The 70,783-nt window shown below is 48.3% G+C and overlaps 1 protein-coding gene across 1 annotated transcript; it reads left to right on the forward strand.

Moving 5' to 3' along the window:
• Window positions 1-3,434: 3,434 nt before the first annotated feature.
• SLC2A4 (solute carrier family 2 member 4) lies at window positions 3,435-59,233 on the forward strand. Its single transcript, XM_075847376.1, is given in 9 exon segments — window positions 3,435-3,672; window positions 3,777-3,887; window positions 21,637-21,806; window positions 25,253-25,377; window positions 41,140-41,255; window positions 47,959-48,121; window positions 58,732-58,748; window positions 58,750-58,920; window positions 59,030-59,233. Coding segments are annotated over 9 exon segments (1,116 nt in total). The 5' UTR covers window positions 3,435-3,633.
• The last annotated feature ends 11,550 nt before the right edge of the window (window positions 59,234-70,783 follow it).

A 70,783-nucleotide genomic window follows, 5' to 3' on the forward strand; every position in this document is an offset into this window, starting at 1 on the left:
GCGGCCTCTTATCTCCCCCTCCCCCGTCCTTGCTTTTTATTTCTTTTTTTTACTTATCTCTTTTCTGTTCAACTTTTTTATTCTTATGTGCTGAATCATAGTCACCCTCTTACCCCAACTCACCCCCTCAGTCACCCTCCTACCCCAACTCACCCCCTCAGTCACCCTCCTACCCCAACTCACCCCCTCAGTCACCCTCTTACCCCAACTCACACCCCTCAGTCACCCTCTTACCCCAACTCACCCACTCAGTCACCCTCTTACCCTAACTCACTCCCCTCAGTAACCCTCTTACCCTAACTCACTCCCCTCAGTAACCCTCCTACCCCAACTCACCCCCTCAGTCACCCTCCTACCCCAACTCACACCCCTCAGTCACCCTCTTACCCCAACTCACACCCCTCAGTCACCCTCTTACCCCAACTCACCCACTCAGTCACCCTCTTACCCTAACTCACTCCCCTCAGTAACCCTCTTACCCCAACTCACTCCCCTCAGTCACCCTCTTACCCCAACTCACCCCCTCAGTCACCCTCTTACCCCAACTCACCCCCTCAGTCACCCTCTTACCCCAACTCACCCCCTCAGTCACCCTCTTACCCCAACTCACCCCCTCAGTCACCCTCTTACCCCAACTCACCCCCCCTCAGTCACCCTCTTACCCCAACTCACCCCCCCCTCAGTCACCCTCTTACCCCAACTCACACCCCCATCAGTCACCCTCTTACCCCAACTCACACCCCTCAGTTACCCTCTTACCCCAACTCACCCCCTCAGTCACCCTCTTACCCCAACTCACCCCCTTACCCTAACTCACTCCCCTCAGTGACCCTCTTACCCCAACTCACCCCCTCAGTCACCCTCTTACCCCAACTCACCCCCTCAGTCACCCTCTTACCCCAACTCACCCCCTCAGTCACCCTCTTACCCCAACTCACCCCCCTCAGTCACCCTCTTACCCCAACTCACCCCCTCAGTCACCCTCTTACCCCAACTCACCCCCTCAGTCACCCTCTTACTCTAACTCACACCCCTCAGTCACCCTCTTACCCCAACTCACACCCTCAGTCACCCTCTTACCCCAACTCACCCCCTCAGTCACCCTCTTACCCCAACTCACCCCCCCCTCAGTCACCCTCTTACCCCAACTCACCCCCCCCTCAGTCACCCTCTTACCCCAACTCACACCCCCATCAGTCACCCTCTTACCCCAACTCACACCCCTCAGTTACCCTCTTACCCCAACTCACCCCCTCAGTCACCCTCTTACCCCAACTCACCCCCTTACCCTAACTCACTCCCCTCAGTGACCCTCTTACCCCAACTCACCCCCTCAGTCACCCTCTTACCCCAACTCACCCCCTCAGTCACCCTCTTACCCCAACTCACCCCCTCAGTCACCCTCTTACCCCAACTCACCCCCCTCAGTCACCCTCTTACCCCAACTCACCCCCTCAGTCACCCTCTTACCCCAACTCACCCCCTCAGTCACCCTCTTACTCTAACTCACACCCCTCAGTCACCCTCTTACCCCAACTCACACCCTCAGTCACCCTCTTACCCCAACTCACCCCCTCAGTCACCCTCTTACCCCAACTCACCCCCCCTCAGTCACCCTCTTACCCCAACTCACCCCCCCCTCAGTCACCCTCTTACCCCAACTCACACCCCCATCAGTCACCCTCTTACCCCAACTCACACCCCTCAGTTACCCTCTTACCCCAACTCACCCCCTCAGTCACCCTCTTACCCCAACTCACCCCCTTACCCTAACTCACTCCCCTCAGTGACCCTCTTACCCCAACTCACCCCCTCAGTCACCCTCTTACCCCAACTCACCCCCTCAGTCACCCTCTTACCCCAACTCACCCCCTCAGTCACCCTCTTACCCCAACTCACCCCCCTCAGTCACCCTCTTACCCCAACTCACCCCCTCAGTCACCCTCTTACCCCAACTCACCCCCTCAGTCACCCTCTTACTCTAACTCACACCCCTCAGTCACCCTCTTACCCCAACTCACACCCTCAGTCACCCTCTTACCCCAACTCACCCCCTCAGTCACCCTCTTACCCCAACTCACACCCCTGTCACCCTCTTACTACAACATGCCCTCTCTGTCACCCTGTCACCCCCGCTCACCCCCTCTAAGTCACCTTGTTACCTCCACTCACCTCTTCTGTTACCCTGTTATCCCCTCTAAGTGACACTGTTACCTCTGCTCACCCCCTCTGTCACCCTGTTACCCCCGCTCACCCCCTCTGAGTCACCCTGTTACCCCCGCTCACCCCCTCTGAGTCACCCTATTACTCCCGCTCACCCCCTCTAAGTCAACCTGTTACTCCCGCTCACCCCCTCTGAGTCACCCTGTTACTCCCGATCACCCCCTCTGAGTCACCCTGTTACTCCCGCTCACCCCCTCTGAGTCACCCTGTTACTCCCGCTCACCCCCTCTGAGTCACCCTGTTACTCCCGCTCACCCCCTCTGAGTCACCCTGTTACTCCCGCTCACCCCCTCTGAGTCACCCTGTTACTCCCGCTCACCCCCTCTGAGTCACCCTGTTACTCCCGCTCACCCCCTCTGAGTCACCCTGTTACTCCCGCTCACCCCCTTTGAGTCACCCTGTTACTCCCGCTCACCCCCTCTGAGTCACCCTGTTACTCCCGCTCACCCCCTCTGAGTCACCCTGTTACTCCCGCTCACCCCCTCTGAGTCACCCTGTTACTCCCGCTCACCCCCTCTGAGTCACCCTGTTACTCTCGCTCACCCCCTCTGAGTCACCCTGTTACTCCCGCTCACCCCCTCTGAGTCACCCTGTTACTCCCGCTCACCCCCTCTGTCACCCTGTTCCCCCCGCTGACCCTCTCTGTCACCCTGTTCCCCCGCTCACCCCCTCTGTCACCCTGTTCCCCCGCTCACCCCCTCTGTCACCCTGTTACCCCCGCTCACCCCCTCTGTCACCCTGTTACCCCCGCTCACCCCCTCTGTCACCCTGTTACCCCGGCTCACCCCCTCTGTCACCCTGTTACCCCCGCTGGCCCCCTCTGTGTCACCCTGCTACCCCCGCTGGCCCCCTCTGTGTCACCCTGCTACCCCCGCTCGCCCCCTCTGTGTCACCCTGCTACCCCCGCTCACCCCCTCTGTGTCACCCTGCTACCCCCGCTCACCCCCTCTGTCACCCTGCTACCCCCGCTCACCCCCTCTGTGTCACCCTGTTACCCCCGCTCACCCCCTCTGTGTCACCCTGTTACCCCCTGCTCACCCCCTCTGTCACCCTGTTACCTCCGCTCATACTCCCTTAGTCACTTCTCTGCTCTCCCCTATCCAGTCATGTGGGTCCCTGGGTGAAGTCACTTTCACCTTCCCCGTATCACCTTACCCCCATGGTGAGCCATGCCCCTTCTGTCTCCCTATCACTCCTCCTTTCAGGGCTGAGATCCAGCGAGCCCTCTCCCACCCAGTTCTGCGTCCCCCTCACCCTAGTATAGTTTCTGAAAACTTTCCCCTCATTGCCAGGCGAAGTTCTGGCCTCCCTCCCCCACGCCTATTACTACTCTCTCTATAACAAGGTCAGTGAAGGATTTCTCTGGATATTCTGCACCCTGCGTGGGGCATTCTTGGAACTAAAACTACAATGCCCTCTGGAGGATTCCAACCTATCGAAGGGGGGCAGGTAATTATGACTGGGGGGAGAAGAAGAGGGGGATCACTACAGAAGATGGGGAGCAATGCTGACTACAGGTGGAGTGCACCTCACACATTCTGCTTGTCTTACAGCAGGTGGTTCGCTCCGGTGTCACAAAAACTCTGGTTCTGTCTGTCTTCACCGCCATTCTGGGCTCATTCCAATTTGGATACAACATTGGTGTCATCAATGCCCCGCAAAAGGTGGGTGACAATGTGAGAAGATTCATCGTAAGCGACAGTTTGATGGCAACATATCCTAGTACCTACATGACGGGGTCCGGGCATCAAATAATGTTATATACGTACAGACATGACGAGGTCCAGGGGGGGCAATGATATTATATGGAGCAATGTCAAGATATGTTACATGTTCTCATACACACATGGTGAGGTCTAGTGATCAGGAGATGGTATGGAGTATTCATGTGATGGGTTACATGTTCTCATACATACGTGGTGAGGTCTAGTGATCAGGAGATGGTATGGAGTGTTAGTGTGATGGGTTACATGTTCTCATACATACATGGTGAGGTCTAGTGATCAGGAGATGGTATGGAGTATTGGTGTGATGGGTTACATGTTCTCATACATACATAGTGAGGTCTAGTGATCAGGAGATGGTATGGAGTATTGGTGTGATGGGTTACATGTTCTCATACACACATGGTGAGGTCTAGTGATCAGGAGATGGTATGGAGTATTGGTGTGATGGGTTACATGTTCTCATACATACATGGTGAGGTCTAGTGATCAGGAGATGGTATGGAGTATTGGTGTGATGGGTTACATGTTCTCATACACACATGGTGAGGTCTAGTGATCAGGAGATGGTATGGAGTATTAGTGTGATGGGTTACATGTTCTCATACATACATGGTGAGGTCTAGTGATCAGGAGATGGTATGCAGTATTCATGTGATGGGTTACATGTTCTCATACACACATGGTGAGGTCCAGTCATCAGGAGAAGGTATGGAGTATTAGTGTGATGGGTTACATGTTCTCATACATACATGGTGAGGTCTAGTGATCAGGAGATGGTATGGAGTATTGGTGTGATGGTTACATGTTCTCATACATACATGGTGAGGTCTAGTGATCAGGAGATGGTATGGAGTGTTAGTGTGATGGGTTACATGTTCTCATACACACATGGTGAGGTCTAGTGATCAGGAGATGGTATGGAGTATTGGTGTGATGGTTACATGTTCTCATACATACATGGTGAGGTCTAGTGATCAGGAGATGGTATGGAGTGTTAGTGTGATATGTTACATGTTCTCATACATACATGGTGAGGTCTAGTGATCAGGAGATGGTATGGAGTATTAGTGTGATGGGTTACATGTTCTCATACACACATGGTGAGGTCTAGTGATCAGGAGATGGTATGGAGTGTTAGTGTGATGGGTTACATGTTCTCATACATACATGGTGAGGTCTAGTGATAAGGAGATGGTATGGAGTGTTAGTGTGATGGGTTACATGTTCTCATACATACATGGTGAGGTCTAGTGATCAGGAGATGGTATGGAGTATTGGTGTGATGGGTTACATGTTCTCATACATACATAGTGAGGTCTAGTGATCAGGAGATGGTATGGAGTATTGGTGTGATGGGTTACATGTTCTCATACACACATGGTGAGGTCTAGTGATCAGGAGATGGTATGGAGTATTGGTGTGATGGGTTACATGTTCTCATACATACATGGTGAGGTCTAGTGATCAGGAGATGGTATGGAGTGTTAGTGTGATATGTTACATGTTCTCATACACACATGGTGAGGTCTAGTGATCAGGAGATGGTATGGAGTATTAGTGTGATGGGTTACATGTTCTCATACATACATGGTGAGGTCTAGTGATCAGGAGATGGTATGCAGTATTCATGTGATGGGTTACATGTTCTCATACACACATGGTGAGGTCCAGTCATCAGGAGAAGGTATGGAGTATTAGTGTGATGGGTTACATGTTCTCATACATACATGGTGAGGTCTAGTGATCAGGAGATGGTATGGAGTATTGGTGTGATGGTTACATGTTCTCATACATACATGGTGAGGTCTAGTGATCAGGAGATGGTATGGAGTGTTAGTGTGATGGGTTACATGTTCTCATACACACATGGTGAGGTCTAGTGATCAGGAGATGGTATGGAGTATTGGTGTGATGGTTACATGTTCTCATACATACATGGTGAGGTCTAGTGATCAGGAGATGGTATGGAGTGTTAGTGTGATATGTTACATGTTCTCATACACACATGGTGAGGTCTAGTGATCAGGAGATGGTATGGAGTATTCATGTGATGGGTTACATGTTCTCATACACACATGGTGAGGTCCAGTCATCAGGAGATGGTATGGAGTATTAGTGTGATGGGTTACATGTTCTCATACATACATGGTGAGGTCTAGTGATCAGGAGATGGTATGGAGTGTTAGTGTGATGGGTTACATGTTCTCATACACACATGGTGAGGTCTAGTGATCAGGAGATGGTATGGAGTGTTAGTGTGATGGGTTACATGTTCTCATACACACATGGTGAGGTCTAGTGATCAGGAGATGGTATGGAGTATTGGTGTGATGGTTACATGTTATACATACATACATGGTGAGGTCTAGTGATCAGGAGATGGTATGGAGTGTTAGTGTGATGGGTTACATGTTCTCATACACACATGGTGAGGTCTAGTGATCAGGAGATGGTATGGAGTATTGGTGTGATGGGTTACATGTTCTCATACATACATGGTGAGGTCTAGTGATCAGGAGATGGTATGGAGTGTTAGTGTGATGGGTTACATGTTCTCATACACACATGGTGAGGTCTAGTGATCAGGAGATGGTATGGAGTATTCATGTGATGGGTTACATGTTCTCATACACACATGGTGAGGTCCAGTCATCAGGAGATGGTATGGAGTATTAGTGTGATGGGTTACATGTTCTCATACATACATGGTGAGGTCTAGTGATCAGGAGATGGTATGGAGTGTTAGTGTGATGGGTTACATGTTCTCATACACACATGGTGAGGTCTAGTGATCAGGAGATGGTATGGAGTATTGGTGTGATGGTTACATGTTCTCATACATACATGGTGAGGTCTAGTGATCAGGAGATGGTATGGAGTGTTAGTGTGATGGGTTTCATGTTCTCATACATACATGGTGAGGTCTAGTGATCAGGAGATGGTATGGAGTATTAGTGTGATGGGTTACATGTTCTCATACACACATGGTGAGGTCTAGTGATCAGGAGATGGTATGGAGTATTGGTGTGATGGTTACATGTTCTCATACATACATGGTGAGGTCTAGTGATCAGGAGATGGTATGGAGTGTTAGTGTGATGGGTTACATGTTCTCATACACACATGGTGAGGTCTAGTGATCAGGAGATGGTATGGAGTATTGGTGTGATGGGTTACATGTTCTCATACACACATGGTGAGGTCTAGTGATCAGGAGATGGTATGGAGTATTGGTGTGATGGGTTACATGTTCTCATACATACATGTTGAGGTCTAGTGATCAGGAGATGGTATGGAGTATTGGTGTGATGGGTTACATGTTCTCATACATGTTGAGGTCTAGTGATCAGGAGATGGTATGGAGTATTGGTGTGATGGGTTACATGTTCTCATACATACATACATACATACAGGGTGAGGTCTAGTGATCAGGAGATGGTATGGAGTATTAGTGTGATGGGTTACATGTTCTCATACATACATGGTGAGGTCTAGTGATCAGGAGATGGTATGGAGTATTCATGTGATGGGTTACATGTTCTCATACACACATGGTGAGGTCCAGTCATCAGGAGATGGTATGGAGTATTAGTGTGATGGGTTACATGTTCTCATACACACATGGTGAGGTCTAGTGATCAAGAGATGGTATGGAGTATTAGTGTGATGGGTTACATGTTCTCATACACACATGGTGAGGTCTAGTGATCAGGAGATGGTATGGAGTATTAGTGTGATGGGTTACATATTCTCATACATACATGGTGAGGTCTAGTGATCAGGAGTTGGTATGGAGTATTAGTGTGATCGGTTACATGTTCTCATACATACATACATACATGGTGATGTCTAGTGATCAGGAGTTGGTATGGAGTATTGGTGTGATGGGTTACATGTTCTCATACATACATACATGGTGAGGTCTAGTGATCAGGAGATGGTATGGAGTATTAGTGTGATGGGTTACATGTTCTCATACATACATGGTGAGGTCTAGTGATCAGGAGATGGTATGGAGTATTGGTGTGATGGGTTACATGTTCTCATACATACATACATACATACATACATACATACATACATGGTGAGCTCTAGTGATCAGGAAATGGTATGGAGTATTGGTGTGATGGGTTAGATGTTCTCATACATACATGGTGAGCTCTAGTGATCAGGAGATGGTATGGAGTATTGGTGTGATGGTTACATGTTCTCATACATACATACATGGTGAGGTCTAGTGATCAGGAGATGGTATGGAGTATTTGTGTGATGGGTTATATATTCACATACATACATGGTGAGGTCTAGTGATCAGGAGATGGTATGGAGTATTGGTGTGATGGGTTACATGTTCTCATACATACATGGTGAGGTCTAGTGATCAGGAGATGGTATGGAGTATTGGTGTGATGGTTACATGTTCTCATACATACACACATGGTGAGGTCTAGTGATCAGGAGATGGTATGGAGTATTTGTGTGATGGGTTATATATTCACATACATACATGGTGAGGTCTAGTGATCAGGAGATGGTATGGAGTATTGGTGTGATGGGTTACATGTTCTCATACATACATGGTGAGGTCTAGTGATCAGGAGATGGTATGGAGTATTGGTGTGATGGGTTACATGTTCTCATACATACATGGTGAGGTCTAGTGATCAGGAGATGGTATGGAGTATTAGTGGGATGGGTTACATGTTAATACAAACATGGTGAGCTCTAGTGATCAGGAGATGGTATGGAGTATTGGTGTGATGGGTTAGATGTTCTCATACATACATGGTGAGGTCTAGAGATCAGGAGATGGTATGGAGTATTAGTGGGATGGGTTACATGTTAATACAAACATGGTGAGCTCTAGTGATCAGGAGATGGTATGGAGTATTGGTGTGATGGGTTACATGTTCTCATACATACATGGTGAGGTCTAGTGATCAGGAGATGCTATGGAGTATTAGTGTGATGGGTTACATGTTAATACAAACATGGTGAGCTCTAGTGATCAGGAGATGGTATGGAGTATTGGTGTGATGGGTTACATGTTCTCATACACACATGGTGAGGTCTAGTGATCAGGAGATGGTATGGAGTATTGGTGTGATGGGTTACATGTTCTCATACATACATGGTGAGGTCTAGTGATCAGGAGATGGTATGGAGTATTGGTGTGATGGGTTACATGTTCTCATACATACATGGTGAGGTCTAGTGATCAGGAGATGGTATGGAGTATTACTGTGATGGGTTACATGTTCTCATACATACATGGTGTGCTCTAGTGATCAGGAGATGGTATGGAGTATTAGTGTGATGGGTAACATGTTCTCATACATACATGGTGAGGTCTAGTGATCAGGAGAAGGTATGGAGTGTTAGTGGGATGGGTTACATGTTCTCATACATACATGGTGAGGTCTAGTGATCAGGAGATGGTATGGAGTGTTAGTGGGATGGGTTACATGTTCTCATACATACTTGGTGAGGTCTAGTGATCAGGAGATGGTATGGAGTATTGGTGTGATGGGTTACATGTTCTCATACACACATACATGGTGATGTCTAGTGATCAGGAGATGGTATGGAGTATTAGTGTGATGGGTTACATGTTCTCATACATACATGGTGAGGTGTAGTGATCAGGAGATGGTATGGAGTATTGGTGTGATGGGTTACAAGTTCTCATACATACATGGTGAGGTCTAGTGATCAGGAGATGGTATGGAGTATTGGTGTGATGGGTTAGATGTTCTCATACATACATGGTGAGGTCTAGTGATCAGGAGATGTATGTAGTATTAGTGTGATGGGTTAGATGTTCTCATACATACATGGTGAGGTCTAGTGATGAGGAGATGGTATGGAGTATTGGTGTGATGGGTTACAAGTTCTCATACATACATGGTGAGGTGTAGTGATCAGGAGATGGTATGGAGTATTAGTGTGATGGGTTACATGTTCTCATACATACATACATGGTGACGTCTACTGATCAGGAGATGGTATGGAGTATTGGTGTGATGGGTTACATGTTCTCATACATACATGGTGAGGTCTAGTGATCAGGAGATGGTATGGAGTATTGGTGTGATGGGTTACATGTTCTCATACATACATACATGGTGAGGTCTAGTGATCAGGAGATGGTATGGCGTATTAGTGTGATGGGTTAGATGTTCTCATACATACATGGTGAGGTCTAGTGATCAGGAGATGGTATGGAGTATTAGTGTGATGGGTTACATGTTCTCACACATACATGGTGTGCTCTAGTGATCAGGAGATGGTATGGAGTATTAGTGTGATGGGTTACATGTTCTCATACACACATGGTGAGGTCTAGTGATCAGGAGATGGTATGGAGTATTGGTGTGATGGGTTACATGTTCTCATACATACATGGTGAGGTCTAGTGATCAGGAGATGGTATGGAGTATTAGTGTGATGGGTTACATGTTCTCATACATCCATACATACATACATACATAGTGAGGTCTAGTGATCAGGAGATGAAATGGAGTATTGGTGTGATTGGTTACATGTTATTATACATACATGGTGAGGTCTAGTGATCAGGAGATGGTATGGAGTATTAGTGTGATGGGTTACATATTCTCATACATACATGGTGAGGTCCAGTCATCAGGAGATGGTATGGAGTATTGGTGTGATGGGTTACATGTTTTCATACACACATGGTGAGGTCTAGTGATCAGGAGATGGTATGGAGTATTAGTGTGATGGGTTCCATGTTCTCATACACACATGGTGAGGTCTAGTGATCAGGAGATGGTATGGAGTATTGGTGTGATGGGTTACATGTTCTCATACATACATGGTGAGGTCTAGTGATCAGGAGATGGTATGGAGTGTTAGTGGGATGGGTTACATGTTCTCATACATACATACATGGTGAGGTCTAGTGATCAGGAGATGGTATGGAGTATTAGTGTGATGGGTTACATGTTCTCATACATACATATATGGTGAGGTCTAGTGATCAGGAGATGGTATGGAGTATTGGTTTGATTGGTTACATGTTCTCATACATACATGGTGAGGTCTAGTGATCAGGAGATGGTATGGAGTATTGGTGTGATGGGTTACATGTTCTCATACATACATACATGGTGAGGTCTAGTGATCAGGAGATGGTATGGAGTATTAGTGTGATGGGTTACATGTTCTCATACACAAATGGTGAGGTCTAGTGATCAGGAGATGGTATGGAGTATTAGTGTGATGGGTTACATGTTCTCATACATACATATATGGTGAGGTCTAGTGATCAGGAGATGGTATGGAGTATTGGTTTGATTGGTTACATGTTCTCATACATACATGGTGAGGTCTAGTGATCAGGAGATGGTATGGAGTATTGGTGTGATGGGTTACATGTTCTCATACATACACTGAGAGGTCTAGTGATCAGGAGATGGTATGGAGTATTGGTGTGATGGGTTACATGTTCTCATACATACGTGGTGAGGTCTAGTGATCAGGAGATGGTATGGAGTATTAGTGTGATGGGTTACATGTTCTCATACACACATGGTGAGGTCTAGTGATCAGGAGATGGTATGGAGTATTGGTGTGATGGGTTACATGTTCTCATACATACATGGTGAGGTCTAGTGATCAGGAGATGGTATGGAGTATTACTGTGATGGGTTACATGTTCTCATACACACATGGTGAGGTCTAGTGATCAGGAGATGGTATGGAGTATTGGTGTGATGGGTTACATGTTCTCATACATACATGGTGAGGTCTAGTGATCAGGAGATGGTATGGAGTATTGCTGTGATGGGTTACATGTTCTCATACATACATGGTGAGGTCTAGTGATCAGGAGATGGTATGGAGTATTAGTGTGATGGTTACATGTTATACATACATACATGGTGAGGTCTAGTGATCAGGAGATGGTATGGAGTATTGGTGTGATAGGTTACATGTTCTCATACATACATGGTGAAGTCTAGTGATCAGGAGATGGTATGGTGTATTTGTGTATGAGAACATGTAACCCATCACACTAATACTCCATACCATCTCCTGATCACTAGACCTCACCATGTGTGTATGAGAACATGTAACCCATCACACTCATGGTGAGGTCTAGTGATCAGGAGATGGTATGGAGTATTGGTGTGATGGGTTACATGTTCTCATACATACATGGTGAGGTCTAGTGATCAGGAGATGGTATGGAGTATTAGTGTGATGGGTTAGATGTTCTCATACATACATGGTGAGGTCTAGTGATCAGGAGATGGTATGGAGTATTAGTGTGATGGGTTACATGTTCTCATACATACATGGTGAGGTCTAGTGATCAGGAGATGGTATGGAGTATTGGTGTGATGGGTTACATGTTCTCATACATACATGGTGAGGTCTAGTGATCAGGAGATGGTATGGAGTATTACTGTGATGGGTTACATGTTCTCATACACACATGGTGAGGTCTAGTGATCAGGAGATGGTATGGAGTGTTAGTGGGATGGGTTACATGTTCTCATACATACATGGTGAGGTCTAGTGATCAGGAGATGGTATGGAGTATTGGACATTGTATGGTAGTATTATGTGGACATTGTATGGCAGTATTATGTGGACATTGTATGGTAGTATTATGTGGACATTGTATGGCAGTATTATGTGGATATTGTATGGCAGTATTATGTGGATATTGTATGGCGGTATTGTGTGGACATTGTATGGCAGTATTATGTGGATATTGTATGGTAGTATTATGTGGACATTGTATGGCAGTATTATGTGGACATTGTATGGCAGTATTATGTGGACATTGTATGGCAGTATTATGTGGACATTGTATGGCAGTATTATGTGGATATTGTATGGCAGTATTATGTGGATATTGTATGGCGGTATTATGTGGACATTGTATGGCAGTATTATGTGGATATTGTATGGCAGTATTATGTAGACATTGTATGGTAGTATTGTGTGGACATTGTATGGCAGTATTATGTGGATATTGTATGGCGGTATTATGTGGACATTGTATGGCGGTATTATGTGGATATTGTATGGCAGTATTATGTAGACATTGTATGGCAGTATTATGTGGACATTGTATGGCAGTATTATGTGGATATTGTATGGCAGTATTATGTGGACATTGTATGGCGGTATTGTGTGGACATTGTATGGCGGTATTATGTGGATATTGTATGGCAGTATTATGTAGACATTGTATGGCAGTATTATGTGGACATTGTATGGCAGTATTATGTGGATATTGTATGGCAGTATTATGTGGACATTGTATGGCAGTATTGTGTGGATATTGTATGGCAGTATTATGTGGATATTGTATGGTAGTATTATGTGGATATTGTATGGCGGTATTATGTGGATATTGTATGGCAGTATTATGTGGATATTGTATGGTAGTATTATGTGGATATTGTATGGTAGTATTATGTGGACATTGTATGGCAGTATTATGTGGATATTGTATGGTAGTATTATGTGGATATTGTATGGTAGTATTATGTGGACATTGTATGGCAGTATTATGTGGATATTGTATGGTAGTATTATGTGGATATTGTATGGTAGTATTATGTGGACATTGTATGGCAGTATTATGTGGATATTGTATGGTAGTATTATGTGGACATTGTATGGTAGTATTATGTGGACATTGTATGGCAGTATTATGTGGACATTGTATGGCAGTATTATGTGGACATTGTATGGCAGTATTATGTAGACATAGTATGGCAGTATTATGTAGACATTGTATGGCAGTATTATGTGGACATTGTATGGCAGTATTATGTGGATATTGTATGGCGGTATTATGTGGATATTGTATGGCAGTATTATGTGGATATTGTATGGCAGTATTATGTAGACATTGTATGGCAGTATTATGAGGATATTGTATGGTAGTATTATGTAGATATTGTATGGCAGTATTATGAGGATATTGTATGGTAGTATTATGTGGACATTGTATGGCGGTATTATGTGGATATTGTATGGCAGTATTATGTGGATATTGTATGGCAGTATTATGTGGACATTGTATGGCAGTATTATGTGGATATTGTATGGCAGTATTGTGTGGATATTGTATGGCAGTATTATGGTGATATTGTATGGTAGTATTATGTGGATATTGTATGGCAGTATTATGTGGATATTGTATGGCAGTATTATGTGGACATTGTATGGCAGTATTATGAGGATATTGTATGGTAGTATTATGTGGATATTGTATGGCAGTATTATGAGGATATTGTATGGTAGTATTATGTGGATATTGTATGGCAGTATTGTGTGGATATTGTATGACAGTATTATGTGGATATTGTATGGCAGTATTATGTGGATATTGTATGGTAGTATTATGTGGATATTGTATGGTAGTATTATGTAGACATTGTATGGCAGTATTATGTGGACATTGTATGGCAGTATTATGTGGATATTGTATGGCAGTATTATGTGGATATTGTATGGCGGTATTATGTGGATATTGTATGGCGGTATTATGTGGACATTGTATGGCAGTATTATGTGGATATTGTATGGTATTATTATGTGGACATTGTATGGCAGTATTATGTGGATATTGTATGGCAGTATTATGAGGATATTGTATGGTAGTATTATGTGGATATTGTATGGTAGTATTGTGTGGACATTGTATGGCAGTATTATGAGGATATTGTATGGCAGTATTATGTGGATATTGTATGGCAGTATTATGTGGACATTGTATGGCAGTATTATGAGGATATTGTATGGCAGTATTATGTGGATATTGTATGCCAGTATTGTGTGGATATTGTATGGTAGTATTATGAGGATATTGTATGGCAGTATTATGTGGATATTGTATGGCAGTATTATGTGGATATTGTATGGCGGTATTATGTGGACATTGTATGGCAGTATTATGAGGATATTGTATGGCAGTATTATGTGGACATTGTATGGCAGTATTATGAGGATATTGTATGGCAGTATTATGTGGATATTGTATGGCAGTATTATGTGGACATTGTATGGCAGTATTATGTGGACATTGTATGGCAGTATTATGTGGATATTGTATGGCAGTATTATGAGGATATTGTATGGTAGTATTATGTGGATATTGTATGGCAGTATTATGTGGATATTGTATGGCAGTATTATGAGGATATTGTATGGCAGTATTATGTGGATATTGTATGGCAGTATTATGTGGATATTGTATGGTAGTATTATGTGGATATTGTATGGCGGTATTATGTGGATATTGTATGGCAGTATTATGTAGACATTGTATGGCAGTATTATGAGGATATTGTATGGCAGTATTATGTGGATATTGTATGGCAGTATTATGTGGATATTGTATGGCAGTATTATGTGGACATTGTATGGTAGTATTATGTGGATATTGTATGGTAGTATTATGTGGATATTGTATGGCAGTATTATGAGGATATTGTATGGCAGTATTATGTGGATATTGTATGGCAGTATTATGTGGATATTGTATGGCAGTATTATGTGGATATTGTATGGCAGTATTATGTGGATATTGTATGGCAGTATTATGTGGATATTGTATGGCAGTATTATGTGGACATTGTATGGTAGTATTATGTGGATATTGTATGGTAGTATTATGTGGATATTGTATGGCAGTATTATGAGGATATTGTATGGCAGTATTATGTGGATATTGTATGGCAGTATTATGTGGATATTGTATGGCAGTATTATGTGGATATTGTATGGCAGTATTATGTGGATATTGTATGGCAGTATTATGAGGATATTGTATGGCAGTATTATGTGGATATTGTATGGCAGTATTATGTGGATATTGTATGGCAGTATTATGTGGATATTGTATGGCAGTATTATGTGGATATTGTATGGCAGTATTATGTGGATATTGTATGGCAGTATTATGTGGATATTGTATGGCAGTATTATGAGGATATTGTATGGCAGTATTATGTGGATATTGTATGGCAGTATTATGAGGATATTGTATGGTAGTATTATGTGGACATTGTATGGCAGTATTATGTGGATATTGTATGGCAGTATTATGAGGATATTGTATGGTAGTATTATGTGGATATTGTATGGCAGTATTATGTGGATATTGTATGGCAGTATTATGAGGATATTGTATGGCAGTATTATGTGGATATTGTATGGCAGTATTATGTGGATATTGTATGGTAGTATTATGTGGATATTGTATGGCGGTATTATGTGGATATTGTATGGCAGTATTATGTAGACATTGTATGGCAGTATTATGAGGATATTGTATGGCAGTATTATGTGGATATTGTATGGCAGTATTATGTGGATATTGTATGGCAGTATTATGTGGACATTGTATGGTAGTATTATGTGGATATTGTATGGTAGTATTATGTGGATATTGTATGGCAGTATTATGAGGATATTGTATGGCAGTATTATGTGGATATTGTATGGCAGTATTATGTGGATATTGTATGGCAGTATTATGTGGATATTGTATGGCAGTATTATGTGGATATTGTATGGCAGTATTATGGTGATATTGTATGGTAGTATTATGTGGACATTGTATGGCAGTATTATGTGGACATTGTATGGCAGTATTATGTGGACATTGTATGGTAGTATTATGTGGACATTGTATGGTAGTATTATGTGGATATTGTATGGCAGTATTATGAGGATATTGTATGGCAGTATTATGTGGATATTGTATGGCAGTATTATGTGGATATTGTATGGCAGTATTATGAGGATATTGTATGGCAGTATTATGTGGATATTGTATGGCAGTATTATGAGGATATTGTATGGCAGTATTATGAGGATATTGTATGACAGTATTATGTGGATATTGTATGGTAGTATTATGTGGACATTGTATGGCAGTATTATGTGGATATTGTATGGCGGTATTATGTGGATATTGTATGGCAGTATTATGTGTATATTGTATGGCAGTATTATGAGGATATTGTATGGCAGTATTATGTGCATATTGTATGGCAGTATTATGTGGACATTGTATGGCAGTATTATGAGGATATTGTATGGCAGTATTATGTGGATATTGTATGGCAGTATTATGTGGACATTGTATGGCAGTATTATGTAGACATTGTATGGCAGTATTGTGTGGACATTGTATGGCAGTATTATGTGGATATTGTATGGTAGTATTATGTGGATATTGTATGGCAGTATTATGAGGATATTGTATGGCAGTATTATGAGGATATTGTATGGCAGTATTATGAGGATATTGTATGGTAGTATTGTGTGGACATTGTATGGTATTATTATGTAGACATAGTATGGCAGTATTATGTGGACATTGTATGGCAGTATTATGTAGACATAGTATGGCAGTATTATGTAGACATTGTATGGCAGTATTATGTGGACATTGTATGGCAGTATTATGTGGATATTGTATGGCGGTATTATGTGGATATTGTATGGCAGTATTATTTGGATATTGTATGGCGGTATTATGTGGATATTGTATGGCGGTATTATGTGGACATTGTATGGTAGTATTGTGTGGACATTGTATGGCAGTATTATGTGGATATTGTATGGCAGTATTATGTAGACATTGTATGGCAGTATTGTGTGGATATTGTATGGTAGTATTATGTGGATATTGTATGGCAGTATTATGTGGATATTGTATGGCAGTATTATGTGGATATTGTATGGTAGTATTATGAGGATATTGTATGGCAGTATTATGTGGACATAGTATGGCAGTATTATGTGGACATTGTATGGCAGTATTATGTGGTAATTGTATGGCAGTATTATGTGGATATTGTATGGTAGTATTGTGTGGACATTGTATGGTAGTATTATGTGGATATTGTATGGTAGTATTATGTGGATATTGTATGGTAGTATTATGTGGATATTGTATGGTAGTATTATGTGGATATTGTATGGCAGTATTATGTGGATATTGTATGGCAGTATTATGTGGACATTGTATGGTAGTATTATGTGGACATTGTATGGCAGTATTATGAGGACATTGTATGGCAGTATTATGTGGATATTGTATGGTAGTATTATGTGGACATAGTATGGCAGTATTATGTGGACATTGTATGGCAGTATTATGTGGACATTGTATGGCAGTATTATGTGGATATTGTATGGTAGTATTATGTGGACATTGTATGGCAGTATTATGTGGATATTGTATGGTAGTATTATGTGGACATTGTATGGTAGTATTATGTGGACATAGTATGGCAGTATTATGTGGATATTGTATGGCAGTATTATGTGGACATTGTATGGCAGTATTATGTGGACATTGTATGGCAGTATTATGTGGATATTGTATGGTAGTATTATGTGGATATTGTATGGTAGTATTATGTGGATATTGTATGGTAGTATTATGTGGATATTGTATGGTAGTATTATGTGGATATTGTATGGTAGTATTATGTGGATATTGTATGGTAGTATTATGTGGATATTGTATGGCAGTATTATGTGGATATTGTATGGCAGTATTATGTGGACATTGTATGGTAGTATTATGTGGACATTGTATGGCAGTATTATGAGGACATTGTATGGCAGTATTATGTGGATATTGTATGGTAGTATTATGTGGACATAGTATGGCAGTATTATGTGGACATTGTATGGCAGTATTATGTGGACATTGTATGGCAGTATTATGTGGATATTGTATGGTAGTATTATGTGGACATTGTATGGCAGTATTATGTGGATATTGTATGGTAGTATTATGTGGACATTGTATGGTAGTATTATGTGGACATAGTATGGCAGTATTATGTGGATATTGTATGGCAGTATTATGTGGACATTGTATGGCAGTATTATGTGGACATTGTATGGCAGTATTATGTAGACATTGTATGGCAGTATTGTGTGGACATTGTATGGCGGTATTATGTGGATATTGTATGGCAGTATTATGTGGACATTGTATGGCAGTATTATGTGGACATTGTATGGCAGTATTATGTGGATATTGTATGGTAGTATTATGTGGACATTGTATGGTAGTATTATGAGGATATTGTATGGCAGTATTATGTAGACATAGTATGGCAGTATTATGTGGACATTGTCTGGCAGTATTATGTGGACATTGTATGGCAGTATTATGTGGATATTGTATGGTAGTATTGTGTGGATATTGTATGGCAGTATTATGTGGATATTGTATGGTAGTATTATGTGGACATTGTATGGCAGTATTATGTAGATATTGTATGACGGTATTATGTGGACATTGTATGGCAGTATTATGAGGATATTGTATGGCAGTATTATGAGGATATTGTATGGCAGTATTATGTGGACATTGTATGGCAGTATTATGTGGATATTGTATGGTAGTATTGTGTGGATATTGTATGGCAGTATTATGTGGATATTGTATGGTAGTATTGTGTGGATATTGTATGGCAGTATTATGAGGATATTGTATGGTAGTATTATGTGGACATTGTATGGCAGTATTGTGTGGACATTGTATGGTAGTATTATGTGGACATTGTATGGCAGTATTATGAGGATATTGTATGGTAGTATTATGTGGACATTGTATGGCAGTATTGTGTGGACATTGTATGGTAGTATTATGTGGACATTGTATGGCAGTATTGTGTGGACATTGTATGGCAGTATTGTGTGGACATTGTATGGTAGTATTATGTGGACATTGTATGGCAGTATTATGTGGATATTGTATGGCAGTATTATGTGGACATTGTTTGGCAGTATTATGTGGACATTGTATGGTAGTATTATGTGGATATTGTATGGCGGTATTATGTGGATATTGTATGGCAGTATTATGTGGACATTGTTTGGCAGTATTATGTGGACATTGTATGGTAGTATTATGTGGATATTGTATGGCAGTATTATGAGGATATTGTTTGGCAGTATTATGTGGACATTGTATGGTAGTATTATGTGGATATTGTATGGCAGTATTATGAGGATATTGTATGGCAGTATTATGTGGACATTGTATGGTAGTATTATGAGGACATTGTATGGTAGTATTATGTGGATATTGTATGGCAGTATTATGTGGATATTGTATGGCAGTATTATGAGGATATTGTATGGCAGTATTATGTGGATATTGTATGGCAGTATTATGAGGATATTGTATGGTAGTATTATGTAGATATTGTATGGCAGTATTATGTAGATATTGTATGGTAGTATTATGTGGACATTGTATGGCAGTATTATGTGGACATTGTATGGCAGTATTATGAGGATATTGTATGGCAGTATTATGTAGACATTGTATGGCAGTATTATGAGGATATTGTTTGGCAGTATTATGAGGATATTGTATGGCAGTATTATGTGGACATTGTATGGCAGTATTGTGTGGACATTGTATGGTAGTATTATGTGGACATTGTATGGCAGTATTATGTGGATATTGTATGGCAGTATTATGTGGACATTGTTTGGCAGTATTATGTGGACATTGTATGGTAGTATTATGTGGATATTGTATGGCAGTATTATGTGGATATTGTATGGCAGTATTATGAGGATATTGTTTGGCAGTATTATGTGGACATTGTATGGCAGTATTATGAGGATATTGTATGGCAGTATTATGTGGACATTGTATGGCAGTATTGTGTGGACATTGTATGGCAGTATTATGTGGATATTGTATGGCAGTATTATGTGGACATTGTTTGGCAGTATTATGTGGACATTGTATGGCAGTATTATGTGGATATTGTATGGCAGTATTATGAGGATATTGTATGGTAGTATTATGTGGATATTGTATGGCACGGGCAACATATTGTAATCTCATGTGTCCACCACGTAGTAGTATTTATATTCTGACTGGGGATATTACTTGGGCATTGTATGGCGTGTTTTTTTATATGTGCTGCTTTGAAATAACAATTAAAACTGTCTAAGAAACATCAGGTAGTGGGGATCCTACTTCGCTTGTTTTCCAGGGCCCTATGTGCTATAACTCCAGACCTGGTGCCACCTTAATCACCATCCTCATGTACCGGACATTAGGATGGGGGCAGTAGTCATATGATCAGCACTTAGGACACTTCATGTCTGTTATAATCCACGACCCAGCAGAACGTCGCACCCTGGGAGGTCACACCTGAGTTGCACCAGCAGACTAGTCTGAATGGTTGGCTACAAGTCAATGTGTGAAGGACGTGGTGGCATCTGCAGGAACTGGCACCGGTCATTATATTATTGTCAGTTACCAGACTTCTCTGGGCTCTCAATGTCCTGGGGGAACAAAGGTTTGGACCCAACATGTCCCATATATAAATCGGAGGACCCCCCACTATGAGTCTGTAGAGGTCCCTGACATTGACTTTTTGTATCCAGATGGTAGGAGATTGAAGCTCCTGGGCCCCAGGGAACAATCTGTACGAGGGCCCCACTTAACATGTGCCATTTGTAATACTAGTCTTCTCGTGTGGCCCCCTGAGTTATTAGAGCCCATGTGTGACTGGACTGCTACCTCTCACCCCTGGTAGGACAGTCTCTTAGTGTGGCGCTCCACATATTGCCGGCTGGTTGCTGCTCTCCGCCTCACCTCTGATGTCTCACACGGTATCTGTCTGACCTCCAGATCATCGAGCAGAGTTATAATGAATCCTACATCAGTCGGAACGCTCCAGAATCACAGTCCATGGACCCGGGACTCCTGCGCACCCTCTGGTCTCTGTCCGTGGCTATCTTCTCCATCGGGGGGATGGTGTCCTCGCTCTGTGTAGGAGTCGTGTCTCAGTGGCTGGGACGGTGAGTGTGAGATGTCTAATATGGAGGGAGGAGGTACGGGTACTGCAATCTATTACTCCATGTTATCAGCCGTAAGTCACCACAGGGGGCGCTCCACCTAACAATTCACAACCTCATCAACAGGTACTGAAATCTACTACTCCATGTTATCAGACATGCCAGGCTGGGGAGAGGATGACTGTAGGACAGGTGAATACAATCTATTGTTCTCTGTTATCAGACATGCCAGGCTGGGGAGAGGATGACTGTAGGACAGGTGAATACAATCTATTGTTCTCTGTTATCAGACATGTCAGGCTGGAGGAGGATGACTGTAGTACAGGTGTATACAATCTATTGTTCTGTTATCAGACATGTCAGGCTGGGGAGAGGATGACTGTAGGACAGGTGAATACAATCTATTGTTCTCTGTTATCAGACATGTCAGGCTGGGGGGTGGATGACTGTAGGACAGGTGAATACAATCTATTGTTCTCTGTTATCAGACATGTCAGGCTGCGGGAGGATGACTGTAGGACAGGTGAATACAATCTATTGTTCTCTGTTATCAGACATGTCAGGCTGGGAGAGGATGACTGTAGGACAGGTGAATACAATCTATTGTTCTCTGTTATCAGACATGTCAGGCTGGGGGGTGGATGACTGTAGGACAGGTGAATACAATCTATTGTTCTCTGTTATCAGACATGTCAGGCTGGGGGAGGATGACTGTAGGACAGGTGAATACAGTCTATTGTTCTCTGTTATCAGACATGTCAGGCTGGAGGAGGATGACTGTAGGACAGGTGTATACAATCTATTGTTCTCTGTTATCAGACATGTCAGGCTGGGGAGAGGATGACTGTAGGACAGGTGAATACAATCTATTGTTCTCTGTTATCAGACATGTCAGGCTGGCGGGGGTGACTGTAGGACAGGTGAATACAATCTATTGCTCTCTGTTATCAGACATGTCAGGCTGGGGAGGATGACTGTAGGACAGGGGAATACAATCTATTGTTCTCTGTTATCAGACATGTCAGGTGGGGGGAGGATGACTGTAGGACAGGTGAATATAATCTATTGTTCTCTGTTATCAGACATGTCAGGCTGGGGGGGGGATGACTGTAGGACAGGTGAATACAATCTATTGCTCTCTGTTATCAGACATGTCAGGCTGGGGGGGGGGTGACTGTAGGACATGTGAATACAATCTATTGTTCTCTGTTATCAGACATGCCAGGCTGGGGGAGGATGACTGTAGGACAGGTGAATACAATCTATTGTTCTCTGTTATCAGACATGTCAGTCTGGGAGAGGATGACTAGGACAGGTGAATATAATCTATTGTTCTCTGTTATCAGACATGTCAGGCTGGGGGGGGGGTGACTGTAGGACATGTGAATACAATCTATTGTTCTCTGTTATCAGACATGCCAGGCTGGGGGAGGATGACTGTAGGACAGGTGAATACAATCTATTGTTCTCTGTTATCAGACATGTGTGGCTGGGGAGAGGATGACTGTAGGACAGGTGAATACAATCTATTGTTCTCTGTTATCAGACATGTCAGGCTGGGGAGAGGATGACTGTAGGACATGTGAATACAATCTATTGTTCTCTGTTATCAGGCGCTGTTGTAACTGGTGTGAAAGTGTCAGCCTAGTCCTGTAGTGGCCTATGAGGTGTCCGCCTGGTCTTGTGGTGTCCTATTAGGTGTCCGACCGGTCCTGTGGTCTCCTATGAGGTGTCTGCCTGGTCTTGTGGTGTTCTTTGAGGTGTCCGCCTGGTCTTGTGGTGTCCTATGAGGTGTCCGACTGGTCCTGTGGTCTCCTATGAGGTGTTCGCCTGGTCTTGTGGTGTCCTATGAGGTGTCCGACTGGTCCTGTGGTCTCCTATGAGGTGTCCACCTGGTTTTGTGGTGTCCTATGAGGTGTCCGCCTGGTCCTGTGGTCTCCTATGAGGTGTCCGCCTGGTCTTGTGGTGTCCTATGAGGTGTCCTACTGGTCCTGTGGTCTCCTATGAGGTGTCTGCCTGGTCATGTGGTGTCCTATGAGGTGTCTGCCTGGTCCTGTGGTGTCCTATGAGATGTCCCCTTAGTCCTGTGGTGTCCTATGAGGTGTCCCCTTAGTCCTGTGGTGTCCTATGAGGTGTCCCTTAGTCCTATGGTGTCCTAGGAAGTGTCCAACCGGGCCTGTAGTGGCCTATGAGGTGTCTGCCTAGTCCTGTAGTGGTCTGTGAGGTGTCCGCCTTGCCCAGTAGTGGTTTGAGAGGTGTCCGCCTAGTCCTGTAGTGGCCTATGAGGTGTCCGCCTGGTCTTGTGGTGTTCTATGAGGTGTCCGACTGGTCCTGTGGTCTCCTATGAGTTGTCTGCCTGGTCTTGTGGTGTCCTATGAGGTGTCCGCCTGGTCCTGTGGGTCTCCTATGAGGTGTCCGCCTGGTCCTGTGGTCTCCTATGAGGTGTCCGCCTGGTCCTGTGGTCTCCTATGAGGTGTCCGCCTGGTTTTGTGGTCTCCTATGAGGTGTCCGACTGGTCCTGTGTCTCCTATGAGGTGTCCGCCTGGTTTTGTGGTGTCCTATGAGGTGTCCGACTGGTCCTGTAGTGGCCTGTGAGGTGTCCAACCGGTCCTGTAGTGGTCTGTGAGGTGTCCGCCTAGCCCGGTAGTGGTTTGAGAGGTGTCCGCCTAGTCCTGTAGTGGCCTATGAGGTGTCTGCCTGGTCTTGTGGTGTCCTATGAGGTGTCCGACTGGCCCTGTGGTCTCCTATGAGGTGTCTGCCTGGTCTTGTGGTGTCCTATGAGGTGTCCGACTGGGTCCTGTGGTCTCCTATGAGGTGTCCCCTTAGTCCTGTAGTGTCATATGAGGTGTCTGATGGTCTCGTGGTTTCCTATGAGGTGTCCCCTTAGTCCTGTGGTGTCCTATGAGGTGTCCGCCTGGTCTTGTGGTGTGCTATGAGGTGTCCGCCTGGTCTTGTGGTGTGCTATGAGGTTGTCCGCCTGGTCTTGTGGTGTTCTATGAGGTGTCCCCTTAGTCCTGTGGTGTCCTATGAGGTGTCCGCCTAGTCCTGTGGTGTCCTATGAGGTGTCCCCTTAGTCGTGTAGTGTCCTATGAGGTGTCCCCTTAGTCATGAGGTGTCCGCCTAGTCCTGTGGTGTCCTATGAGGTGTCCCCTTAGTCGTGAAGTGTCCTGTGGGGTGAATGGCCTCAGGCTGAACATTATTGTCCGATACGTCATTTCCTGTAGTGGATTTTTGCCGCATGATTTCTATTCCTAACTCCACATCTTTGTTTCCATCTCCGTGGGGACTGAAGCCGCTGCTGAAATACTTTGCGCTGCCTTTTCTGTGTGTTTTGGATTTCATTGCGATGGGACGTCGTTCAGCTGCGGTGTTTTCTGCCAGTGTGACTGCGCGCTTACTCTTATGTGTGTCTAATATTATTGTCATGTGATTTTTGTCGCTGCGGACAGGAAACGGGCCATGATCATTAATAATATATTTGCATTCGCTGGGGGAAGTTTAATGGGATTGTCCCAGATCAGCCAATCATACGAGATGATGATCACTGGAAGATTCCTGATTGGAGCATTCTCAGGTAAGAAAAGCCTCCGCCCCGTATACCCCCGATCACTGCCGCACATCTGCAGACTATCACTCCAGTCATCACACATCTGCAGACTATCACTCCAGTCATCGCACATCTGCAGACTATCACTCCAGTCATCGCACATCTGCAGACTATCACTCCAGTCATCACACATCTGCAGACTATCACTCCAGTCATCACACATCTGCAGACTATCACTCCAGTCATCCATAAGGCTGTAGAGCTAATTGGTCGAGAAGGATAAACTTTACTGAGCCGTCCATAAAACCATTAGAAGCCCCCTCCCCCCTCTCCCCCCCCCCTCCCAGCTTTCCATTTTGGAGGCCGAATAACTTTAAAAATCAAATTTATTAATAATTCACATATAATTATATCAAGATCAGAAACATCAGGAAGGGAACAAGCCATGCAGAGGTCAGGATGTAATACACATGCCCCCCCCCGTGTAATATCACACATGTAATACACATGCCCCCCCCGTGTAATATCACACATGTAATACACATGCCCCCCCCCGTGTAATATCATACATGTAATACACATGCCCCCCCGTGTAAATATCACACATGTAATACACATGCCCCCCCCGTGTAATATCACACATGTAATACACATGCCCCCCCCGTGTAATATCACACATGTAATACACATGCCCCCCCCCGTGTAATATCATACATGTAATACACATGCCCCCGTGTAATATCACACATGTAATACACATGCCCCCCCCCCCCGTGTAATATCACACATGTAATACACATGCCCCCCCATGTAATATCTACACATGTAATACACATGCCCCCCCCGTGTAATATCACACATGTAATACACATGCCCCCCCCGTGTAATATCACACATGTATACACATGCCCCCCCGTGTAATATCATACATGTAATACACATGCCCCCCCGTGTAATATCACACATGTAATACACATGCCCCCCCCGTGTAATATCACACATGTAATACACATGCCCCCCCCCGTGTAATATCACACATGTAATACACATGCCCCCCCCGTGTATATCATACATGTAATACACATGCCCCCCCGTGTAATATCACACATGTAATACACATGCCCCCCCCGTGTAATATCACACATGTAATACACATGCCCCCCCCGTGTAATATCACACATGTAATACACATGCCCCCCCCCGTGTAATATCATACATGTAATACACATGCCCCCCGTGTAATATCACACATGTAATACACATGCCCCCCCCCCCCCCGTGTAATATCACACATGTAATACACATGCCCCCCCATGTAATATCACACATGTAATACACATGCACCCCCCGTGTAATATCACACATGTAATACACATGCCCCCCCCGTGTAATATCACACATGTAATACACATGCCCCCCCCGTGTAATATCATACATGTAATACACATGCCCCCCCGTGTAATATCACACATGTAATACACATGCCCCCCCGTTAATATCACACATGCAATACACATGCCCCCCCCCCGTGTAATATCACACATGTAATACACATGCCCCCCCATGTAATATCACACATGTAATACACATGCCCCCCCCGTGTAATATCACACATGTAATACACATGCCCCCCCCGTGTAATATCACACATGTAATACACATGCCCCCCCCGTGTAATATCACACATGTAATACACATGCCCCCCCCGTGTAATATCATACATGTAATACACATGCCCCCCCCGTGTATATCATACATATACACATCCCGTGAAATCACACATGTAATACACATGCCCCCCCGTGTAATATCACACATGTAATACACATGCCCCCCCCGTGTAATATCACACATGTAATACACATGCCCCCCCGTGTAATATCCACACATGTAATACACATGCCCGCCCCCCCGTGTAATATCACACATGTAATACACATGCCCCCCCGTGTAATATCACACATGTATACACATGCCCCCCCCCGTGTAATATCACACATGTAATACACATGCCCACCCCCCCGTGTAATATCACACATGTAATACACATGCCCCCTGTGTAATATCACACATGTAATACACATCCCCCCCCGTGTAATATCACACATGTAATACACATCCCCCCCGTGTAATATCACACATGTAATACACATCCCCCCCGTGTAATATCACACATGTAATACACATCCCCCCCGTGTAATATCACACATGTAATACACATGCCCCCCCCGTGTAATATCACACATGTAATACACATGCCCCCCCCCGTGTAATATCACACATGTAATACACATGCCCCCCCGTGTAATATCACACATGTAATACACATGCCCCCCCGTGTAATATCACACATGTAATACACATGCCCCCCCGTGTAATATCACACATGTAATACACATGCCCCCCCCGTGTAATATCACACATGTAATACACATGCCCACCCCCCCGTGTAATATCACACATGTAATACACATGCCCCCCCTGTGTAATATCACACATGTAATACACATCCCCCCCCGTGTAATATCACACATGTAATACACATCCCCCCCGTGTAATATCACACATGTAATACACATCCCCCCCGTGTAATATCACACATGTAATACACATGCCCCCCCCGTGTAATATCACACATGTAATACACATGCCCCCCCCCGTGTAATATCATACATGTAATACACATGCCCCCCCCCGTGTAATATCACACATGTAATACACATGCCCCCCGTGTAATATCACACATGTAATACACATGCCCCCCCGTGTATATCACACATGTAATACACATGCCCCCCCCGTGTAATATCACACATGTAATACACATGCCCCCCCGTGTAATATCACACATGTAATACACATGCCCCCCCGTGTAATATCACACATGTAATACACATGCCCCCCCGTGTAATATCACACATGTAATACACATGCCCCCCCCGTGTAATATCACACATGTAATACACATGCCCACCCCCCCGTGTAATATCACACATGTAATAACACATGCCCACCCCCCCGTGTAATATCACACATGTAATACACATGCCCACCCCCCCCGTGTAATATCACACATGTAATACACATCCCCCCGTGTAATATCACATATGTAATACACATGCCCCCCCCGTGTAATATCACACATGTAATACACATGCCCCCCCCGTGTAATATCACACATGTAATACACATGCCCCCCCGTGTAATATCACACATGTAATACACATGCCCCCCCCCCGTGTAATATCACACATGTAATACACATGCCCACCCCCCGTGTAATATCACACATGTAATACACATGCCCCCCCCGTGTAATATCACACATGTAATACACATGCCCCCCCCCGTGTAATATCATACATGTAATACACATGCCCCCCCCCGTGTAATATCACACATGTAATACACATGCCCCCCCCCGTGTAATATCACACATGTAATACACATGCCCCCCCCCGTGTAATATCATACATGTAATACACATGCCCCCCCCGTGTAATATACACATGTAATACACATGCCCCCCGTGTAATATCACACATGTAATACACATGCCCCCCCGTGTAATATCACACATGTAATACACATGCCCCCCCCCGTGTAATATCACACATGTAATACACATGCCCCCCCGTGTAATATCACACATGTAATACACATGCCCCCCCGTGTAATATCACACATGTAATACACATGCCCCCCCGTGTAATATCACACATGTAATACACATGCCCCCCCCGTGTAATATCACACATGTAATACACATGCCCACCCCCCCGTGTAATATCACACATGTAATACACATGCCCACCCCCCCCCCGTGTAATATCACACATGTAATACACATGCCCACCCCCCCCGTGTAATATCACACATGTAATACACATCCCCCCCGTGTAATATCACATATGTAATGCACATGCCCCCCCCGTGTAATATCACACATGTAATACACATGCCCCCCCCGTGTAATATCACACATGTAATACACATGCCCCCGTGTTATATCACACATGTAATACACATGCCCCCCCGTGTAATATCACACATGTAATACACATGCCCCCCCGTGTAATATCACACATGCCCACCCCCCCGTGTAATATCACACATGTAATACACATGCCCACCCCCCCGTGTAATATCACACATGTAATACACATGCCCACCCCCCGTGTAATATCACACATGTAATACACATGCCCCCCGTGTAATATCACACATGTAATACACATGCCCCCCGTGTAATATCACACATGTAATACACATGCCCCCCCGTGTAATATCACACATGTAATACACATGCCCCCCCCCGTGTAATATCACACATGTAATACACATGCCCCCCCGTGTAATATCACACATGTAATACACATGCCCCCCCCCCGTGTAATATCACACATGTAATACACAGGCCCCCCCCGTGTAATATCACACATGTAATACACATCCCCCCGTGTAATATCACACATGTAATACAGACACATCCTCCCCGTGTAATATCACACATGTAATACACATGCCCCCCCCGTGTAATATCACACATGTAATACACATGCCCCCCCGTGTAATATCACACATGTAATACACATGCCCCCCCGTGTAATATCACACATGTAATACACATGCCCCCCCGTGTAATATCACAATTGTAATACACATGCCCCCCCGTGTAATATCACACATGTAATACACATGCCCCCCCGTGTAATATCACACATGTAATACACATCCCCCCCGTGTAATATCACACATGTAATACAGACTCTCCCCGTGTAATATCACACATGTAATACACATGCCCCCCCCCCGTGTAATATCACACATGTAATACACATGCCCCCCGTGTTATATCACACATGTAATACACATGCCCCCCCGTGTAATATCACACATGTAATACACATGCCCCCCCGTGTAATATCACACATGTAATACACATGCCCACCCCCCCGTGTAATATCACACATGTAATACACATGCCCACCCCCCCGTGTAATATCACACATGTAATACACATGCCCACCCCCCGTGTAATATCACACATGTAATACACATGCCCCCCGTGTAATATCACACATGTAATACACATGCCCCCCCGTGTAATATCACACATGTAATACACATGCCCCCCGTGTAATATCACACATGTAATACACATGACCCCCCCGTGTAATATCACACATGTAATACACATGCCCCCCCGTGTAATATCACACATGTAATACACATGCCCCCCCCCGTGTAATATCACACATGTAATACACAGGCCCCCCCCCGTGTAATATCACACATGTAATACACATCCCCCCGTGTAATATCACACATGTAATACAGACACATCCTCCCCGTGTAATATCACACATGTAATACACATGCCCCCCCCGTGTAATATCACACATGTAATACACATGCCCCCCCCGTGTAATATCACACATGTAATACACATGCCCCCCCGTGTAATATCACACATGTAATACACATGCCCCCCCGTGTAATATCACAATTGTAATACACATGCCCCCCCGTGTAATATCACACATGTAATACACATGCCCCCCCGTGTAATATCACACATGTAATACACATCCCCCCCGTGTAATATCACACATGTAATACAGACTCTCCCCGTGTAATATCACACATGTAATACACATGCCCCCCCCCCCGTGTAATATCACACATGTAATACAGATGTCCCTGTGTAATATCACACATGTAATACAGATGTCCCTGTGTAATATCACACATGTAATACAGATGGTCGCTGTGTAATATCACACATGTAAAACAGATGGTCCCTGTGTAATATCAGACATGTAATACAGATGGTCCCTGTGTAATATCAGACATGTAATACAGATGTCCCTATGTAATATCACACATGTAATACAGACGGTCCCCGTGTAATATCACACATGTAATACAGACGCTCCCCCCGTGTAATATCACACATGTAATACAGACTCTCCCCGTGTAATATCACACATGTAATACACATCCCCCCACCGTGTAATATCACACATGTAATACAGACGCTCCCCGTGTAATATCACACATGTAATACAGACGCTCCCCGTGTAATATCACACATGTAATACAGACGCTCCCCATGTAATATCATACATGTAATACAGACGCTCCCCCTGTGTAATATCACACATGTAATGCAGACGCTCCTGTGTAATATCACACATGTAATGCAGACGCTCCCCCGTGTAATATCACACATGTAATGCAGACGCTCCCCCGTGTAATATCACACATGTAATACAGACGCTCCCCCGTGTAATATCACACATGTAATACAGACGCTCCCCCGTGTAATATCACACATGTAATACAGACGCTCCCCCCGTGTAATATCTCACATGTAATACAGACGATCCCGTGTAATATCACATATGTAATACAGACGCTCCCCGTGTAATATCACACATGTAATACAGACGCTCCCCGTGTAATATCACACATGTAATACAGACGCTCCCCGTGTAATATCACACATGTAATACAGACGCTTCCCGTGTAATATCACACATGTAATACAGACGCTTCCCGTGTAATATCACACATGTAATACAGACTCTTCCCGTGTAATATCACACATGTAATACAGACGCTCCCCGTGTAATATCACACATGTAATACAGACGCTCCCCGTGTAATATCACACATGTAATACAGACGCTCCCCCCGTGTAATATCACACATGCAATACAGACGCTCCCCGTGTAATATCACACATGTAATACAGCCGTTCCCCGTGTAATAACACACATGTAATACAGCCGCTCCCCGTGTAATATCACACATGTAATACAGACGCTCCCGTGGAATATCACACATGTAATACAGACGCTCCCTGTGTAATATCACACATGTAACAGACGCTCCCCGTGTCATATCACACATGTAATACAGACGCTCCCCGTGTAATATCACACATGTAATACAGACGCTCCCCCTGTGTAATATCACACATGTAATACAGACACTCCCCGTGTAATATCACACATGTAATACAGACACTCCCCGTGTAATATCACACATGTAATACAGACATCCCCGTGTAATATTACACGGGGATGTCTGTATTACATGTGTGATATTACACGGGGATGTCTGTATTACATGTGTGTTATCAAACATGTAATACAGAAGCTCCCCCCATGTAATATCACACATGTAATACAGACGCTCCCCCCGTGTAATATCACACATGTAATACAGATGCTCCCCCCGTGTAATATCACACATGTAATACAGACGCTCCCCCGTGTAATATCACACATGTAATACAGACGCTCCCCAGTGTAATATCACACATGTAATACAGACGCTCCCCGTGTAATATCACACATGTAATACAGACGCTCCCCGTGTAATATCACACATGTAATACAGACGCTCCCATGTAATATCACACATGTAATACAGACGCTACCCGTGTAATATCACACATGTAATGCAGACGCTCCCCCGTGTAATATCACACATGTAATGCAGACGCTCCCCAGTGTAATATCACACATGTAATACAGACTCTCCCCGTGTAATATCACACATGTAATACAGACGCTCCCGTGTAATATCACACATGTAATACAGACGCTCCCCGTGTAATATCACACATGTAATACAGACGCTCCTGTGTAATATCACACATGTAATACAGACTCTCCCCGTGTAATATCACACATGTAATACAGACGCTCCCCGTGTAATATCACACATGTAATACAGACGCTCCCCCCGTGTAATATCACACATGTAATACAGACGCTCCCCCCGTGTAATATCACACATGTAATACAGACGCTCCCCCCGTATAATATCACACATGTAATACAGACGCTCCCGTGTAATATCACACATGTAATACAGACGCTCCCGTGTAATATCACACATGTAATACAGACGCTCCCGTGTAATATCACACATGTAATACAGATGATCCCGTGTAATATCACATATGTAATACAGACGCTCCCCGTGTAATATCACACATGTAATACAGACGCTCCCCCCGTGTAATATCACACATGTAATACAGACGCTCCCCGCGTAATATCACACATGTAATACAGACTATCCCGTGTAATATCACACATGTAATACAGACGCTTCCCGTGTAATATCACACATGTAATACAGACGCTCCCCCCGTGTAATATCACACATGTAATACAGACGCTCCCCGTGTAATATCACACATGTAATACAGACGCTCCCCCCGTGTAATATCACACATGTAATACACTCCCCCCCCCCCGTGTAATATCACACATGTAATACAGACACTCCCCGTGTAATATCACACATGTAATACAGACGCTCCCCGTGTAATATCACACATGTAATACAGACGCTCCCCGTGTAATATCACACATGTAATACAGACGCTCCCCGTGTAATATCACACATGTAATACAGACGCTCCCCCCGTGTAATATCACACATGTAATACAGACGCTCCCCCCGTGTAATATCACACATGTAATACAGACGCTCCCCCCGTGTAATATCACACATGTAATACAGACGCTCCCGTGTAATATCACACATGTAATACAGACGCTCCCGTGTAATATCACACATGTAATACAGACGCTCCCGTGTAATATCACACATGTAATACAGATGATCCCGTGTAATATCACATATGTAATACAGACGCTCCCCGTGTAATATCACACATGTAATACAGACGCTCCCCCCGTGTAATATCACACATGTAATACAGACGCTCCCCGCGTAATATCACACATGTAATACAGACTATCCCGTGTAATATCACACATGTAATACAGACGCTTCCCGTGTAATATCACACATGTAATACAGACGCTCCCCCCGTGTAATATCACACATGTAATACAGACGCTCCCCCCGTGTAATATCACACATGTAATACAGACGCTCCCCCCGTGTAATATCACACATGTAATACACTCCCCCCCCCCCGTGTAATATCACACATGTAATACAGCCGTTCCCCGTGTAATAACACACATGTAATACAGCCGCTCCCCGTGTCATATCACACATGTAATACAGACATCCCCGTGTAATATCACACATGTAATACAGACGCTCCCCGTGTAATATCACACATGTAATACAGACGCTCCCCCTGTGTAATATCACACATGTAATACAGACGCTCCCCCTGTGTAATATCACACATGTAATACAGACACTCCCCGTGTAATATCACACATGTAATACAGACACTCCCCGTGTAATATCACACATGTAATACAGACATCCCCGTGTAATATCACACATGTAATACAGACGCTCCCCCCATGTAATATCACACATGTAACACAGACGCCCCCCGTGTAATATCACACACGTAATACAGACACTCCCCGTGTAATATCACACATGTAATACAGACACTCCCCGTGTAATATCACACATGTAATACAGACGCTCCCCCCATGTAATATCACACATGTAATACAGAGGTCCCCGTGTAATATCACACATGTAATACAGACGCTCCCCGTGTAATATCACACATGTAATACAGACGCTCCCGTGTAATATCACACATGTAATACAGAGGTCCCTGTGTAATATCACACATGTAATACAGACGCTCCCCGTGTAATATCACACATGTAATACAGACGCCCCCCGTGTAATATCACACATGTAATACAGACGCTCCCCGTGTAATATCACACATGTAATACAGACACTCCCGTGTAATATCACACATGTAATACAGACGCTCCCCGTGTAATATCACACATGTAATACAGACACTCCCGTGTAATATCACACATGTAATACAGACGCTCCCGCCATGTAATATCACACATGTAATACAGACGCTCCCCCCGTGTAATATCACACATGTAATACAGACGCTCCAACGTGTAATATCACATGTAATACAGACGCTCCCGTGTAATATCACACATGTAATACAGACATCCCCGTGTAATATCACACATGTAATACAGACGCTCCCCTGTGTAATATCACACATGTAATACAGACGCTCCCCCGTGTAATATCACACATGTAATACAGACGCTCCCCCCGTGTAATATCACACATGTAATACAGACGCTCCCCGTGTAATATCACACATGTAATACAGACGCTCCAACGTGTAATATCACACATGTAATACAGACGCTCCCCCCGTGTAATATCACACATGTAATACAGACGCTCCCCCGTGTAATATCACACATGTAATACAGACGCTCCCCCCCGTGTAATAACACACATGTAATACAGACGCTCCCCCCCGTGTAATAACACACATGTAATACAGCCGTTCCCTGTGTAATATCAGACATGGAATACACATGCCCCCCCGTGTAATATCACACATGTAATACACATGCCCCCCCGTGTAATATCACACATGTAATACACATGCCCCCCGTGTAATATCACACATGTAATACACATGCCCCCCGTGTAATATCACACATGTAATACACATGCCCCCCCCCGTGTAATATCACACATGTAATACACATGCCCACCCCCCCGTGTAATATCACACATGTAATACACATGCCCCCCCCGTGTAATATCACACATGTAATACACATCCCCCCCCGTGTAATATCACATATGTAATACACATGCCCCCCCCCGTGTAATATCACACATGTAATACACATGCCCCCCCCGTGTAATATCACACATGTAATACACATGCCCCCCGTGTAATATCACACATGTAATACACATGCCCCCCCGTGTAATATCACACATGTAATACACATGCCCCCCCCCCGTGTAATATCACACATGTAATACACATGCCCACCCCCCCGTGTAATATCACACATGTAATACACATGCCCCCCCGTGTAATATCACACATGTAATACACATGCCCCCCCCGTGTAATATCACACATGTAATACACATGCCCCCCCCGTGTAATATCACACATGTAATACACATGCCCCCCGTGTAATATCACACATGTAATACACATGCCCCCCCGTGTAATATCACACATGTAATACACATGCCCACCCCCCCGTGTAATATCACACATGTAATACACATGCCCCCCCCCGTGTAATATCACACATGTAATACACATGCCCACCCCCCCGTGTAATATCACACATGTAATACACATGCCCCCCCCGTGTAATATCACACATGTAATACACATGCCCACCCCCCCGTGTAATATCACACATGTAATACACATGCCCCCCGTGTAATATCACACATGTAATACACATGCCCCCCGTGTAATATCACACATGTAATACACATGCCCCCCCCGTGTAATATCACACATGTAATACACATGCCCACCCCCGTGTAATATCACACATGTAATGCAGACGCTCCCCCGTGTAATATCACACATGTAATACAGACGCTCCCCCGTGTAATATCACACATGTAATACAGACGCTCCCCCGTGTAATATCACACATGTAATACAGACGCTCCCCCGTGTAATATCACACATGTAATACAGACGCTCCCCCGTGTAATATCACACATGTAATACAGACGCTCCCCGTGTAATATCACACATGTAATACAGACGCTCCCCGTGTAATATCACACATGTAATACAGACGCTCCCCCTGTAATATCACACATGTAATACAGACGCTCCCCGTGTAATATCACACATGTAATACAGACGCTCCCCGTGTAATATCACACATGTAATACGGACGCTCCCCGTGTAATATCACACATGTAATACGGACGCTCCCCCTGTGTAATATCACACATGTAATACGGACGCTCCCCCCGTGTAATATCACACATGTAATAGACGCTCCCCCCGTGTAATATCACACATGTAATAGACGCTCCCCGTGTAATATCACACATGTAATACAGACGATCCCGTGTAATATCACATATGTAATACAGACGCTCCCCGTGTAATATCACACATGTAATACAGACGCTCCCCGTGTAATATCACACATGTAATACAGACGCTCCCCGTGTAATATCACACATGTAATACAGACGCTCCCCGTGTAATATCACACATGTAATACAGACGCTTCCCGTGTAATATCACACATGTAATACAGACGCTCCCCGTGTAATATCACACATGTAATACAGACGCTCCCCCATGTAATATCACACATGTAATACAGACGCTCCCCCATGTAATATCACACATGTAATACAGATGCTCCCCTTGTAATGTCACACATGTAATACAGACGCTCCCCGTGTAATATCACACATGTAATACAGACGCTCCCCGTGTAATATCAAACATGTAATACAGACGCTCCCCGTGTAATATCACACATGTAATACAGACGCTTCCCGTGTAATATCACACATGTAATACAGACGCTTCCCGTGTAATATCACACATGTAATACAGACGCTCCCCGTGTAATATCACACATGTAATACAGACGCTCCCCGTGTAATATCACACATGTAATACAGACGCTCCCCCCGTGTAATATCACACATGTAATACAGACGCTCCCCGTGTAATATCACACATGTAATACAGCCGTTCCCCGTGTAATAACACACATGTAATACAGACGCTCCCCGTGTAATATCACACATGTAATACAGACGCTCCCGTGGAATATCACACATGTAATACAGACGCTCCCTGTGTAATATCACACATGTAACAGACGCTCCCCGTGTCATATCACACATGTAATACAGACGCTCCTGTGTAATATCACACATGTAATGCAGACGCTCCCCGTGTAATATCACACATGTAATACAGACACTCCCCCTGTGTAATATCACACATGTAATACAGACACTCCCCCTGTGTAATATCACACATGTAATACAGACACTCCCCGTGTAATATCACACATGTAATACAGACACTCCCCGTGTAATATCACACATGTAATACAGACGCTCCCCGTGTAATATCACACATGTAATACAGACGCTCCCCGTGTAATATCACACATGTAATACAGACGCTCCCCGTGTAATATCACACATGTAATACAGACGCTCCCCGTGTAATATCACACATGTAATACAGACGCTCCCCCCGTGTAATATCACACATGTAATAGACGCTCCCCCCGTGTAATATCACACATGTAATAGACGCTCCCCCCGTGTAATATCACACATGTAATACAGACGATCCCGTGTAATATCACACATGTAATACAGACGATCCCGTGTAATATCACATATGTAATACAGACGCTCCCCGTGTAATATCACACATGTAATACAGACGCTCCCCGTGTAATATCACACATGTAATACAGACGCTCCCCGTGTAATATCACACATGTAATACAGACGCTCCCCGTGTAATATCACACATGTAATACAGACGCTCCCCGTGTAATATCACACATGTAATACAGACGCTCCCCGTGTAATATCACACATGTAATACAGACGCTTCCCGTGTAATATCACACATGTAATACAGACGCTCCCCGTGTAATATCACACATGTAATACAGACGCTCCCCGTGTAATATCACACATGTAATACAGACGCTTCCCGTGTAATATCACACATGTAATACAGACGCTTCCCGTGTAATATCACACATGTAATACAGACGCTCCCCGTGTAATATCACACATGTAATACAGACGCTCCCCGTGTAATATCACACATGTAATACAGACGCTCCCCGTGTAATATCACACATGTAATACAGACACTCCCCGTGTAATATCACACATGTAATACAGACACTCGCCGTGTAATATCACACATGTAATACAGACGCTCCCGTGTAATATCACACATGTAATACAGACGCTCCCCGTGTAATATCACACATGTAATACAGCCGTTCCCCGTGTAATAACACACATGTAATACAGACGCTCCCCGTGTAATATCACACATGTAATACAGACGCTCCCGTGGAATATCACACATGTAATACAGACGCTCCCTGTGTAATATCACACATGTAACAGACGCTCCCCGTGTCATATCACACATGTAATACAGACGCTCCTGTGTAATATCACACATGTAATGCAGATGCTCCCCGTGTAATATCACACATGTAATACAGACACTCCCCCTGTGTAATATCACACATGTAATACAGACACTCCCCCTGTGTAATATCACACATGTAATACAGACACTCCCCGTGTAATATCACACATGTAATACAGACACTCCCCGTGTAATATCACACATGTAATACAGACACTCCCCGTGTAATATCACACATGTAATACAGACGCTCCCCGTGTAATATCACACATGTAATACAGACGCTCCCCGTGTAATATCACACATGTAATACAGACGCTCCCCGTGTAATATCACACATGTAATACAGACGCTCCCCCCGTGTAATATCACACATGTAATACAGACGCTCCCCCCGTGTAATATCACACATGTAATACAGACGCTCCCCCCGTATAATATCACACATGTAATACAGACGCTCCCGTGTAATATCACACATGTAATACAGACGCTCCCGTGTAATATCACACATGTAATACAGATGATCCCGTGTAATATCACACATGTAATACAGACGCTCCCCCCGTGTAATATCACACATGTAATACAGACGCTCCCCGCGTAATATCACACATGTAATACAGACTATCCCGTGTAATATCACACATGTAATACAGACGCTTCCCGTGTAATATCACACATGTAATACAGACGCTCCCCCCGTGTAATATCACACATGTAATACAGACGCTCCCCCCGTGTAATATCACACATGTAATACAGACGCTCCCCCCGTGTAATATCACACATGTAATACACTCCCCCCCCCCCGTGTAATATCACACATGTAATACAGCCGCTCCCCGTGTAATATCACACATGTAATACAGACGCTCCCGTGGAATATCACACATGTAATACAGACGCTCCCTGTGTAATATCACACATGTAACAGACGCTCCCCCCGTGTCATATCACACATGTAATACAGACATCCCTGTGTAATATCACACATGTAATACAGACGCTCCCCGTGTAATATCACACATGTAATACAGACATCCCCGTGTAATATCACACATGTAATACAGACGCTCCCCCCATGTAATATCACACATGTAACACAGACGCCCCCGTGTAATATCACACACGTAATACAGACACTCCCCGTGTAATATCACACATGTAATACAGACACTCCCCGTGTAATATCACACATGTAATACAGACGCTCCCCCCATGTAATATCACACATGTAATACAGAGGTCCCCGTGTAATATCACACATGTAATACAGACGCTCCCCCCATGTAATATCACACATGTAATACAGAGGTCCCCGTGTAATATCACACATGTAATACAGACGCTCCCCGTGTAATATCACACATGTAATACAGACACTCCCGTGTAATATCACACATGTAATACAGACGCTCCCGCCATGTAATATCACACATGTAATACAGACGCTCCCCCCGTGTAATATCACACATGTAATACAGGCGCTCCAACGTGTAATATCACACATGTAATACAGACGCTCCCCCCGTGTAATATCACACATGTAATACAGACGCTCCCCGTGTAATATCACACATGTAATACAGACGCTCCCCGTGTAATATCACACATGTAATACAGACGCTCCAACGTGTAATATCACACATGTAATACAGACGCTCCCCCCGTGTAATATCACACATGTAATACAGACGCTCCCCCCCGTGTAATAACACACATGTAATACAGCCGTTCCCTGTGTAATATCAGACATGGAATACAGATGATAACATTTTTACTCACTGTAATTTTTCGGAACATTTCCTTACTCCCCACAGGCCTATCTTCTGGTTTAGTACCGATGTATGTGGGTGAAATTTCTCCAACACATCTCCGAGGGGCTCTGGGAACTCTGCACCAGCTGTCGCTTGTCATTGGTATTCTGGTTGCTCAGGTAATGTAATAATAGTCCAACAAATACATTTCCATTTTCTTTGTCCTTTATTTCTCTTCAACCTCTCCTGATTAACTAAAAATGTCGTCCTCTCTTTCCTGATTGTCTAAAGTATCTCCTGTATCTCCTGTATCTCCTGTATTATCCTGTATTATCCTGTATTCTCCTGTATCTCCTGTATCTCCTGTATTATCCTGTATTATCCTGTATCTCCTGTATCTCCTGTATCTCCTGTATCTCCCGTATCTCCCGTATCTCCTGTATTATCCTGTATCTCCTGTATCTCCTGTATCTCCCGTATCTCCTGTATCTCCCGTATCTCCTGTATCTCCCGTATCTCCTGTATCTCCCGTATCTCCTGTATCTCCTGTATTATCCTGTATTATCCTGTATTATCCTGCATCTCCTGTATCATCCTGTATCATCCTGTATCTCCTGTATCATCTGTATTATCCTGCATCTCCTGTATTATCCTGCATCTCCTGTATCATCCTGTATCTCCTGTATTATCCTGTATCATCCTGTATCATCCTGTATCATCTGTATCATCCTGCATCTCGTGTATCTCGTGTATTATCCTGCATCTCGTGTATCTCCTGTATTATCCTGCATCTCGTGTATCTCCTGTATCATCCTGTATCATCCTGTATCATCTGTATCATCCTGCATCTCGTGTATCTCGTGTATTATCCTGCATCTCGTGTATCTCCTGTATTATCCTGCATCTCGTGTATCTCGTGTATTATCCTGCATCTCGTGTATCTCGTGTATTATCCTGCATCTCGTGTATCTCGTGTATTATCCTGCATCTCGTGTATCTCCTGTATTATCCTGTATTATCCTGTATTCTCCTGTATCTCCTGTATCTCCTGTATTATCCTGTATTATCCTGTATTCTCCTGTATCTCCTGTATCTCCTGTATTATCCTGTATTATCCTGTATCTCCTGTATCTCCTGTATCTCCTGTATCTCCCGTATCTCCCGTATCTCCTGTATTATCCTGTATCTCCTGTATCTCCTGTATCTCCCGTATCTCCTGTATCTCCCGTATCTCCTGTATCTCCCGTATCTCCTGTATCTCCTGTATTATCCTGTATTATCCTGTATTATCCTGCATCTCCTGTATCATCCTGTATCATCCTGTATCTCCTGTATCATCTGTATTATCCTGCATCTCCTGTATTATCCTGCATCTCCTGTATCATCCTGTATCTCCTGTATTATCCTGTATCATCCTGTATCATCCTGTATCATCTGTATCATCCTGCATCTCGTGTATCTCGTGTATCATCCTGCATCTCGTGTATCTCCTGTATTATCCTGCATCTCGTGTATCTCGTGTATTATCCTGCATCTCGTGTATCTCGTGTATTATCCTGCATCTCGTGTATCTCCTGTATTATCCTGCATCTCGTGTATCTCGTGTATTATCCTGCATCTCGTGTATCTCCTGTATTATCCTGCATCTCGTGTATCTCGTGTATTATCCTGCATCTCGTGTATCTCGTGTATTATCCTGCATCTCGTGTATCTCCTGTATTATCCTGCATCTCGTGTATCTCGTGTATTATCCTGCATCTCGTGTATCTCCTGTATTATCCTGCATCTCGTGTATCTCCTGTATTATCCTGCATCTCGTGTATCTCCTGTATTATCCTGCATCTCGTGTTTCTCCTGTATTATCCTGCATCTCGTGTATCTCCTGTATTATCCTGCATCTCGTGTATCTCCTGTATTATCCTGCATCTCGTGTATCTCCTGTATTATCCTGCATCTCGTGTATCTCGTGTATTATCCTGCATCTCGTGTATCTCGTGTATTATCCTGCATCTCGTGTATCTCCTGTATTATCCTGCATCTCGTGTATCTCCTGTATTATCCTGCATCTCGTGTATCTCCTGTATTATCCTGCATCTCGTGTATCTCCTGTATTATCCTGCATCTCGTGTATCTCGTGTATTATCCTGCATCTCGTGTATCTCCTGTATTATCCTGCATCTCGTGTATCTCCTGTATTATCCTGCATCTCGTGTATCTCCTGTATTATCCTGCATCTCGTGTATCTCCTGTATTATCCTGCATCTCGTGTATCTCCTGTATTATCCTGCATCTCGTGTATCTCCTGTATTATCCTGCATCTCGTGTATCTCCTGTATTATCCTGCATCTCGTGTATCTCCTGTATTATCCTGCATCTCGTGTATCTCGTGTATTATCCTGCATCTCGTGTATCTCCTGTATTATCCTGCATCTCGTGTATCTCGTGTATTATCCTGCATCTCGTGTATCTCGTGTATTATCCTGCATCTCGTGTATCTCGTGTATTATCCTGCATCTCGTGTATCTCCTGTATTATCCTGCATCTCGTGTATCTCCTGTATTATCCTGCATCTCGTGTATCTCGTGTATTATCCTGCATCTCGTGTATCTCCTGTATTATCCTGCATCTCGTGTATCTCCTGTATTATCCTGCATCTCGTGTATCTCCTGTATTATCCTGCATCTCGTGTATCTCCTGTATTATCCTGCATCTCGTGTATCTCCTGTATTATCCTGCATCTCGTGTATCTCCTGTATTATCCTGCATCTCGTGTATCTCGTGTATTATCCTGCATCTCGTGTATCTCCTGTATTATCCTGCATCTCGTGTATCTCCTGTATTATCCTGCATCTCGTGTATCTCCTGTATTATCCTGCATCTCGTGTATCTCCTGTATTATCCTGCATCTCGTGTATCTCCTGTATTATCCTGCATCTCGTGTATCTCGTGTATTATCCTGCATCTCGTGTATCTCCTGTATTATCCTGCATCTCGTGTATCTCCTGTATTATCCTGCATCTCGTGTATCTCCTGTATTATCCTGCATCTCGTGTATCTCGTGTATTATCCTGCATCTCGTGTTTCTCCTGTATTATCCTGCATCTCGTGTATCTCGTGTATTATCCTGCATCTCGTGTATCTCCTGTATTATCCTGCATCTCGTGTATCTCCTGTATTATCCTGCATCTCGTGTATCTCGTGTATTATCCTGCATCTCGTGTATCTCCTGTATTATCCTGCATCTCGTGTATCTCCTGTATTATCCTGCATCTCGTGTATCTCCTGTATTATCCTGCATCTCGTGTATCTCGTGTATTATCCTGCATCTCGTGTTTCTCCTGTATTATCCTGCATCTCGTGTATCTCGTGTATTATCCTGCATCTCGTGTATCTCCTGTATTATCCTGCATCTCGTGTATCTCCTGTATTATCCTGCATCTCGTGTATCTCCTGTATTATCCTGCATCTCGTGTATCTCCTGTATTATCCTGCATCTCGTGTATCTCCTGTATTATCCTGCATCTCGTGTATCTCCTGTATTATCCTGCATCTCGTGTATCTCGTGTATTATCCTGCATCTCGTGTATCTCGTGTATTATCCTGCATCTCGTGTATCTCCTGTATTATCCTGCATCTCGTGTATCTCCTGTATTATCCTGCATCTCGTGTATCTCCTGTATTATCCTGCATCTCGTGTATCTCCTGTATTATCCTGCATCTCGTGTATCTCCTGTATTATCCTGCATCTCGTGTATCTCCTGTATTATCCTGCATCTCGTGTATCTCCTGTATTATCCTGCATCTCGTGTATCTCCTGTATTATCCTGCATCTCGTGTATCTCCTGTATTATCCTGCATCTCGTGTATCTCGTGTATTATCCTGCATCTCGTGTATCTCGTGTATTATCCTGCATCTCGTGTATCTCCTGTATTATCCTGCATCTCGTGTATCTCGTGTATTATCCTGCATCTCGTGTATCTCGTGTATTATCCTGCATCTCGTGTATCTCCTGTATTATCCTGCATCTCGTGTATCTCCTGTATTATCCTGCATCTCGTGTATCTCGTGTATTATCCTGCATCTCGTGTATCTCCTGTATTATCCTGCATCTCGTGTATCTCCTGTATTATCCTGCATCTCGTGTATTTCGTGTATTATCCTGCATCTCGTGTATCTCCTGTATTATCCTGCATCTCGTGTATCTCCTGTATTATCCTGCATCTCGTGTATCTCCTGTATTATCCTGCATCTCGTGTATCTCGTGTATTATCCTGCATCTCGTGTATCTCGTGTATTATCCTGCATCTCGTGTATCTCGTGTATTATCCTGCATCTCGTGTATCTCCTGTATTATCCTGCATCTCGTGTATCTCGTGTATTATCCTGCATCTCGTGTATCTCCTGTATTATCCTGCATCTCGTGTATCTCGTGTATTATCCTGCATCTCGTGTATCTCCTGTATTATCCTGCATCTCGTGTATCTCCTGTATTATCCTGCATCTCGTGTATCTCCTGTATTATCCTGCATCTCGTGTATCTCCTGTATTATCCTGCATCTCGTGTATCTCCTGTATTATCCTGCATCTCGTGTATCTCGTGTATTATCCTGCATCTCGTGTATCTCCTGTATTATCCTGCATCTCGTGTATCTCCTGTATTATCCTGCATCTCGTGTATCTCGTGTATTATCCTGCATCTCGTGTATCTCCTGTATTATCCTGCATCTCGTGTATCTCCTGTATTATCCTGCATCTCGTGTATCTCCTGTATTATCCTGCATCTCGTGTATCTCGTGTATTATCCTGCATCTCGTGTATCTCGTGTATTATCCTGCATCTCGTGTATCTCCTGTATTATCCTGCATCTCGTGTATCTCGTGTATTATCCTGCATCTCGTGTATCTCGTGTATTATCCTGCATCTCGTGTATCTCGTGTATTATCCTGCATCTCGTGTATCTCCTGTATTATCCTGCATCTCGTGTATCATCCTGTATCTCCTGTATTATCCTGTATCATCCTGTATCATCCTGTATCATCTGTATCATCCTGCATCTCGTGTATCTCCTGTATTATCCTGCATCTCGTGTATCTCCTGTATTATCCTGCATCTCGTGTATCTCCTGTATTATCCTGCATCTCGTGTATCTCCTGTATTATCCTGCATCTCGTGTTTCTCCTGTATTATCCTGCATCTCGTGTATCTCCTGTATTATCCTGCATCTCGTGTATCTCGTGTATTATCCTGCATCTCGTGTATCTCCTGTATTATCCTGCATCTCGTGTATCTCCTGTATTATCCTGCATCTCGTGTATCTCGTGTATTATCCTGCATCTCGTGTATCTCCTGTATTATCCTGCATCTCGTGTATCTCCTGTATTATCCTGCATCTCGTGTATCTCCTGTATTATCCTGCATCTCGTGTATCTCCTGTATTATCCTGCATCTCGTGTATCTCCTGTATTATCCTGCATCTCGTGTATCTCCTGTATTATCCTGCATCTCGTGTATCTCCTGTATTATCCTGCATCTCGTGTATCTCCTGTATTATCCTGCATCTCGTGTATCTCCTGTATTATCCTGCATCTCGTGTATCTCCTGTATTATCCTGCATCTCGTGTTTCTCCTGTATTATCCTGCATCTCGTGTATCTCCTGTATTATCCTGCATCTCGTGTATCTCCTGTATTATCCTGCATCTCGTGTATCTCCTGTATTATCCTGCATCTCGTGTATCTCCTGTATTATCCTGCATCTCGTGTATCTCGTGTATTATCCTGCATCTCGTGTATCTCCTGTATTATCCTGCATCTCGTGTATCTCCTGTATTATCCTGCATCTCGTGTATCTCCTGTATTATCCTGCATCTCGTGTATCTCCTGTATTATCCTGCATCTCGTGTATCTCCTGTATTATCCTGCATCTCGTGTATCTCCTGTATTATCCTGCATCTCGTGTTTCTCCTGTATTATCCTGCATCTCGTGTATCTCCTGTATTATCCTGCATCTCGTGTATCTCCTGTATTATCCTGCATCTCGTGTATCTCCTGTATTATCCTGCATCTCGTGTATCTCCTGTATTATCCTGCATCTCGTGTATCTCGTGTATTATCCTGCATCTCGTGTATCTCCTGTATTATCCTGCATCTCGTGTATCTCCTGTATTATCCTGCATCTCGTGTATCTCCTGTATTATCCTGCATCTCGTGTATCTCCTGTATTATCCTGCATCTCGTGTATCTCCTGTACTATCCTGCATCTCGTGTTTCTCCTGTATTATCCTGCATCTCGTGTATCTCCTGTATTATCCTGCATCTCGTGTATCTCGTGTATTATCCTGCATCTCGTGTATCTCCTGTATTATCCTGCATCTCGTGTATCTCCTGTATTATCCTGCATCTCGTGTATCTCCTGTATTATCCTGCATCTCGTGTATCTCCTGTATTATCCTGCATCTCGTGTATCTCCTGTATTATCCTGCATCTCGTGTATCTCCTGTATCTCCTGTATTATCCTGTATCTCCTGTATTATCCTGTATCTCCTGTATTATCCTGTATCTCCTGTATTATCCTGTATCTCCTGTATTATCCTGTATCTCCTGTATTATCCTGTATCTCCTGTATCTCCTGTATCATCCTGTATTCTCCTGTATTCTCCTGTATCTCCTGTATCTCCTGTATCTCCTGTATCATCCTGTATTATCCTGTATTATCCTGTATCTCCTGTATTATCCTGTATCTCCTGTAGTTGTATCCCGCACCGCCTATTTATAGTCAATACTCCGTTATCTCCTTATTATTGACTCGTATCTTCTGTCTTTTTATTCTACACCATCTTCTATGATAACTTATGTTTTTTTTTCTTTTTACATTCCCCCCCAGGTGTTGGGTCTTGATTTATTCTTGGGGACTAGGGATCGATGGCCCGCTCTGTTTTGGGTAACCTTGATTCCAGCTGCTTTACAATCCATTTTGCTACCATTTTGCCCGGAGAGCCCTCGGTTCCTGTATATTGTGTGTGAGCAGGAGAGCCAGGCCCGGACCAGTGAGTGATCCTTCATTCTCGTTGTAAATAATAACCGCGCCAGCGTTTTTCTCTTGCGAGAAGTGATGCACAGAATTCATGAACATGTAGGGTGGAAGTTCATCGGGCGATTTGCGACTAATTTGTAGTGTAAAAAAGTCCCACATTTTTAATAAGGTCTGGTTCACAAATAGTTTTGATACCGTTTTTGGGTCAATTTTTTGTGCCAAAGCCAGAAGTAGATCCAAAGGGAAGGAAAGATATAAAGGAAATACTGATGCATCTCTTTTGTTTTGTGTGTCCACTTCTGTTTGGCTTAAAAAATGGAGTCAAACTGCCACAAAAACGGCATCTAAACTGTGTGTGATCCTGCCCTAAAAAAGAAAAATGTACTTACCTGCAATTTTCTGTATCGGAGTCCTCGGCAGCATTAAAGGCATTTTGTCGAGACCAACATAGGACTGAACATACTAAAAGCAGAAAGTCATGCAGAAGTTAATAGAAGAAACCTCTCCCCTATAAAAAGCCCCTCAAACCTCCTCCATGTGTGAAATAACGACACTTCATCTGAACTGCAAAAACACACAGTATCGGGTGGGTGTCCGACGCCTCAAATTTCAGGCAGGTTCATTTCCCTCTTTCTTATCTGTGGCAGCTGCCAAGGGACTTGCTTAGCTGAGACGTGGGTCGGTTTCAGACAGATGAAAGGCGGCTCATTACATTTCCTGGCTCATACTGGAATCCGCCAGAAAGAAAGAAGGACAAGCCCTTAGTCGGAAACAAGCTGGAAGGACCTCAGGTTCATGGGTAGATAGGGCTTGGACCTGGAAGGACCTCAGGTTCATGGGTAGATAGGGCTTGGACCTGGAAGGACCTCAGGTTCATGGGTAGATAGGGCTTGGACCTGGAAGGACCTCAGGTTCATGGGTAGATAGGGCTTGGACCTTGAAGGACCTCAGGTTCATGGGTAGATAGGGCTTGGACCTGGAAGGACCTCAGGTTCATGGGTAGATAGGGCTTGGACCTGGAAGGACCTCAGGTTCATGGGTAGATAGGGCTTGGACCTGGAAGGACCTCAGGTTCATGGGTAGATAGGGCTTGGACCTTGAAGGACCTCAGGTTCATGGGTAGATAGGGCTTGGACCTGGAAGGACCTCAGGTTCATGGGTAGATAGGGCTTGGACCTGGAAGGACCTCAGGTTCATGGGTAGATAGGGCTTGGACCTGGAAGGACCTCAGGTTCATGGGTAGATAGGGCTTGGACCTGGAAGAACTTCAGGTTTATGGGTAGATAGGACTTGGACCAGTATCGGGTGGGTGTCCGATGCCTCAAATTTCAGGCAAGTTCATTTCCCTCTTTCTTATCTGTGGCAGCAGCCAAGGGACTTGCTTAGCTGAGACGTGGGTCGGTTTCAGACAGATGAAAGGCGGCTCATTACATTTCCTGGCTCATACTGGAATCCGCCAGAAAGGAAGAAGGAAGGACGAACCCTTAGTCGGAAACAAGCTGTAAGGACCTCAGGTTCATGGGTAGATAGGGCTTGGACCTGGAAGGACCTCAGGTTCATGGGTAGATAGGACTTGGACCTAGAAGGACCTCAGGTTCATGGGTAGATAGGGCTTGGACCTGGAAGAACTTCAGGTTCATGGGTAGATGGGGCTTGGACCTGGAAGGACCTCAGGTTCATGGGTAGATAGGGCTTGTAGCTCGCCTACCGTTTTGGCAGAAGAAATTGCTACCAAAGGAAGAGCCTCGCTGAATAGAAATGTAAAGTCCACCTCTTGAAGAGGCTCGAATGGTTGTGATACTCGTTGTGATTCAAAAAGGCCGGTGCAAAATGATGGTCTGGGTCTTCATGACCGAGAGAACAGAACGCAAATGTATTAACATGAAGAGACGCACGATCTCTCCAAGTTTTATCCATGTTCACAGAGGTTTCCATTGGTGACCCGGCAGATGTCTAGGCGATGGTCCAGTTCTGTCAAGATGCGTGCCGGCAAATCCGCTGATATGTACCCACTGTTTCAGTGATGTGTTGTCTCAAGTCGTTCAGATCATGAGGCTGGGGGGCAGATACACTGAGTCTTTGATGTAGCCCCCACAGACAGAAGTCGCAGGGTGTTTCCGGTTCGGCCAATTCAACATTCCAGTAGAGTTTTATTCAGGTATCGGCCAGGGCCGCACCGTCCATGAGGCGTGTTGTGCCTATTGAAGACAGAGGTAAAAAAACACGTAAAAAAACGTCTGTGGTGCAAAACCACTTAAAAAAAAACTGGAGCTGATTTTTACATGCAGAATTTTCAGCCTGCAAAAAACTCTGTGTGAACAGGGCCTTACATGTCCAGGTAAGAGCAGCCAGTGACCGTATCCTCGGCAATAAGAAGGGCGCGTAAACTTTGCGCTGGCTCATTGCACAGAACACGTTTGCTTTGGGTGAGTCCCTCGTGCTCAATAACGGCACATTGTTTTTCTGAGCCCCAAATTCTAACGTTATGGTGATTGACCTCACCACTGAAGTGAAAGGTCGCCTCATCGCTGCACACCCGGCCGTCAGTGAATTTGTCCTCCAATCAGCCCTGCAAAAGTCACAGTGTGTGATGTCCATGGCCGCGGGCCGTCAGGCTCACTCACCTCCTGACGGCTGCAGCCATGGGTCTGTGAGCACCGGCCCCAGTCTACTCCTCAGGAGATGCCATCGTTCACTTCCGCTTACCTCGGCCGGGTCCCGTAGGGTGCCTGCGCGCACGCTCGTGCCTGCTCTTAAAGGGCAAGCACGCGCACCTGAGTTAATGTCAAAATTAGCCCATGAGCACCCTGGACTATAAAAAGGGTTCAGCCCCTTGCTCCCATGCCTGAGCGTTGTCGTCATACCCAAAGTTTGTCTAAGCAAATGGTCTCCTAGTGTTTTCCAGTTCCCAGTGTTCCCCGTTCCTGTACCCATGTACCGTGCTATCCTGGACAAGTGCAGTGCTGAGCTGAAGTCGTGCTGTGCTGTATTCCACGCATGTCCTTCTACTCCACGCCTGCCGCCTACCTGCTGCCTAGTCCCAGCCGAGCCTGCCTTGCTACTGTCCGAGCTGCCACAGGTACCCTATACGAACTATAGACTGTGACCTGTGTCCTGTTGGCCAGCTGCCATACCGCCAAGGCGGAATGGTCCAGTGGGTCCACGTATCCAACGTGACACAGTGTTTGGGTTTGTCGTCTGGTTCCATCTCTTGAAGATGTCATCTATAGGGCTTACAACGCAGACGTTTTCGTAAGATCCGCCATACCGTGCTCTGCGGCACCTGTAGGTCCATACTAGTCAGCGTCATCGACTTTCTAGGCCCACGCTCGTACACGGCTCCAATCCTGTTTACGGTCTCTTCCGAAGTCTTTGGGCAGAGAACATTTACCAAATATATTCCGAAAGTTTCGCTGTTGTCACAACAGACCCGGTTCCTGCAAATTCCAACACGGAAAAAGCTTTTTCTTGCTTTGATGTCGCCGTACTTTATCATTGCACCATCCTTTTGAATCACCCTGTACAATGGCCAGATCCCAAATGGGGTAAGAAGATCTTATATTTGGCCTGAGAATCTGGATAAGAAACGTCTGATAAGATGATTATCAAAGAGCTTGAAATCCAGGCAGGCATTGATGACTGCAAAGCGGAAACCACAGGAATTACACTTCAGGCCCCGAAGGAAATCAAGCAACTCTGAAGTCTAAACGTCTCTAGTAGATAGATAATGCTCAACGCCCCAGCTGGAGAACATGCGTCAAACACTATTATACACCCTATGTTGTCACTGCCGATGATGTGGATCTTCAAACGTTCCTTCTCTAGAAGCCAACACCTGGTAGTCGTCCCCTCTGCTCGCTGAGGTAAAAAACTATTACCAGGTTGTCTGTCTGAATTTCGACATAACCCCTCAACTTGACCTGAAAATATGTCCAAGCCAGTCTCACAGCCTTCATCTCTCTGAAATTTGATGACCTTGTGCTGTCCTGGTGAGACCACCGAGCCTGGGTCTAAGAGTCGTCTACGTGAGCTCCGCAGCCCTGGCTGGAGGCATTCGTGGTCAACATGATACATTCTTGGGGAGAAAAAGATCCCCCTGTCTGAAGATTCTTCTTCTTCAACCAGCACCTAAGGGCAAACTTCGTCTTGGGAGACACAGAAATCCTCTTGAATAGACCGGTTGGCTCTCTGTGCCAAGCTCTCAAACGCTCTGCCTGTAAGGGTTCGGCCTCTATGGAAAGACTACGGCTGTGCATGATAGACAGGACTACCCAGGATAGCCTGAATTTAAACTGAAGGTAGGAATATCAGAAGGGACTTCTCCACGTTGATGATGAATTTGAGCATCTCTAGACATCTTATTACAATCTGGAATCTTTGGAGAAGATGACTTCAGGCAGCCAGTCGCCCAGTTAGGGAACTATACGAACACCCGGCAGATGCAGAGCTGCTGCTAGAACCACCGCTGTCTTGGTAAAGTCCATCGGAGCCGAGGACAGGTCATAGGGTAGAGCCGCTAACTACAGATCGGAATATGCAGATAAGTAGCAGATCATAGAGACTCCTTCTTGAATCTCTTCCTGTAAAGACATCTGTTGAGGCCTTTCAGGTCTATAAGTAACCTCAAACTGCTGCTGGGCTTGGGTACAGGAAACATGAGGGAGTAATACCCTGCCAGAGGAACGTGCACGAATACCCATTTGTCCAGAAATTCTTGAAGAAGAACAGGAACCTGAGGCCGACCGATTGGATGGTAGGAAAATTCCAAAACGGTACCCTGAGCGATTGATGTCTAATACCCAGACATCGGAATTGGAGCCCTGCCAGATGTGAAAAAACGTCAAGAGTCTTGGACCTACTGGAGAACACAGACCTCTGGCATCAGAAATCAGCCTTGACATTGAAAGTAGGTGGTTTCTTTAGGCCCTTGTGGCTTCCTTCTGCTTCACGTGTCCTGCCTCCCGTAGGGACGAAAATTTGTCTTCCCCTAGAAGGTGAAGCTCTTGGAGGACGAGCAGACCAAAATCTCCTCCATGAAGAGCCTGGAAAAGATTGCCCTTTTCCTTGTTAAGGGACATCAGGATCTTCATGAGTTGGTCACCAAACAGATGACCTGGTTGAAATGGTAAAGAACAGAACTAACGCTTAGATGGCAAGTCACCGCTGCAAGGTTTGAGCCAGATAGCACATCTAGCCGCATTCGAGAGGGATATCTGCCTAGAAGACGACGCAGAGCATCAACAGGGAAATCACACAAAAATTCAGAGGCAGATTTCATAGTCGGAATCATTTCTAGGATCTAATCCTTAGGGGCCCCCGCTATTAACTCATTAGTTAACTCACTTTAAGAGACCTAGCAAAAGGGTTCCTATGGAGAGATGAGTCCCCAGCAGGAAATACCGACCGAAGCCAGATCCACTTTTGCCGGGGAACCCCAAGTCTCAGTTTCCTTGTCAACAATCCCGTTGACTGGCCAGACACCCCCACCCGGGATGAAGCTCTCCTAAAAGAAAAGGAGGGAAAAAAATTAAATCGGATAGGGAGATGTCCAGTAGGGACAGAACAAAAACTTCACACATGAAGGTTGGGGGGTTTTATAGGGGAGAGGGGTGTCCTTCTATTAACCCTTGCATGGCTTGCTTTTAGTAGTTCGGTCTAAGGTTGGGTCACGTTCAAAATCCCTTTGGTGCTGCCGCGGACAAGAATGGACGACTTTTCTCGCCACTCACCAGTTTTCAAAAGTAGAGAGAAAAAGTGGGAGAAGTTAACGGAAGACTTAACGGTCATGGACTTTACAACAGATTTCTCATTACTACAGACCGAAAATGGGGCAAATCTGCGCACACTCATAGCAGACCTAGATTTAATTTTCGAGGAAAGGCCGAAATGTGCCAAATTTATCAAGAGTGCGTCTGTTAATAATCTCGGTACAATTTACGCCAACAAAACGTCCGTTCAAAACTGGTGTATGAAATGCCCGTCCTAATAAATCTCCACATAGTGCCTATACCGAATGCCCGTCCTAATAAATCCCCCCATAGTGCCTATACCGAATGCCTGTCCTAATAAATCCCCCCCATAGTGCCTATACCGAATGCCCGTCCTAATAAATCCCCCCATAGTGCCTATACCGAATGCCCGTCCTAATAAATCCCCCCATAGTGCCTATACCGAATGTCCGTCCTAATAAATCTCCCCATAGTGCCTATACCGAATGCCTGTCCTAATAAATCCCCCCCATAGTGCCTATACCGAATGCCTGTCCTAATAAATCCCCCCCATAGTGCCTATACCGAATGCCTGTCCTAATAAATCTCCACATAGTGCCTATACCGAATGCCCGTCCTAATAAATCTCCACATAGTGCCTATACCGAATGCCCGTCCTAATAAATCTCCACATAGTGCCTATACCGAATGTCCGTCCTAATAAATCTCCCCATAGTGCCTATACCCAATGCCCGTCCTAATAAATCCCCACATAGTGCCTATACAGAATGCCCGTCCTAATAAATCTCCCCATAGTGCCTATACCGAATGTCCGTCCTAATAAATCTCCCCATAGTGCCTACACCGAATGCCCGTCCTAATAAATCTCCCCATAGTGCCTATACCGAATGCCGGTCCTAATAAATCTCCCCATAGTGCCTATACCGAATGTCCGTCCTAATAAATCTCCCCATAGTGCCTATACCGAATGCCTGTCCTAATAAATCCCCCCCATAGTGCCTATACCGAATGCCCGTCCTAATAAATATCCCCATAGTGCCTATACCGAATGCCCGTCCTAATAAATCTCCCCATAGTGCCTATACCGAATGTCCGTCCTAATAAATCTCCCCATAGTGCCTATACCGAATGTCCGTCCTAAAAAATCTCCTTATAGTGCCTATACCGAATGCCCGTCCTAATAAATCTCCACATAGTGCCTATACCGAATGCCCGTCCTAATAAATCCCCCCATAGTGCCTATACCGAATGCCCGTCCTAATAAATATCCCCATAGTGCCTATACCGAATGCCCGTCCAATAAATCCCCCCATAGTGCCTATACCGAATGTCCGTCCTAATAAATCTCCTCATAGTGCCTATACCGAGTGCCCGTCCTAATAAATCTCCTCATAGTGCCTATACCGAGTGCCCGTCCTAATAAATCTCCACATAGTGCCTAAACCGAATGTCCGTCCTAATAAATCTCCCCATAGTGCCTATACCCAATGCCCGTCCTAATAAATCCCCACATAGTGCCTATACAGAATGCCCGTCCTAATAAATCTCCCCATAGTGCCTATACCGAATGTCCGTCCTAATAAATCTCCCCATAGTGCCTATACCGAGTGCCCGTCCTAATAAATCTCCACATAGTGCCTAAACCGAATGTCCGTCCTAATAAATCTCCCCATAGTGCCTATACCCAATGCCCGTCCTAATAAATCTCCCCATAGTGCCTATACAGAATGCCCGTCCTAATAAATCTCCCCATAGTGCCTATACCGAATGTCCGTCCTAATAAATCTCCCCATAGTGCCTATACCGAATGTCCGTCCTAATAAATCCCCCCATAGTGCCTATACCGAATGCCCGTCCTAATAAATCTCCCCATAGTGCCTATACCGAATGTCCGTCCTAATAAATCTCCCCATAGTGCCTATACCGAATGCCCGTCCTAATAAATCTCCCCCATAGTGCCTATACCGAATGTCCGTCCTAATAAATCTCCCCATAGTGCCTATACCGAATGCCGGTCCTAATAAATCTCCCCATAGTGCCTATACCGAATGCCTGTCCTAATAAATCCCCCCCATAGTGCCTATACCGAATGCCCGTCCTAATAAATATCCCCATAGTGCCTATACCGAATGTCCGTCCTAATAAATCTCCCCATAGTGCCTATACCGAATGTCCGTCCTAATAAATCTCCTTATAGTGCCTATACCGAATGCCCGTCCTAATAAATCTCCACATAGTGCCTATACCGAATGCCCGTCCTAATAAATCTCCACATAGTGCCTATACCGAATGCCTGTCCTAATAAATCTCCACATAGTGTCTATACCGAATGCCCGTCCTAATAAATCTCCCCATAGTGCCTATACCGAATGCTCGTCCTAATAAATCCCCACATAGTGCCTATACCGAATGCCCGTCCTAATAAATCTCCCCATAGTGCCTATACCGAATGCCCGTCCTAATAAATCTCCCCATAGTGCCTATACCGAATGCCCGTCCTAATAAATCTCCCCATAGTGCCTATACCGAATGCCCGTCCTAATAAATCTCCCATAGTGCCTATACCGAATGCCCGTCCTAATAAATCCCCACATAGTGCCTATACCGAATGCCCGTCCTAATAAATCCCCCCATAGTGCCTATACCGAATGTCCGTCCTAATAAATCCCCACATAGTGCCTATACCGAATGCCCGTCCTAATAAATCCCCCCATAGTGCCTATACCGAATGTCCGTCCTAATAAATCTCCACGTAGTGCCTATACCGAATGCCCGTCCAATAAATCCCCCCATAGTGCCTATACCGAATGTCCGTCCTAATAAATCTCCACGTAGTGCCTATACAGAATGTCCGTCCTAATAAATCCCCACATAGTGCCTATACCGAATGCCCGTCCAATAAATCCCCCCATAGTGCCTATACCGAATGTCCGTCCTAATAAATCTCCTCATAGTGCCTATACCGAGTGCCCGTCCTAATAAATCTCCTCATAGTGCCTATACCGAGTGCCCGTCCTAATAAATATCCACATAGTGCCTATACCGAATGCCCCGTCCTAATAAATCTTCCCCATAGTGCCTATACCCAATGCCCGTCCTAATAAATCCCCACATAGTGCCTATACCGAATTCCCGTCCTAATAAATCTCCCCATAGTGCCTATACCGAATGTCCGTCCTAATAAATCTCCTCATAGTGCCTATACCGAATGCCCGTCCTAATAAATCTCCCCATAGTGCCTATACCGAATGCCCGTCCTAATAAATCTCCCTCTAGTGCCTATACCGAATGCCCGTCCTAATAAATCTCCCCATAGTGCCTATACCGAATGCCCGTCCTAATAAATCTCCCATAGTGCCTATACCGAATGCCCGTCCTAATAAATCTCCCCATAGTGCCTATACAGAATGTCCGTCCTAATAAATCCCCACATAGTGCCTATACCGAATGCCCGTCCTAATAAATCCCCCCATAGTGCCTATACCGAATGTCCGTCCTAATAAATCTCCACGTAGTGCCTATACCGAATGCCCGTCCAATAAATCCCCCCATAGTGCCTATACCGAATGTCCGTCCTAATAAATCTCCACGTAGTGCCTATACAGAATGTCCGTCCTAATAAATCCCCACATAGTGCCTATACCGAATGCCCGTCCAATAAATCCCCCCATAGTGCCTATACCGAATGTCCGTCCTAATAAATCTCCTCATAGTGCCTATACCGAGTGCCCGTCCTAATAAATCTCCTCATAGTGCCTATACCGAGTGCCCGTCCTAATAAATCTCCACATAGTGCCTATACCGAATGCCCGTCCTAATAAATCTCCCCATAGTGCCTATACCCAATGCCCGTCCTAATAAATCCCCACATAGTGCCTATACCGAATGCCCGTCCTAATAAATCTCCCCATAGTGCCTATACCGAATGTCCGTCCTAATAAATCTCCTCATAGTGCCTATACCGAATGTCCGCCCTAATAAATCCCCCCATAGTGCCTATACCGAATGCCTGTCCTAATAAATCTCCCCATAGTGCCTATACCGAATGTCCGTCCTAATAAATCTCCTCATAGTGCCTATACCGAGTGCCCGTCCTAATAAATCTCCTCATAGTGCCTATACCGAATGTCCGTCCTAATAAATCTCCTCATAGTGCCTATTACCGAGTGCCCGTCCTAATAAATCTCCACGTAGTGCCTATACCGAATGCCCGTCCAATAAATCCCCCCATAGTGCCTATACCGAATGTCCGTCCTAATAAATCTCCTCATAGTGCCTATACCGAGTGCCCGTCCTAATAAATCTCCTCATAGTGCCTATACCGAGTGCCCGTCCTAATAAATCTCCACATAGTGCCTATACCGAATGTCCGTCCTAATAAATCTCCCCATAGTGCCTATACCCAATGCCCGTCCTAATAAATCTCCACATAGTGCCTATACAGAATGCCCGTCCTAATAAATCTCCCCATAGTGCCTATACCCAATGCCCGTCCTAATAAATCCCCACATAGTGCCTATACCGAATGCACGTCCTAATAAATCTCCCCATAGTGCCTATACCGAATGTCCGTCCTAATAAATCTCCTCATAATGCCTATACCGAATACCCGTCCTAATAAATCTCCCCATAGTGCCTATACCGAATGCCCGTCCTAATAAATCTCCCTCTAGTGCCTATACCGAATGCCCGTCCTAATAAATCTCCCCATAGTGCCTATACCGAATGCCCGTCCTAATAAAAACCCCACATAGTGCCTATACCGAATGCCCGTCCTAATAAATCTCCCCATAGTGCCTATACCGAATGCCCGTCCTAATAAATCTCCCCATAGTGCGTATACCGGGATGATCACTAGTGCTGAGGCTCATAATGTTTGTTGCCCAAATTTCAGGTTTACGCCGTCTCACCGGGCCTCCTGGATGTCTCGGGAGACCTCTCGGAAATGAAGGAGGAGAAAAGACAGATGGACACCCAACAGAAAGTTTCCATTCTGAAGATCTTCCGTTCCCAGACCTACAGACAACCCATAATTGTGGCCATAATCCTGCAACTCTCCCAACAGTTGTCTGGTATTAACGCGGTAAGTGAAGAGGAGCGCGGGGTCCACCCATCCCCCTGTGTGTTGACCTGTGTATCCATGCTCATTACATTGACGCTAGTCTCAGGTGATTTTGGTTGGTCTTCTGCAGATCTTCTATTACTCCACGGACATCTTCTCTAAAGCTGGGGTGGAGCAGCCGATCTACGCTACAATTGGTGCAGGAATCGTGAATACAGCATTTACCGTGGTGTCGGTGAGTTGGGTTATTATAAAGGCCGTGGTTGCTGATACATGTTGTGAAGGGGAACAGGGTGGGTTCATATCTTCTCATGGTGATGGACATGGACATTAGGTGGTGACTACATCTCACTTATGGTGTGTGAGGTGATGGAGACACAAGGGGGGATATATTAGGAGGATATAGATTAGGGGGGATATAGTAGGGGGGAATATAATAGAGGGGGATATATTAGGGGGGGATATATTAGGAGGATATATATTAGGAGGGGACATAGTAGGGGGATATATTAGGAGGGGACATAGTAGGGGGATATATTAGGAGGGGACATAGTAGGGGCATATATTAGGAGGGGACATAGTAGGGGCATATATTAGGAGGGGACATAGTAGGGGGATATATTAGGAGGGGACATAGTAGGGGGATATATTAGGAGGGGATATAGTAGGGGGATCTATATTAGGAGGGATATATATATATTAGGAGGGATATATTAGAGGGGATATAGTAGGAGGGATATAGTAGGGGGGATATATTAGAGGGGATATAGTAGGAGGGGGGAATATATTAGGAGGGGATATATTAGGAGGGGACATAGTAGGGGGGATATATTAGGAGGGGATATATATATATATATGGGTCATATATAGGAGGGGATATATTAGGAGATATATATATATATATATATATATATATATATATATATATATATATATATATATAGGGGGTGCAGCAATTGATCAGTCAGCTCATGAAGTTGATGTTGGAAGCAGAAAACATGGAGAAGTGTAAGAATCTGAGCGACTGCGACAAGGACCAAATTGTGATGTGGAGACGAGTGGGTCATCTGTAGGACGGCCGGTCGTCATGGGGTGCTCCTGATCTAGTGGGTCATCTGTAGGACGGCCGCTCGTTGTGGAGTGTTCCTGATCTAGTGGGTCATCTGTAGGACGGCCGCTCGTCATGGGGTGCTCCTGATCTAGTGGGACATCTGTAGAACGGCCGCTCGACGTGGAGTGTTCCTGGTCTAATTGGTCATCTGTAGGACGGCCGGTCGTCATGGGGTGCTCCTGATCTAGGGGTCATCTGTAGAACGGCCGCTCGACGTGGAGTGTTCCTGGTCTAGTGGGACATCTGTAGGATGGCCGGTCGTCATGGGGTGCTCCTGATCTAGTGGGACATCTGTAGAACGGCCGCTCGACGTGGAGTGTTCCTGGTCTAATTGGTCATCTGTAGAACGGCCGGTCGTCATGGGGTGCTCCTGATCTAGTGGGTCATCTGTAGAACGGCCGCTCGACGTGGAGTGTTCCTGGTCTAGTGGGACATCTGTAGGATGGCCGGTCGTCATGGGGTGCTCCTGATCTAGTGGATCATCTGTAGAACGGCCGCTCGTCGTGGAGTGTTCCTGGTCTAGTGGGTCATCTGTAGAACGGCCACTCGTTGTGGAGTGTTCCTGGTCTAGTGGGTCATCTGTAGAACGGCCGCTCGTTGTGGAGTGTTCCTGGTCTAGTGGGACATCTGTAGAACGGCCGCTCGACGTGGAGTGTTCCTGGTCTAGTGGGTCATCTGTAGAACGGCCGCTCGTTGTGGAGTGTTCCTGGTCTAGTGGGACATCTGTAGAACGGCCGCTCGACGTGGAGTGCTCCTGATCTAGTGGGTCATCTGTAGAACGGCCGCTCGACGTGGAGTGTTCCTGGTCTAGTGGGACATCTGTAGAACAGCCGCTCGTTGTGGACTGTTCCTGGTCTAGTGGGTCATCTGTAGAACGGCCGGTCGTGATGGGGTGTTCCTGTTCTAGTGGGACATCAGTAGAACGGCCGCTCGACGTGGGGTGTTCCTGGTCTAGTGGGTCATCTGTAGAACGGCTGCTCGTCGTGGGGTTAATACCTACCAAAAGTACTCCAAGGTAGGACAACCGGTGATCGGCGATAGGGTTATGGACACACAAGGATCATTAATGTGCGGGGGACGGGAGGCTGGCCGTCTGGTCCATTCCCACAGAAGATCTACTGTACCACAAATTACTGATATTACTGCTAGCTATGATAGAAAGATGTCAGGACCCGCAGAGCATCGCAGCTCGCTGTATACAGGGGTGTGTAGGTGCAGATCGGTCAGAGCGCCCATGCTGATCCTTGTCCACCGCTGAAACCGCCTACAGTGGTCACGTGATCATCAGAACTGGACATGGAGGAGGACGCCGGGTCTGATGAATCACGTGTTACATCATGTGGATCGCCGGGTGCGTCGCTTACCTGGGGAAGAGGTGGCAGCAGGATGCATTATGGGAAGATGAGCCGGTGGGGGCAGGGTGATGATCTGGACAATGTTCTGCTGGGAAATCTCATGTCCTGCAATTCATGTGGACGTGACACGTACCCCCGACCTAAACATTGCTGCAGATCCCCCATCATGGTAGCGTATTCACTAATGGCAGTTCCCCCTGTCCGCAGGATAATGCTCCCGCCACACTGCGGGATAACGCCCCCGTCACACTGAAGGATAACGCCCCCCCCCCCGCCACACTGAAGGATAACGCCCCCCCCCGCCACACTGAAGGATAACGCCCCCCCCGACACACTGAAGGATAACGCCCCCCCCGACACACTGAAGGATAACGCCCCCCCCCCGCCACACTGAAGGATAACGCCCCCCCCCCGCCACACTGAAGGATAACGCCCCCCCCCCGCCACACTGAAGGATAACGCCCCCCCCCGCCACACTGAAGGATAACGCCCCCCCCCCCCCGCCACACTGAAGGATAACGCCCCCCCCCCCCCGCCACACTGAAGGATAACGCCCCCCCCCCCCGCCACACTGAAGGATAACGCCCCCCCCCCCCCGCCACACTGAAGGATAACGCCCCCCCCCCCCGCCACACTGAAGGATAACGCCCCCCCCCCGCCACACTGAAGGATAACGCCCCCCCCCCCCGCCACACTGAAGGATAACGCCCCCCCCCCCGCCACACTGAAGGATAACGCCCCCCCCCCCGCCACACTGAAGGATAACGCCCCCCCCCCGCCACACTGAAGGATAACGCCCCCCCCCCCGCCACACTGAAGGATAACGCCCCCCCCCCCCGCCACACTGAAGGATAACGCCCCCCCCCCGCCACACTGAAGGATAACGCCCCCCCCCCCGCCACACTGAAGGATAACGCCCCCCCCCCCGCCACACTGAAGGATAACGCCCCCCCCCCCCGCCACACTAAAGGATAACGCCCCCCCCCCCCGCCACACTAAAGGATAACGCCCCGCCCCCGCCCCCCCCACTGAAGGATAACGCCCCCCCCCCCGCCACACTGAAGGATAACGCCCCCCCCGCCCCACTGAAGGATAACGCCCCCCCCCGCCACGCTGAAGGATAACGCCCCGCCCCCCCCCGCCACACTGAAGGATAACGCCCCCCCGCCCCACTGAAGGATAACGCCCCGCCCCCCCCCCCGCCACACTGAAGGATAACGCCCCGCCCCCCCCCGCCACACTGAAGGATAACGCCCCCCCCGCCCCACTGAAGGATAACGCCCCGCCCCCCCCCCCGCCACACTGAAGGATAACGCCCCCCCCGCCCCACTGAAGGATAACGCCCCGCCCCCCCGCCCCACTGAAGGATAACGCCCCGCCCCCCCGCCACACTGAAGGATAAACGCCCCGCCCCCCCCGCCACACTGAAGGATAACGCCCCCCCCCGCCCCACTGAAGGATAACGCCCCACCCCCCCCCCCCGCCACACTGAAGGATAACGCCCCGCCCCCCCCCCGCCACACTGAAGGATAACGCCCCGCCCCCCCCCGCCACACTGAAGGATAACGCCCCCCCCCCCCCCCCGCCACACTGAAGGATAACGCCCCCCCCGCCCCACTGAAGGATAACGCCCCGCCCCCCCCACTGAAGGATAACGCCCCCCCCCCGCCACACTGAAGGATAACGCCCCCCCCGCCCCACTGAAGGATAACGCCCCGCCCCCCCCCGCCCCACTGAAGGATAACGCCCCGCCCCCCCCCGCCCCACTGAAGGATAACGCCCCCCCCCCGCCACACTGAAGGATAACGCCCCACCCCCCCCCCCCGCCACACTGAAGGATAACGCCCCGCCCCCCCCCCCCGCCACACTGAAGGATAACGCCCCGCCCCCCCCCCCCGCCACACTGAAGGATAACGCCCCGCCCCCCCCCCCGCCACACTGAAGGATAACGCCCCCCCCCGCCACACTGAAGGATAACGCGCCCCCCCCCCGCCACACTGAAGGATAACGCCCCCCCCGCCCCACTGAAGGATAACGCCCCGCCCCCCCCCGCCACACTGAAGGATAACGCCCCCCCCCCCGCTGAAGGATAACGCCCCCCCCCCCGCTGAAGGATAACGCCCCCCCCGCCCCGCTGAAGGATAACGCCCCCCCCGCCCCGCTGAAGGATAACGCCCCCCCCGCCCCACTGAAGGATAACGCCCCGCCCCCCCCCCCGCCACACTGAAGGATAACGCCCCGCCCCCCCCCCCGCCACACTGAAGGATAACGCCCCGCCCCCCCCCCCGCCACACTGAAGGATAACGCCCCGTCCCCCCCCGCCACACTGAAGGATAACGCCCCGCCCCCCCCCCCCGCCACACTGAAGGATAACGCCCCGCCCCCCCCCGCCACACTGAAGGATAACGCCGCCCCCCCCCCGCCACACTGAAGGATAACGCCCCCCCCCCGCCACACTGAAGGATAACGCGCCCCCCCCCCCGCCACACTGAAGGATAACGCCCCCCCCCCCGCCACACTGAAGGATAACGCGCCCCCCCCCCCGCCACACTGAAGGATAACGCGCCCACCCCCCCCGCCACACTGAAGGATAACGCGCCCCCCCCCCGCCACACTGAAGGATAACGCCCCGCCCCCCCCCGCCACACTGAAGGATAACGCCCCCCCCCCCGCCACACTGAAGGATAACGCCCCCCCCGCCCCACTGAAGGATAACGCCCCCCCCCCGCCACACTGAAGGATAACGCCCCCCCCGCCCCACTGAAGGATAACGCCCCCCCCCCCGCCACACTGAAGGATAACGCCCCCCCCCCCCCGCCACACTGAAGGATAACGCCCCCCCGCCCCACTGAAGGATAACGCCCCGCCCCCCCCCGCCCCACTGAAGGATAACGCCCCGCCCCCCCCCGCCACACTGAAGGATAACGCCCCGCCCCCCCCGCCACACTGAAGGATAACGCCCCGCCCCCCCCGCCCCACTGAAGGATAACGCCCCGCCCCCCCCCGCCACACTGAAGGATAACGCCCCGCCCCCCCCGCCACACTGAAGGATAACGCCCCGCCCCCCCCGCCACACTGAAGGATAACGCCCCGCCCCCCCCGCCACACTGAAGGATAACGCCCCGCCCCCCCGCCACACTGAAGGATAACGCCCCCCCCCCCCACTGAAGGATAACGCCCCCCGCCCCACTGAAGGATAACGCCCCGCCCCCCCCCACTGAAGGATAACGCCCCGCCCCCCCCCACTGAAGGATAACGCCCCGCCCCCCCCCACTGAAGGATAACGCCCCGCCCCCCCCACTGAAGGATAACGCCCCGCCCCCCCCCACTGAAGGATAACGCCCCGCCCCCCCCCACTGAAGGATAACGCCCCGCCCCCCGCCACACTGAAGGATAACGCCCCGCCCCCCCCGCCACACTGAAGGATAACGCCCCGCCCCCCCCGCCACACTGAAGGATAACGCCCCGCCCCCCCCCCACTGAAGGATAACGCCCCCCCCCCGCCACACTGAAGGATAACGCCCCGCCCCCCCCCACTGAAGGATAACGCCCCGCCCCCCCCCACTGAAGGATAACGCCCCCCCCCCGCCACACTGAAGGATAACGCCCCCCCCCCCGCCACACTGAAGGATAACGCCCCCCCCCCCCCCACTGAAGGATAACGCCCCCCCCGCCCCACTGAAGGATAACGCCCCCCCCGCCCCACTGAAGGATAACGCCCCCCCGCCCCACTGAAGGATAACGCCCCGCCCCCCCCCCCCGCCACACTGAAGGATAACGCCCCCCCCCGCCACACTGAAGGATAACGCCCCCCCCGCCACACTGAAGGATAACGCCCCCCCCCGCCACACTGAAGGATAACGCCCCGCCCCCCCCCCGCCACACTGAAGGATAACGCCCCGCCCCCCCCCCGCCACACTGAAGGATAACGCCCCCCCCCCGCCACACTGAAGGATAACGCCCCCCCCCCCCGCCACACTGAAGGATAACGCCCCCCCCGCCCCACTGAAGGATAACGCCGCGCCCCCCCCCCCGCCACACTGAAGGATAACGCCCCCCCCGCCCCACTGAAGGATAACGCCGCGCCCCCCCCCCCGCCACACTGAAGGATAACGCCCCGCCCCCCCGCCACACTGAAGGATAACGCCCCCCCCCCACTGAAGGATAACGCCCCGCCCCCCCCGCCACACTGAAGGATAACGCCCCCCCCCCCGCCACACTGAAGGATAACGCCCCCCCCCCCGCCACACTGAAGGATAACGCCCCCCCCCCCCCGCCACACTGAAGGATAACGCCCCCCCCCCGCCACACTGAAGGATAACGCCCCCCCCCCCCGCCACACTGAAGGATAACGCCCCGCCCCCCCCCCCCCCGCCACACTGAAGGATAACGCCCCCCCCCCCACTGAAGGATAACGCCCCCCCCCCGCCACACTGAAGGATAACGCCCCCCCCCCCCGCCACACTGAAGGATAACGCCCCCCCCCCCCCCCCGCCACACTGAAGGATAACGCCCCGCCCCCCCCCCCCCCGCCACACTGAAGGATAACGCCCCGCCCCCCCCGCCACACTGAAGGATAACGCCCCCCCCGCCCCCGCCACACTGAAGGATAACGCCCCCCCGCCCCACTGAAGGATAACGCCCCCCCGCCCCACTGAAGGATAACGCCCCGCCCCCCCCCCCGCCACACTGAAGGATAACGCCCCGCCCCCCCCCCCGCCACACTGAAGGATAACGCCCCGCCCCCCCCCCCGCCACACTGAAGGATAACGCCCCCCCCCCGCCACACTGAAGGATAACGCCCCGCCCCCCCCCACTGAAGGATAACGCCCCGCCCCCCCCCGCCACACTGAAGGATAACGCCCCCCCCCCGCCACACTGAAGGATAACGCCCCCCCCCGCCCCACTGAAGGATAACGCCCCGCCCCCCCCGCCACACTGAAGGATAACGCCCCGCCCCCCCCCACTGAAGGATAACGCCCCGCCCCCCCCCGCCACACTGAAGGATAACGCCCCCCCCCCCCGCCACACTGAAGGATAACGCCCCCCCCCGCCACACTGAAGGATAACGCCCCGCCCCCCCCGCCACACTGAAGGATAACGCCGCGCCCCCCCCCCCGCCACACTGAAGGATAACGCCCCGCCCCCCCGCCACACTGAAGGATAACGCCCCCCCCCACTGAAGGATAACGCCCCGCCCCCCCCCCGCCACACTGAAGGATAACGCCCCCCCCCCGCCACACTGAAGGATAACGCCCCCCCCCCCCGCCACACTGAAGGATAACGCCCCCCCCCCCCGCCACACTGAAGGATAACGCCCCCCCCCCGCCACACTGAAGGATAACGCCCCGCCCCCCCCCCCGCCACACTGAAGGATAACGCCCCCCCCCCGCCACACTGAAGGATAACGCCCCCCCCCCCCCGCCACACTGAAGGATAACGCCCCCCCCCCGCCACACTGAAGGATAACGCCCCCCCCCGCCCCACTGAAGGATAACGCCCCGCCCCCCCCGCCACACTGAAGGATAACGCCCCGCCCCCCCCACTGAAGGATAACGCCCCGCCCCCCCCGCCACACTGAAGGATAACGCCCCCCCCCCCCGCCACACTGAAGGATAACGCCCCCCCCGCCACACTGAAGGATAACGCCCCGCCCCCCCCGCCACACTGAAGGATAACGCCCCGCCCCCCCCCACTGAAGGATAACGCCCCGCCCCCCCCCCCCCACTGAAGGATAACGCCCTGCCCCCCCCCCCCCGCCACACTGAAGGATAACGCCCCCCCCGCCACACTGAAGGATAACGCCCCGCCCCCCCGCCACACTGAAGGATAACGCCCCGCCCCCCCCCGCCACACTGAAGGATAACGCCCCCCCCCCCCGCCACACTGAAGGATAACGCCCCCCCCCCCGCCACACTGAAGGATAACGCCCCCCCCCCGCCACACTGAAGGATAACGCCCCGCCCCCCCCCCGCCACACTGAAGAACGCCCCGCCCCGCCCCCCCCCCCGCCACACTGAAGGATAACGCCCCGCCCCCCCCCCCCCGCCACACTGAAGGATAACGCCCCGCCCCCCCCCCGCCACACTGAAGGATAACGCCCCGCCCCCCCCCCCGCCACACTGAAGGATAACGCCCCGCCCCCCCCCCCCGCCACACTGAAGGATAACGCCCCGCCCCCCCCCGCCACACTGAAGGATAACGCCCCCCCCCCCCGCCACACTGAAGAACGCCCCGCCCCCCCCCCCCCCCCGCCACACTGAAGAACGCCCCGCCCCCCCCCCCCGCCACACTGAAGGACGCCCCGCCCCACTGAAGGACGCCCCGCCCCCCCCCCGCCACACTGAAGGATAACGCCCCGCCCCCCCCCCCCCCGCCACACTGAAGGATAACGCCCCGCCCCCCCCCCCGCCACACTGAAGGATAACGCCCCGCCCCCCCCCCCGCCACACTGAAGGATAACGCCCCGCCCCCCCCCCCGCCACACTGAAGGATAACGCCCCCCCCCCCCCCCGCCACACTGAAGAACGCCCCGCCCCCCCCCCGCCACACTGAAGGATAACGCCCCCCCCCCCGCCACACTGAAGGATAACGCCCCCCCCCCACTGAAGGATAACGCCCCGCCCCCCCCCCGCCACACTGAAGGATAACGCCCCCCCCCCCCCCGCCACACTGAAGGATAACGCCCCCCCCCCCCGCCACACTGAAGGATAACGCCCCCCCCCCCCCCGCCACACTGAAGGATAACGCCCCGTCCCCCCCCCCCGCCACACTGAAGGATAACGCCCCGTCCCCCCCCCCCCGCCACACTGAAGGATAACGCCCCGTCCCCCCCCCGCCACACTGAAGAACGCCCCGCCCCCCCACACTGAAGGATAACGCCCCGCCCCCCCCCGCCACACTGAAGGATAACGCCCCGCCCCCCCCCGCCACACTGAAGGATAACGCCCCGCCCCCCCCCCGCCACACTGAAGGATAACGCCCCCCCCCCCCCCGCCACACTGAAGGATAACGCCCCCCCCCCCCCGCCACACTGAAGGATAACGCCCCCCCCCCCGCCACACTGAAGGATAACGCCCCCCCCCCACTGAAGGATAACGCCCCCCCCCCCCCCCCGCCACACTGAAGGATAACGCCCCCCCCCCCGCCACACTGAAGGATAACGCCCCCCCCCCCCCGCCACACTGAAGGATAACGCCCCCCCCCCCCCCGCCACACTGAAGGATAACGCCCCCCCCCCTCGCCACACTGAAGGATAACGCCCCCCCCCCTCCACACTACGGGATAACGCCCCCCCCCCTCCACACTACGGGATAACGCCCCCGCACCACACTGAAGGAAAACGCGCCACCCCCGCCACACTGAAGGAAAACGCGCCACCCCCGCCACACTGAAGGAAAATGCGCCCCCCCCCCCGCCACACTGAAGGATAACGCCCCCCCCCCGCCACACTGAAGGATAACGCCCCCCCCCCCCCCCGCCACACTGAAGGATAACGCCCCCCCCCCCCCCCGCCACACTGAAGGATAACGCCCCCCCCCCCCCCCCGCCACACTGAAGGATAACGCCCCCCCCCCCCCGCCACACTGAAGGATAACGCCCCCCCCCCCCCCGCCACACTGAAGGATAACGCCCCCCCCCCCCCCGCCACACTGAAGGATAACGCCCCCCCCCTCCACACTACGGGATAACGCCCCCGCACCACACTGAAGGAAAACGCGCCACCCCCGCCACACTGAAGGAAAACGCGCCACCCCCGCCACACTGAAGGAAAATGCGCCCCCCCCGCCACACTGAAGGAAAACGCGCCACCCCCGCCACACTGAAGGAAAATGCGCCCCCCCCCCGCCACACTGAAGGATAACGCCCCCCCCCCCGCCACACTGAAGGATAACGCCCCCCCCCGCCACACTGAAGGATAACGCCCCCCCCCCCGCCACACTGAAGGATAACGCCCCCCCCCCCCGCCACACTGAAGGATAACGCCCCCCCCCCCCGCCACACTGAAGGATAACGCCCCCCCCCCCCCGCCACACTGAAGGACGCCCCGCCCCCCCCCCGCCACACTGAAGGATAACGCCCCGCCCCCCCCCCCCCCCGCCACACTGAAGGATAACGCCCCGCCCCCCCCCCCGCCACACTGAAGGATAACGCCCCGCCCCCCCCCCCCACACTGAAGGATAACGCCCCCCCCCCCGCCACACTGAAGGATAACGCCCCCCCCCCGCCACACTGAAGGATAACGCCCCCCCCCCCCGCCACACTGAAGGATAACGCCCCCCCCCCCCCGCCACACTGAAGGATAACGCCCCCCCCCCCGCCACACTGAAGGACGCCCCGCCCCCCCCCCCCCCGCCACACTGAAGGACGCCCCGCCCCCCCCCCGCCACACTGAAGGATAACGCCCCGCCCCCCCCCCCCGCCACACTGAAGGATAACGCCCCGCCCCCCCCCCCGCCACACTGAAGGATAACGCCCCGCCCCCCCCCCCACACTGAAGGATAACGCCCCGCCCCCCCCCCCGCCACACTGAAGGATAACGCCCCGCCCCCCCCCCCGCCACACTGAAGGATAACGCCCCGCCCCCCCCCCCCGCCACACTGAAGGATAACGCCCCGCCCCCCCCCCCCGCCACACTGAAGAACGCCCCGCCCCCCCCCCCCCCGCCACACTGAAGGATAACGGCCCCGCCCCCCCGCCACACTGAAGGATAACGCCCCCCCCCCCCACTGAAGGATAACGCCCCGCCCCCCCCCCCGCCACACTGAAGGATAACGCCCCCCCCCCCCACTGAAGGATAACGCCCCGCCCCCCCCCCCGCCACTGAAGGATAACGCCCCGCCCCCCCCCCCGCCACACTGAAGGATAACGCCCCCCCCCCCCCCCCCGCCACACTGAAGGATAACGCCCCGCCCCCCCCCCGCCACACTGAAGGATAACGCCCCGCCCCCCCCCCCCGCCACACTGAAGGATAACGCCCCCCCCCCCCCGCCACACTGAAGGATAACGCCCCCCCCCCCCCCGCCACACTGAAGGATAACGCCCCGTCCCCCCCCCCCGCCACACTGAAGGATAACGCCCCGTCCCCCCCCCCCCCGCCACACTGAAGGATAACGCCCCGTCCCCCCCCCCCCGCCACACTGAAGGATAACGCCCCGTCCCCCCCCCCCCGCCACACTGAAGGATAACGCCCCGTCCCCCCCCCCGCCACACTGAAGAACGCCCCGCCCCCCCACACTGAAGGATAACGCCCCGCCCGCCGCCACACTGAAGGATAACGCCCCGCCCCCCCCCGCCACACTGAAGGATAACGCCCCGCCCCCCCCCGCCACACTGAAGGATAACGCCCCCCCCCCCCCCCCCCGCCACACTGAAGGATAACGCCCCCCCCCCCGCCACACTGAAGGATAACGCCCCC

Source organism: Rhinoderma darwinii, assembly GCF_050947455.1.
Source record: "Rhinoderma darwinii isolate aRhiDar2 chromosome 3 unlocalized genomic scaffold, aRhiDar2.hap1 SUPER_3_unloc_3, whole genome shotgun sequence".
NCBI classification, from domain to species: Eukaryota; Metazoa; Chordata; class Amphibia; order Anura; family Rhinodermatidae; genus Rhinoderma; species Rhinoderma darwinii.